This window comes from Homarus americanus, unplaced genomic scaffold, assembly GCF_018991925.1.
Source record: "Homarus americanus isolate GMGI-L3 unplaced genomic scaffold, GMGI_Hamer_2.0 scaffold50281, whole genome shotgun sequence".
NCBI classification, from domain to species: Eukaryota; Metazoa; Arthropoda; class Malacostraca; order Decapoda; family Nephropidae; genus Homarus; species Homarus americanus.
The window spans coordinates 1,224,360-1,285,307 of record NW_024742338.1 but is presented as its reverse complement, the minus strand read 5'-3'; the positions used below and the strand labels follow the sequence as shown (position 1 = coordinate 1,285,307).

At 39.1% G+C, this 60,948-nt stretch overlaps 1 protein-coding gene and 2 long non-coding RNA genes across 21 annotated transcripts in view; 1 reads left to right on the top strand and 2 right to left on the bottom strand.

Annotated features, from left to right (window-relative positions):
- The first annotated feature begins 319 nt into the window (after positions 1–319).
- On the top strand, positions 320–3,195 carry LOC121876876. Its single transcript, XR_006090840.1, has 5 exons — positions 320–596; positions 763–821; positions 1,082–1,795; positions 1,896–2,173; positions 2,334–3,195. It is a non-coding gene; the product is annotated as an uncharacterized LOC121876876 (long non-coding RNA).
- A 2,172-nt stretch (positions 3,196–5,367) lies between these two features.
- Positions 5,368–30,954, bottom strand: LOC121876825. 3 transcript variants are annotated; one of them, XR_006090824.1, is made up of 7 exons: positions 30,869–30,954; positions 27,575–27,682; positions 26,930–27,081; positions 23,236–23,335; positions 16,367–16,544; positions 11,826–11,921; positions 5,368–10,160 (listed from the first exon to the last, which is right to left on the bottom strand). It is a non-coding gene; the product is annotated as an uncharacterized LOC121876825 (long non-coding RNA). The 3 variants fall into 3 exon arrangements; XR_006090823.1 differs by having other exon boundaries at positions 26,940–27,081; XR_006090825.1 differs by having other exon boundaries at positions 26,940–27,081; positions 27,575–27,672; positions 30,869–30,951.
- Positions 30,955–33,901: 2,947 nt separating this feature from the next.
- Positions 33,902–60,948, bottom strand: part of LOC121876871 (liprin-alpha-4-like) — a 126,069-nt gene continuing 99,022 nt past the window's right edge. For 12 of the 17 annotated variants that reach the window (XM_042382389.1, XM_042382374.1, XM_042382381.1 and 9 more), the window contains 7 exons: positions 56,682–56,753; positions 49,123–49,216; positions 47,995–48,143; positions 47,278–47,751; positions 46,530–46,686; positions 44,695–44,811; positions 33,902–41,372 (listed from right to left, as the gene is read on the bottom strand). In XM_042382389.1, coding sequence (XP_042238323.1) covers positions 41,295–41,372; positions 44,695–44,811; positions 46,530–46,686; positions 47,278–47,751; positions 47,995–48,143; positions 49,123–49,216; positions 56,682–56,753 — 1,141 coding nt within the window. In that variant the 3' untranslated portion in view covers positions 33,902–41,294. Of the gene's footprint in view, positions 41,373–44,694; positions 44,812–46,529; positions 46,687–47,277; positions 47,752–47,994; positions 48,144–49,122; positions 49,274–56,681; positions 56,754–60,948 lie in introns of all 17 variants that reach the window. The other 5 variants (XM_042382378.1, XM_042382386.1, XM_042382393.1 and 2 more) reach the window with 2 other exon arrangements.

The following is a 60,948-nucleotide window of genomic DNA, read 5'->3' as shown; positions in this document are numbered from 1 at the left end:
AGTATATTTGGTTAAATAGTGAAGAAATTTTTATTAATGAGTTTTGTAGTTGTTGGCATAAAATGTAGTGGGTGTTTTTTTTAAGATTTTGTAGTAGTTTATTTTCAGATAATAGCAACCGCAAGGAAGCCGCAGTGGGCTGCCGCGTGAGCGTTAAGTTGGAGCCAACTAGCGTGGGAAAGGTTGATTTTTGCAGAGACGTGACCGGCACAGAGGTAGACCCATAATTTAGAGTTTAGGTGAATGAAATTGTTGAATGGGTGTTGTGTTTGTGCTGTTATATACTGGAGGCTATATAATGGTACTACACTCTCGGTTGTGTGTGTGTGTTTACGGTGGTATTTTGTTGTCATAGATAGAGGCGAGGTAAGGTGGTAGTGTACCGTCTGTTATGGTTCATGTGTTAGTTTTATACGCAGACTAGAGTGTTATTAATTGTTATTGTGTATGTGCTTTTGTTTCATTAATTTTCACTTGTCTGTTGTAAATTTTGAAGCTTGATGCCTTTTATTGCAGGTGTACGGAAGGCTTATACTGTGGAATAGAGAAGAGAACGTGGTTTAAGTTTTTAGGTGGCTATCGCGTCTACACTTGCGGTGAGGAATTCGTCAATACGGTATTTAAAATGGAAGGTGTAGTGGTTTTTTAGTAAAGAGAAGTTGTAGCTGTAATATGAAAATTGATAAGTGGTTCATGGCTAATATATTTGTATTGAGAATTAGTGTAAGTTTTATAGGTTAGGTAATAAATCCCTTTTTTCAGGTTGTTGGAGGAGGAAGGAGCCGGTACTTTTTTGAGGTAGACTAGGGGAATAGTGATGGGTAAGTGACGTTGAAGTTTGTAAAATAGTTGTGAAATTGTAAATCGATTTTTGGTCTTGTGCCGTAGAGCAATAGAAATGTTAAAAGTTGACATTAAAATAAATGATTGTGGCTTGAGTTTGGTAATGTTAAGTTTAAAATGTGCAATTTTGTGCCTTGGCTGTAGATTAAAGAAAATGTAAATGAGTTTTGATAAATTGAGTTTATTATATAGTAGTGAGAAAGATTTGATAAATGGGTAACGAGTGACCTTTTTTCAGGTTGGGGTCTGGTGGTGTTCCTCGGTTCTCTAGTGCACCCAAAAGTGCCTAGAGATGGGCACGGGGAGACTTAAGTGAGGTGTATAAACCTGTGAAAGGGCACTACTTAGTCGAGGAACCGTACCCGTAGCTGACTGACGCCCGTCTTACAAGGGGTCACAGCCGAAGTGGGGGTGCCGGCGGTAGAGCGGTACCGGTCTCGCCTCGCAAGCGAGACGTCTCGGGTTCGATTCCCGGGCCGGTGGAAAGTGGGTTGGACACACTTCCTAGACCCCCTCTGTCCCTGTTGACCTAGCAGTAAAGTAGGTACCCGTTGTAAATCGAAAGTTGCGAATTCGTATCTGGGGAAAGTCGTCGGAGGTAGCCGACAAAATGTTAAAGACTGGAGGGTTGTACGCCCTTGACAAAAAATGCTATGATCCTTTAGGCAAGCACAAACTTGGCATGCTGCCTAGTTGGGCGGTGTAGGTGCTTGTGCCCTTCACCTTGCATGGGAATAAGGGGGGGGTGAGGGGGGATGCCCCTCGGCCCCTCCCCTTCTCAAAAAGTGTGGTAATGAGAAATCGAAAAATGGTAGAGTAGAATATAGTCTTGTGTTGACTGTATCGACTAACGAAGAGGAAGTATGGTCGCCATCCAGAGGTGGGGGAGAAGTCGATGTTGGAAAGGAGCCAAGTGTTGTAACCAGTCGACCTGTGCAGCATGTGCTAAAAGGTAATGTATACTGTTAAGTGGTTGAAGGTGGGGTCTGTTTGATATGAAAATGAAGAGGGACTTTGGTTGTGGTTATTGATGTGGTAATTGTTTTTTACAGGAGTTGTTGCAGTCCAGAAGACGTGATTGGTGTGTGATAATCCAGAGGGACATTAACGCTCGACTGAATGTTGGAAATGGGAGGTCGTAAAGGTGTAAGTATTGTTTATTGAAGTTTTACCTATACTTTGTTATAATTTGATGAGTAGAGTATTTGTAACATTGACGTATTGTTTTGTTGTTTTCATGTTGGTGGTGGAGGAATATGGGCGAATTGTTGAGAGGAGCGCGTCGACACTGGATACGGTGATGTCAAATTGTGTAATGTATTATTTGAAGGTGAGTTGTTATTGTATGTGAAAGTTGTAGGTAAAGTTTGTTATAAGAGGCAAGTGATATGAGTTTTTTCGGCTAGCAGTACCCATTGATGTTTAAAGTTGGGAGAAATAAGCATGGTGCATTATGGAGGTTGTGTGAAAGGTTTGTTGTTGTTTTTCAGGTTTGAGGATGGAGTGGTGGTGGGTAGTGCCGTAACCAGGTTGCAGAAAGGGTGGACTACTACATGTATGGGGCTGTGCAATGGACTGTGTTGAGCAGCAGCAGCAGCGGCGGCGGTTTAAGATAAGTGGTGTGGTGTGTTGCATCGTGAATTGTTTGTGATAGTTTAGGGACATAGTGAATTTAGTTGTAAGAAATTGAGTATAATGTAATTGTTGGAAGACGTGATGTAAATTGTAGGTTAGTTTTGGATTAGTATATGTGGAGAATGGATGTAGCAGGTAATAGAAATGTTGTGACTTGTGTAGAGGCATATATATATTTGGTGAGTGTGGCGTTGGAGCGGTTTAGGGCGTGAACTAATGTGTTGATCTGTTTGTTTTTTAGGCTGGATTGGAGTTTTTGGAATGGTAGGCGGCAGTGATGGTGGAAGAGGCAGTGGTTACTCGGCGACGGAGATGGGAGCGAAAGGGTAAGGAGCCGATTGTTTGTGTTAAAGAGGAAGCGTTTGTTTGAATTTGGGTAAGATGAAAGGTGAATTTGTTGTGGGTATGTATTGTAATTGTATAGAAGTTAGTTGGTAGCAGGCTAGTATTGTTGTTACACACTCGAGGCTGTGTAATGATTGGTACTAGCCTTGGTGAATGGTTTGTAGTAGAGTATGTGTATATTGCTAAGAAGTTGGTATTTGTAGTGTATGGTGTGGTTTAAAAGGAAGAAGTTTTGTTTTCGTAGACATGGGCTTTGACGAGGTAATGCTTAAGAGAGTGAGTTTTTGTTGTAGGCAAACCATTAAGAATATGAGGGACGTGTTGATCCCGAAGGAGATTGGATGCATGAACCTTTTTGGAATGGTGTTTATTATGGATTTGTTTTTTCAGTGGTGCATCGGTTGTAGATGTTGTCGTGAGAAAGCATCGGAAAGAGTGGTGGATGGAGGCTATGTAGGAGACGACCAAGTATTGGGCATTTATTGTGGAGGTGACGATGTGGTGGTTATGAAGAGGACCGCCTTGTACGTATAATGTATTTGATGGGAAAGGCCATTACGAGTTGACGTCCATTGTTAGTGGGAGAGTGTGGCAGTTGTCGGGTAAGAAATTGGAATTTGCTAAATGTTTTCTCCGTTTCAGATTGTAGCGTGGGGTGAAGTCGCTTTGGCCAAGTTGCCGTCGAGGATTATGCGTGTCTGTGACCGGGGTGTATGGAGCCGAGAAGATGTTCTTTGAACGTATAGCCGTCGTCCCTGTGATTGGAGCCGAGAAGATGATGTCCTGTGAATGTATAGCTGTTGTCTTGGTGTATGGAGCCAAGATGATGTCCTGTGAATGGATAGCCGTCGTATCTGTGACGGGTTGAGAAGACGATGTCCTTTGAACATGTAGCTGTCGTCCCTGTGACTGGAGCCGAGATGTCCTTTGAATGTATAGCTGTCGTCTCTGTGACTAGGGTGTATGGAACTGCAAAGATGTCATGTGAATGTATAGCAGTTGTCCCAGTGAGTGGGGTGTATGGAGCCGAGAAGAAGATGTCCTTTGAACGTATAGCTGTCGTCCCTGTGACTGGAGCTGAGAAGATGATGTCCTGTGAATGTATAGCTGTCGTCTTGGTGTATGGAGCCAAGATGTCCTGTGAATGTATAGCTGTTGTACCTGTGACTTTGGTCGAGAAGAAGATGACGTCCTGTGAACGTATAGCAGTTGTTCTAGTGACTGGGGTGTATCGAGCCGAGATGTCCTGTGAACTTCTAGCCGTCGTCCCTGTGACTGGAGCCGAGATGTCCTTTGAATGTATAGCCGTGGTCCCAGTGACGGGTGTATGGAGCCGAGAAGATGTCCTGTGAAGGTATAGCCGTCGTCCTTGTGACTGGAGCCGAGAAGATGTCCTGTGAAGGTATAGCTGTCGTCCCTGTGACTGGAGCCGAGAAGATGTCCTGTGAACTTGTAGCTGTGTTCCAGTGATAGGGGTGTATGGAGCCGAGGAGATGATGTCCTGTGAATGCATAGGTGTTGTCCCTATGATGTTTGATGTACTGTACTGTATTATATTGCTAAGTGTATAGAATATATGTATTTGAGTTGAATTTTGTTTTTTCTTTATTGCCTGATGTGCATTTTGAGTGACACCTAAGGTAGAAGAAGACGATGGCAAGTGATTTAGGCACCAGAAGAAGTGGAGCGACACGAGAAGATGAAGGTAATGTGTGAAGAATTGAGATTAGTTAATGTAATATGATTGTATGTAAAGTAAAGTAAAGATGTTGAAATGCATCATTGAGTTTAGTTGATGTAATATGATTATATGTAAAGTAAAGTAAAGATGTTGAAATGCATCATTGAGATTAGTTGATGTAATATGATTATAAGTAAAGTAAAGATGTTGAGATTAGTTAATGTGTTGAATAATTTGACTTCTATTATTGTGTGAATTTTAATGCTGTTTTTGTTTCTCCCTTTTCTTACAGGTACACGGGAACACATGTGGTGTTGTTAGAGTGTTTATTGAGCAACAAAGGTGATTTTTCAACTGAAAGAGTAGTTATTCCTCATTGGTTGTGAGTTGGTGTTTTGATGTTTGTTTGCAAACAAAAGCTCGGACATTGTCGATCTATCACACGACAATAGTCCATAGACACGATATCTGTGTCGAGAGCTTTATGACTAAACCTATTGTCAATATGGTTAAAGTCTGTTTGCAAACAAAACATTAAAATACTAACTTAAAACTAATTTGGAATAACTACTTTCTTTCAGTTGAAAAATCACCTTTGTTGTTCAATAAACACTCTAAAATAACTTATAAAATAAAGAATGGGTTGCCAGAACCTATCTTAAAAAGATAGTGAGTTTGAAAAAATCCCCGTTTTTTGTTCAACTTGGAAATTTCTAAAAGAAAATGGGAAATTTTCCTCTATTTTCTACAGCTCAAACAACACCGTTTTCTACGATGCAAGCTGTCTATATGATCCCGTTTTCTACAACTTCACCTATTCCAAATATGGCTGTACTTTAACTTGTGACAAATAAAGACATTGATTATATGCTTCCTTTTATTATACAGTACATTGAAAATTTTTCTGTCCACATACATGCAAAAAAAAATTTGAAGTCTACAAAAGATGCAAAATATTGTAAGTCCACAAACATTGAAAACATTTCTTAGTCCACAACACAGAAATTGTTCTAAATCCACACACATGATAAAAATACTAAGTCTACAAAGGATGAGAAATTTTCTAAGTCCACAAAACATAAAAATTATTCTAAGTCCACAACACATGAAAAATATACTAAGTCCACACACATGATAAAAAGACTTAGTCCACAACACACAAAATATTCTAAGTCCACAAAGGATAAAAAAATATTAAGTCCACAACATGTAAAATTTTTCTAAGTACACAAGCATTAAAATTTTTTCTAAGTCCACAAAGGATGACAAATTTTCTAAGTCCACATACATTATAAAAATACTAAGTCCACAAAAGTTGAAAATTTTTCCAAGTCCACAAATTTAGTAATTTCTTCTAAGTCCACAAAGGATAAAAAATATTCTAAGTCCATACACATTGAAAAAATTATAAGCCCACAACAAATAAAAAATTTTTCTAAGTCCACAAGGCATGAAAAACTTTCCAAGTCCACAAAGGATACAAAAATAAGTCCACAAAGAAAAACATTTTCTAAGTCCACAAGGGATGAGAAATTTTCCAAGTCCACACATGAAAAATATTCTAAGTCCACAAAGGATAAAAAATACCAAGTCCACAAAGGTTGAACATTTTTCTAAGTCCACACAGGATACGAAATTTTTCTAAATCCACAAAGGATAAAAAAAATTCTAACTTCACACATTATTTTTTCTAAGTCCACACACATTGAACAAATTATTATAAGTCCACAACAAAGGAACAAATTTTCGAAGTCCACAAACTTATTAATTTCTTCTAACTCCACACATTGAAAAAATTATTATAAACCCACAAGTGAAAAATTTTTCGAACTCTACAAGCCATGAAAAATATACTAAGTCCACAAAGGACAACAAATATTCTAAATCCACACATTATTTTTTCTAAGTCCACACACATTGAACAAATTATTATAAGTCCACAACAAATGAATAAATTTTCTAAGTCCACAAGGCATGAAAATTTTTCCAAGTCCACAAAAGATACAAAAATACTAAGTCCACAAAAGATGAACAATTTTCTATGTCCACACAGGATACAAAATATTCTAAGTCCACAAACATTATAACAAAATACCAAATACACAAAGGATAAAAAATACTAAGTCCACAAAGGATGAATAATTTTTCTATGTCCACACAGGATACCAAATATTCAAAGTCCACATACATGAAAATTATACTAAGTCCACAAAGGATAAAATAATACCAAGTCCACATACATGAAAATTATACTAATTCCACAAAGGATACAAAAAATTATCCTAAGTCCACAAACATTATCAATTATTCAAAATCCACATAAATTGAAAATTATTACAAGTCCACATAAATTGAACATTATTCTAACTACACAAACAATGACAAATTTTCTAACTCCACAAAGGATAACAAATATTCAAAGGCCACACAAGATACAAAATTATTTTAAGTCCACAAACATTATCATTTATTCTATGTCCACATAAATTGAAAATTATTACAAGTACACAAACAATGAGAAATTTTCAAACTCCACAAAAGATGACAAATATTCTAAGTCCACAAACAATATTCAAAGTCCACATACACTGCAAATTATTCCAAGTCCAAAAACATTATACATTATTCCAAATGTACAAACGATACAAAATATTCAAAGTACACAAACATCATAAATTATTCAAAGTCCACACAGGATAAGAAATTACTCAAAGTCCACGGGCATAATACGTTAATCCGAGTCCTCCGACGTGACGGATACATTTCTCGGTCCACCCACGCACGTAAAAAATATACCGAGTCCACAGAAGGCAAAACAAATTCAAAGTCAACACACATTATAAATTATTCAAAGGTTAACAATTTCAAGTCCACTAACAACTACAACATTTCACTCCACACACATCAAAAATATACAAAGTCCACAAAAGATATCAATTATTCAAAATCCACATACATGCAACACATTTTACAAGTCCACAAAACAAAATACATTCAAACTCCACAAATAACTATACTATAATCAAACAACAACAAGTCAAAACATTTTTCAAACTACAAATACCTTCAATCAATTACAAACAAAAATATACGAGTCTACAAATATTCCAAGTCTACACGTAACTCGACCGAAATGAATTACACGTCAAAATACATTACGCGTCCTCGCTTCGCTTCCGTAAATTTACGTCAAAACCCAATCCGCGCACGATTAACTTTCCTCGACGACACGACATTTTTTACAACTCCACAAATATATCTCTAACGACAAAAAAATAACTCGACGACTCCGACGATTTATTACGGCCATTCCAATCGATTGAAACGACGCGCCAAATTCGCAATCGACGCGGAACTCCCGACAAAATATTCAGAGTGAGCAATTGACTCCCTTCAAATTGAAATCAATAACTACTCCACAATAAAAACTTTCATTCTCGTCAATTTTACAAGTCCACGACATTAACTTACATTCTTCAACTCCTTAATATCTCAACTTAAACTATTTCCCAATATATAACTACCCAAACGCAACGCGACGATTCGCGGTGCGCATTTCTCCACGCGACTGCGTATTCAAACTGAAAACGTTACGCGCGTTCTCCTCCTCCATAACAATTACTTTACAATTCTAAATATAACTCCTCCTCTTCTTAACAACAAAATTTATTCAAATATCTACTTCACACACCATATTTATAACAACACAAATAACTACATTCGAAAATACACAAAGCAGCAGTAATACAACAACTAATTCAAATGGTAACAACACACGTATAAAGGGACACAAAAACGACCAACAGAGGGGGATGAAGGGGGCAAGGGAAAAAACGAACAAAGGGGAGTAAGGAAACAATCAAGAGGAATGACAGGGCAACGAACACAAAGGGCATCACAGTGAAACAGAGGAGGAACAAACGGAGCAAGAGCAACAGAGGGAGAAGGAACAAAAGAATAAACAACGAAAGAAGGAACAGATAAGGCGAACAAAAGGAGTAAAATAAGAAAAGCGGGAAAAGAGGAGGAGGGAGACGAACAGGAAGGGGGGAGAACCACGAAGGGAGGGACAACAAACCACACGATGAACAAGAAAGACATAAAAAAAGGAGCAGGAGGGAAGGGAGGAGGAGGACAGAGAGGCACAGGGAAAAAACGAAAAAAAGGAGACCTTACAAAATAAACATTGTGCTCGTATTCCTTCCCCTTCAACTCGTCGTACTCGTCCCCCAAATTTTATTATTATACAAACGCGTTGACGATAGACACCTTAACACGAGTGCAACGACACAGAGTACGGGTGAACCGGTATAAATTCGTAACAAATAAATGAAACTACTATTAACCAAAAATATATTACTGCTGCATCGCATATTTCCTCACTGCTAAATATCGCGGCGTCAAAATAGGTACCCGCGCGCATTCCGCGACCGTCCGCTCTCAAACCGACTGCCCCCGTCGGACCTATTTTTACTCCTTCCGACCGTTTCAAACGCGAGACTCTACTTCAAAACCGTTCTTTACGCGTCTCGCGGGTGCGCTTCCGTATTTCCCTGCGGTGCCTCGGAGACTTCCGTTCGTGCGCCGCCTCGTCTCCGTGCGCGGTCCCGTCTATTCTCCGACTTTCCTCGTGCCCGCGTCGTCTGCGTCCACAAATACCCGCACCCGCCACTTTACGTGCGACCCTTCCCTAAACCGCCATTTACTAAATTCGTCGTCGCCCGTCCCGCATCGAAACGTCATTCGTTGAATCGTCTCCCGTAACCGATCCTCGACTCGTCCTTCGCAAAATTACGATCGTCGCTTCCGCCAATTTCCCCGCAAATCCTCTACCGCGCAACTTCTTCTCTCTTCAAAATCCCCATCGCATCTGTTTTTCACAATTATGCCACTACGCCGACTCGGCGATCGCACGTCAATTCCTTTAATATCCTACGAAACGTATCGTTCGTTGTCCCCCCCCACCGTCCTTATCGCCTTTTACTTTATATCTTCACTAATATATAACTACTCTTTCTGTCCTAAAAAAAACCCACCAACTATCTTCCCCTTCTCATAACTCAACCAAATAGTCATCATTTCTACATTCTTATCAGTTATCTCAACAACACTATCTATGTCGGTCCAATCTCCCCCATTCTTTTACTTTCAAAACACGCACGTCCCCGCCGCCGCGTCGTCTCGTATTTACGCTGCCGTTATTTACGTACGTGTCCCGCCACAAGTGACGTGCTACAATCTATTTGCAACGTGTCTACGGTGATAATCTTCTCGCCAAATTAGTGCAAACGCCTAGTGATCACAGGCAACATCTTCAATAAATTCATTCTCAATATATATCAACTTCCTCCATCTTCACAAAGTCAGTGTCTAAAAACAATACTACAAACATTATAACAATCGTTACAAACAACACGTGCATTCATTTTACACGTCGAATCGTCTTTAAAACGATCAAACTGGCCCGGCACGTCGCGATGCCACATTGATGCGCGTCTTCTTCTGCGTTGACGAGTATCTTCCTGCATTCGTCGGTGTATTCTTCCCGTGTTCCGGAGCATCTTCCTCGCGAGTCGAGCGGTGTCTTCGTCCAAAACGCTCTCGCGCGCCGACTGTACGATCCGTCTCCGACTCGTATCGCCACGCTCGGCCGCAACTGAAACACACAAATTACTGTGAAAATGCATAAACAATTATCTACTATTACAAATTAGACTAATTCCCAAACAAACTTCATCTAAGTTCATTCTTTCTACAGTATACCTATACACACTCACCCCACACAAACATATCTATACACTATTGCCAACTAAAACACACAAGCATACCCACTGCAATACTCGACTACCCCACAATTACGTCCCACGCAAATTACTTCTCCTTCTCGTGCCGTACGCGGGCGCCGACGTCGTGCTCTGCCGTATCTCCGTAAATACCCGCGACTCTGTCGCCTCGTACAAAATCGAACTAAACTGGGAGAAAAATGCTCCTCCACCCGTCGGTACGGTGTACTCGTCGCGATGTGCCGTCCCGTTACGACCGATGCCGAACGCCGTCTCGAACGCTAAACGATTATCAAAAAAACATAAAATACACCTATACATAACATAATATTAATTGTATATATTCATACCATTAAGAAGAACTAGAGGTATCTATCAGACAATTGGGAAACTCCACTCGATCCAGACTAGTGTACTTTACAACCGAATGTACCTCGTGCTTTCGAGGTCGTGCCATTTACGCCCGTGAACGTAACTTCCGCAGATGTCGCGTGAAAATACGCGACGACCGAGATCCGGTACGAGGATAAATGTATCAAAACAATAAGAGGTGTTGGCACTGAACCAAAAACTACACTCGAAAGGAAATATCTCGTATGCATCCGCGTCGACTTAATACGCCTCGTCTCCTCGGGTGACGCGTACCCGCGACGCGTACGGCGATCGGATAATCTTACGTCTGTGTTCAAATAGTGCAATGTGTCAGAGGAGGATCCCTAATTACACTTATAGGTAAAGTGGATATACCCACGCCACGAACATTCGGCTTTTGTTTTAAGGGAGCGTCCCGTGTACCCGCCTCGAGTGTGCCGCGTTACTATTATAACACCTACTTACAATACAGTAAAAAAAATAGGACATAAATACATATACCTCATCCTCCATTACAAGCTACTACATTCTTAACCCTTACACCCAAGGTGACGTTCCAGAACGTCCATCTAGTCTCCCCTTTTTTGAGGAGGGGGGTGAATTCATCTTGTTTCTCGATTTATCCCAATAGGAAGGGAGAGGGAAGTGCCAGTATCACCCTAACCCATGGGTTAAACTCCCATTTTTTAATAATACTTTTCATATTGTATCCAACACTTTTAGACCAGATATGAGACCTTCAATTCTATATCTCTATGCTAAGTTAAGTACTCTCATTATAACACTTGTAATATCGATCCCTCTTCCGCAATAGCACCCGAGTCTTATCGTCGGTAACATTTTCGTTTCTCCCTCGTGATCTTTACATTTTACTCTTTTACTCGTAAATTCCTGTCTTATTTCCTCTTTGTAACCGGTCAAAACTTCCTTCCCTATTTCGTCGACGGCTACGACGCGACCCCGCCGTTAATAATTCGCGGTCGGGTCGACGACGCGCCGCTTAATAAATTCTCGTCGCGCTTTAAGAGCTTCGACTTACTCTACAAAATTCCTACACGGACACTAAGGCACACCACGTACACATTCCTATTCTCCAAAGAACCATTAAGTAAATACTGCACACTGCGATATAAACATTACAATACGGCGTCGTCCGAGACTCTTACCCGTAACTCCCGCGGTTCGAGCGGCGTCCTCGGCCGGGGTCCGTCGAGTCGCCGGTCCGCAAAAAATGTCGTTTCTGACTCGTGTCGGGTGACTGACTGCAAATGAAAAATTAAAGTTAAAAAATATACAAAGTCAATTAGGCATGTACATTATACATGAACCCTTGACAACTAACCAAAATATCTGAGTACATTCTCTAAAGACCTGGATACATTTGCCAAACATACACTTTCCATTGGAAAATCTTACATACTTAGACAGGTATTAGGCACCTACCAAACGGGGAGATGCCACCTCCTCGGAAAATATTGGAAGCGTAATGTGTCGTCTGTGGTACATCTTCCTGCTACGTGGCATCGCGAAAATTGTGACCGAGTTCCGGGTCGCTCGTCTGACTTTCTGCCTCATTAACACACGATTGCAGGGTCTCAATTGTTTCTCTTACTATTGACAACACAACATAAATATATTGTTCCTCACTTTTGATTTTTTTTTCCCATTTTGTATTTCTTTATGGTTCTTTAGTATTATTGTTAGATATAAACTAGGTTACCCCATATTTATGTGAATATGTTTTATTTTAGTAGTGGAATAAAGCGCCACTTTGAATGCGCACGTTATATTTCTTTTGTTTTTACGGACGGTCCCGAAAATATACTGGAAAGAGCAACATCGTTTGTGTCATTGTCTGAGCCTCTTGCATCATATTTCGTTGATATCCACCAAAAATGAACACTGTAACTTCAACAATTATTTTTATTATTATTATTATTATTACATTTTCGCCCCCCCAGGCCCCGATGTGGGTCAGTGACCTGTGCCCGGGTGGGCTAATTCCCATAAAAAAAAAATTTGTATTAATTATTTATTTTGCACTTTCTATACGTACGGGAGACGTGCGAAATTAATCTGCCGTTATTTACGTAATCTTATTTTTTGCGCACTTTTAACGGGTCGCCGATTCGACGCGTGCCCTCGTTCTACTCCGGGGGTCGAGTGGCCTCGGGGAGTCTCGTGGGCCCTTACGGATGCACGTCAAATGCCCGACGACGACCCCTCCGGCGCGCCCCAAGACGAGAAGACCGCTCCGCAATTTCGACGAGACGTTTCGTCGAACGGCGTTCCGGACTGTACCATCGAAGATGACTGCGAGTGGCCTCGGACCAAACCCCACGCCTCGTAAAACACGGTCGAGTGACGCTTCGGTCTACGTGCTCGCCGATCGCCGCAATATAATACTAATTAAAACACTGTGCACTGTATGGCAAGTCTACCCTACAATGAATCCCCAAATCTGCTGTACCAAACATTCACTTGCCTAAAACGGTTAGCACAAACACATCCACCCCAGGCAAAAGAGGCGACTTCAATCGACTACTTTTGTTACCGATGACGAAATGTACGGCAGAGGAGCCGCGCGCTCGGCCCGAGTGTTCCTTAATCGCGGGCTGTGGTTCCGCCGGAAGATGCCGTTCCTTAATTTCTGCAACGTAAACGCCCATCGCGCGAATCCGGAAAACCCCGGAGAAATCGACTCTCGACCGGAAGCCCGTCCTCCCAATTTCTCGCACGGCAACCGCCGGACGTGACCGCCTACCGATGCCCTCTATGTCCCACGCCACCCAAAAAAAACACCTAACTTTAGTAAATGGAAACGTACGTGCCCGAGAGTAGCGTACGAGTGTTCTACGAGTGTCGCCGCATTTATTCTCCCGCCAAATACGTTCGCCAATTCTAGACCCTGCGCATTTCGATACGTTTTCCATTGAAGGACTAGGGTGTGGTTAGCAAATTATTTGTTCCTCTAATTGACATATATACAACTTATAAACCCTTCTTGACACTCACACTTTATAATTATAGTCACATATTTTATAGCAAACTCCAATAAACTTATCTAATATTTATCCCATTAACATCAACACTAATAACTGGTCACTTTGACTAAGTGTGTGTAGTGTAATTGTTATCACACAAAATGTTACAATATTAGTAAGGTGACCATCATATACTATAAAACTTATTAATAAACCAATAAAACACAAAAAAGGAACGAGAGGTGGTAGGAGAAAAAGGTGGTATGTGGAGGGAAGGAGGGGGGATAGAGGGGTGGAAGGTGGTGGAAGGGAAGGATAATAGATAAGGAAAGGAAGAGTAGTAGGTGAAGAAAGGGAGGGGGGACAGATGGTGGGATAGAGGGGTGGTAGGTGGTGGAAGGGATAAGTGTTCGCTGGAGGAAGGGAGAGGAGTTAGGTGGAGGGAGGGGGAGGTGGAAGGTGGTAGGTGGAGGGAGAATGGGTGGGAGGTGGAGAGAATAAGGTGGTGGGTGGAGGGAACAAGGTGGTAGGTGGAGGGAACAAAGGGTGGTAGGTGGGGGAGAAATGATGTGGGAGGAGGGGTGGTAGGTGGAGGGAACAAAGGTGGTAGGTGGAGGGAACAAGGGGTGGTAGGTGGTGGAAGGGAAAGATAATAGATGAGGAAAGGAAGAGTGGTAAGTGGAGGGAGGGATAGATTTAGCTGGAGGAAGGGAGAGGAGGTAGGTGGAGGGAGGAAGCGATGGTAGGTAGAGGGAACAAAGGGTGGTAGGTGGAGGGAGGAAGGGGTGGTAGGTGGAGGGAAGAAGGGGTGGTAGTGAAGGAAGGGGGTAGGTGGAGGGAAGAAGGGGTGGTGGAGGGAAGGAGGGAGGAAGGGGTGGTAGGTGGAGGGAGGAAGGGGTGGTAGGTGGAGGGAGGAAGGGGTGGTAGGTGTAGGGAGGAAGGGGTGGTAGGTGGAGGGAAGAAGCGATGGTAGGTAGAGGGAACAAGGGGTGGTAGGTGGAGGGAGGAAGGAGTGGTAGGTGGAGGGAAGAAGGGGTGGTATGTGGAGGTGTCATGATCGTGATGATGGCTAACCTGAAAACCTTAAGGATTCATATTACGCTCAAACGTCCACAAAACCTTCCGAGTCCCCCAGTGGAAACGTCCCCCGTTTTCTCTGTTTCCCCGTCTTTGTCTTAAGGGAACTTTGAATATAATCCACGGATTTCGTAGCAGACGCTGTATGTTGGGACCTGTTGCCATCCAACCCTTTGTGATCAATTTGATTTTGCTTTTGATAGCGGAGTCAGAGCATTGTTAGTGAAGATAATAGTAGGCAATGAAACCGAGTTCATAGTCTCAGTTTCAACGTCAGAGTGTACAGTAAATTAATTCATCGGAATAGAAGTAGGTGGACTCCCTGGCCTGTTTTGAGTGAGGGCATCGCGGGCATTTCTACCGTTAGTGAGTGCCCGTCCCTTCACCCATACAGGTATGCCATTCCACTCTGTGTTGTAATTCGCCCTTCTTTAAGTGATTTGACCCAATTAATAGTTGATTGTGCAAGTGTTACCGTAACGTAGTTGATATGCTCGGAGTGAAGTCATATTTACGTCTTTAACGTCCCCTGAAACGTGATGTCGTCGTCACTGTTAGTGAGTGCCCGTCCCTTCACCCATACAGGTCCCTAACGCAGCCTAGGCCGTGTCTGTGGCGTGGATGTTGTATCCACTATGTCTGGGGAGATGTCCGAGGTCCAGTAGGATCAGTTACCTTCGTGAGACCTGGCCGTCAGACACTTCAGACTACCTATGGACCCCATAGCTGGCTCGTCTGGCCCTGACGCTCGGCCTGCGAGGTGACCCCGGATCACCGAGCCACACGCCACTACCAGCCCCCATCAGTGGTGGATGAGTGTCTAACTCAGTAGGGCTATTGGTGTGGTGGGATTGATCCACTGGGATCTCCAGAGTTCGTCGGAAAGTACTCCATGGTGGCTGGACCCCATGGCTGTTGCTTGAGTATCACTCCTGACGACTGAAGGTGGTAGTGGCAGTTGCCCTGGTCTTTATGGTGCTAAGTGACTATAAGAGTTGTGTGTTATTGAGTATGTCCACCCAGTAGAGGTGTGAGTATGTTGAGCCTGAGGGACTAGTACTAGATTTCGTCTGTTGGTACATGTAAGTTCTTTCTCCTAATTTCATATTAAGGTTTAAATAAATTTTGTATTTGTATATTGTGTCTATTATTTACCAACAGTATTTACTGTTATTTCTTCCCTATTGCTTGATACTATCATTACATCTACCCACGAGCCTCCTCTCGTCACGCTACCGATGGTAATAAGTATGAGAGTAAAAGGAACTGTTACTGACACACAGGCCCTTATAAAATGGTGGCACACAGGCCCTCATAGAGGGAAGGGGAGGTGGTACATGAATGGAAGAGGGGTCATATGTGGAGGGAGGAAGGGGTGGTATAGTCATCAAACTATCTGTTTATCTTTAACGTCGTGTACTGGGAGCTTCCGTCTTCTCGAGTGCCGGAGCGCATCGCCACCGTTGTTTTGTGGATCGACCATCAGGCAAGTTTTAGCATTCTTACTTAATGAAATACTGTACATTACAAATAAACGTATAATATGATCTTAAGCTAAAATAACTATTGACTGAACTTTAGTAATCCTTAAAATAGCATCCATAAAAATAGAAAAACACATAGGTTATTCTCAACAATTATCTTACGTTTGAGAGCGGTACTCGCCGACCCGTCTCCGCAGAGAGCGTACGGAACGTGTCGCGGGCGGTGACGAAGCGACGATCTACGGTTGTTCCGCGGAGGTCGTTCTTCGTGTCCGCCTTCTGACTTGCTCCGTCTCCCGGATCGCATTTCCGCTGCTGCCGTTGCCCGAGGCGACTTCTTCTGTGGGTTAAGTTTGTTATGTGAATGATGCCTGCATTTAATAATTATACTGCACTACATCTATACAATCGGCCCTTAGCATACGCGGGTTTATAATACGCGGATTTGCAAATACGCGGATTGCCCCGCCGGAGGAATATTCTGTACATTGAAGTAATTGAAGTACATTCAAATCGCACGGCACCGAACACGGGACACCGCCCGCTCCCGCTGTAATGACCACGGTCTTACACGTCAGTTAGCGCCAAAAATCAAATGATTCATATTACGCTCAATAGCCCACAAAACATGTACCTCGGCTTTCGTTTGAGTCCTCCATCTGAGGAGTCCGTTTTCTCGTCACTTCAAGACACCTCAGTCCTCCGTTATCCCATTTTCTCTGACTTACTGAAACCAACCTCTCTATAAAATGAATTTGAGTGTGAGAGAGAACACCCTTGTTTTGAGTCAACTTAGATATATCTGTTTACAGTTGGAACATTCAAGATCCATTGAGAGTGGGGTAGAACGCTTCGACTGTCCTTATTGTTAGTAAAACGTGTCAAGTGAGCGAGTGTCGAGTTTGCCAGCTAGAGTGGCGTATTTTATGTCGTCCGTGGGGGTATCCGTGAGTTTCTGATCGCGCCTGAAGTTATATCATTTTGTCGCCCCGACATCAGAGAATCTGATGTTTATAGTTTAGTTAGAAGCAGTTGTCTATTTAAGAAAGTCATTAATCTCCTGAACTATTCTGTCAACTGGTATAATCTCCAAGATCTAGCGCCTCCTCGTGAATAGCTCCTTGTTCGCCTTGGGCCTGAGCTTGCAGAATTAATGTTATCGACGTGTATATTCCACCTTTTCCTGGCAAGCTCAACCTCTGATTAGATTATATGAATAGACATAGGAAATTACCCTGATCAAGAACACCAGAGTTCATAACTAAGTATACAGTGATCCAAAATGGAAGAGAAGTTATGTTGTTGGTAAGATCGACCCTTCTGGTATGAATACGGAGGCCCAAGCTGCCCCGCGGGTGCACGTATATACCTCTACACGAGGGAGAATCGCGCATTCGTGACTCTTCCTCAACGTCTCTCCGGGTATGTTAACGTGTGTTCCCCGCCGCCTATTAATTCAGTTTAACTTAGTCAATGTTGGTGAATATCAGTGTTCATGTGTTAACATAGTGAATTCTGTGCCAATTAAATCGAGTAACGTAGGGATTTAGATATCGTCTGAACCGTTGCCAGACGTATGTTTTGTATAGTTGAAGTTAGACATTTACGCATTCGTGACTCTTCCTCAACGTCTCTCCGGTGTGTCGAGCCGAATACTCGTCGGCTAACGTGGGTCGGTAACCGGGTTGGACGATGCCGTTAATTCGACGGGATTAAACTGGGAAGTCCGTTTCCTGCAAATCAGGCGCCAGCTCCCTTGACGTGTGTCGGTCTTCAACCGACCCCTAACAGCGATCTTCATTTGTTGTAGAGATCAGCGTTACCCTGGGGCACTCCTCACAGTTACATGGGCCTAAGTATTATTGTATCTTGTTTGGGGGATAACTAGCAGAAATATAATATCCCAGGTTAAGTATTGAACCACTGAATGAGAGTTAAAAGTGCCATGTTCTTCCTTGCGAATTAACAGGAGGTATTGTATGTTGCGATAATTGTGCAGGTGTCCAGTGTGTTATGTATTCATCGATAGTGACCATGAAATGATAATCTGAGAGTACAGGTTCTACCTCTCTAGTCCGGCATTCTGTGGTCCGTAAACTCCCGTGGTCCGGAACGATTTTAGTTTGTCCAATAGGTAGATAGGCAGCTTTTTTTTTTGTTCTTTTTTTTATTATTTATCTGAATTATTATTACAGGAGTATTAAATTTTTGCCCCTCAGGCCCCAATGTGGGTCAGTGACCTATGCCCGGGTGGGCTAATCCCCTTAAAAAAAAAAAAAGCCGCGGGAAATTAAGGTTTGTTTACATCCGGCAGTTCGGCTCTCTCTCTCTCTCTCTCTCTTGTCTATACAGAGTACAACATTTAACCCTTCAATATATATGAGCAGTAAATAAGTGTTGCTTTCATATTCTTATGTAGAGTAATGACGATATATTTTCACATGTGCGCACTTACATACGAGCAGTCTCACTTTTTTTTACCATTAATGGTTAGCTACTTATATTGTTCCATTTATTAACATTTAATAACATTACAGGTACTTCAAGCAACCATATTCATTTTTTACATTAATTTTACTACAGCTAAACTCAGGGTCTTATTTTCTTCAGTTTTATATATAGAACCAATCAGTCACTGGTTTCGTAAGCTTTAACATAAACAATGCCGGCAGTGGTCTCGTCTCCTCTAATATTCCATGTATTATTAATAAATTGTATTGTTAATTTTGCACACACGTACATTAATTCAATAAAAACAAGTTCAGAAACATTAATTAAAATATATATGAACGGTAAATAAGTGTTGCTTTCATATTCTTATATAAAGTAATGACGATATGTTTTCACGTGTGCGCACTTACATATGTGATCTCTCTTTTTCTTTACCATTATCGTTAGCTACTTCTATTGTTCCATTTATTAACATTAAATAACATTACTTAAAACAACCATATTAATTTTACTACAGCTACAACGAAGGTCTTATTTTCTTCAGTTTTATATGTAGAACCAGTCAGTCACTGGTTTTGTAATCAACGAAAACAATGCTGTGTCATTTCCTCATGTGTTTTAATTTTCTACGTTTTATTAATGAATTGTATTGCTCATTTTGCACACATAAACATTAATTCAATAAAAAAGACATTCAGTAATAAACAATAATGAATCTTTTGTACATAAGAGAAATAACGTTGTTTACACGATTATGCACGTCGTCTGCACGTTGGCGGGCCGTTCAAACCCGTCGAAATTCAAGTTTCCGCCGTCAAAATTTTTATTTATTTATTTTTTGTGTGTTCCAATAAAATACGTTAAGAATTAAAAACTCGCGAAATTTGAGAAGCTACTATACGACATTTAACCCTTCAATATGTCTTCAAAGAGACCATGACGCAGAGAAAGTGGTGCTAGTGCTTCCAGGCATAAGCACAAGTCACTATCTATCCAGGAAAAGGGTGAATTTCCATGGTCCGGCACCGGTCAGGTCCCGAGGTTGCCGGACTAGAGAGGTACAACCTGTATAATGATATAACCAAGAAGTGAAGAGTTAATTTGCTACTTGGTAAAGTAACACCTGAGGGTCTAGTGATATCTGGTGTATACCCACTTACTGAATATCATTTGTCAGAGTGATAATACCACAATTGTCGATTGAAGTAATAAGTATTTGGGGGTATTTAATGAGGTAATAAGTTCTTGAAGTGTTTGATGACTTTATAAATAAATAGCAGTTCTGTTTTGTCTGAGTGAATCTAAGATGCATCTTATTCACTCACCGTGTTAATAAATATTGATTTAGTAATCTACGAGTATCACCACTCTATCCTCTCCCACATTGGTTCTCAGAAAATAACTAACTCACATGCCTAGAAGCTCGCTACCTAACAGTTAACTAAGATATGTTATATTCTAATAAACTCCTGGGTGGTGGCAGGTCTACCGTTGTAAGTATAATAAGTGTGGTAATAAGAAAGACATGGTTTCCCAGGTTAATCCATGGTTTAGAATATAACTAGAACAAAATATATGGAAGAGATTATAATATATGAAAGGAAATGAAAAGAAAGAACATTGACTTGGAAAATATAAGTAGAGAAGCATAAGAATATAAGGTACATAGAGATAAAGAATATAAGCAAGAATATATAAGAATTGAAGAAGGATAACTATAAAACAGGATACTCATTGGAAAGAATTCTACAAAGAACATATAAGAATGAACAAATAGAATACTAACAGAAATGAATATCTGGATGGTAAATTATCAAAGAGAGAGAACTCGGCCCATTACACCGACACGACTGACAATCACACAAGAGACAAAACAAATAAACCACGCATAACACAACTTCGCGGACGATACGGCAACCGACCCGCCCCTGGCTCTTGTCGCCAAAAGTTTAACGAGCAAAACGCAACATCCGGGCCCTATAAAAGCCTCCACTTACACCATGACTGGGTGTACATTTACAACAACACACAACAATATTCTAATATAGCACCTTTGAGCACCATTAGTACAACTGGAAATGATGCCAGTTACAGCACCAACACTAATACAACCCGATCGGTGGTGAGGACGATAAAAGTGAGTAAATCATTTTACTGTACGTCGAAAGTGTAAAATCCTACGGTTAAATTTAACATCCCCATTATAGACCGGATGCCTTTCCACAAACACACTTCATCTTATACAAATAAACCAACTTCAAACTGAACAGGGATGTTACCAACATATATTTCTAATATTTAAGGCTAAAATAACAAAATTACAAAAAATTCCCACCCCAAACCCAATTTCAGCCTTAATTTTTGGTCACTTTTAACTTCCAATAACTCATTATTAGTATGCAGAATGTAGGTACACGTTTACATACATTTATAAATTACAATTACTCTTTAAAATATCATTGCTGTAGATAAACATAAATGCATCCTTTATTACTCAATGCCAATAATCTCTGCAAACATACTACATATTTTAAGGACAAACAGTGTTCATCACATTTCCAAACTAATATAAAACATTTCTATGATTACAAAAATTAAACAACACATGAACCCAGTCATTAGTTTAAAGCGAGCTCTGCCAGTATGCCTCAAGCTCTGTATTTTCGGCCATAAAAACAATAAACGTACTAATGATGTGCAACGGCCTAGACACCGAGGGATATTATGTCGAGAATGCACCGAGTACGACAACAGAGCTGCTTCATGTGAACGGTGGGGAACCGAATAACCTTTCACTAATACAATAAACGGTTAACGTGCCGGATTACCTCTATGAAACTACAACTGTTATTCCCATTTTACTGACATGTCAAATATACACACTGCAGGCCTCTCAAAACAACCGATCTACACGTAAAACTCATACATCACATAAAACATGAGCTTTATTGTTTCCTCGAGTACGTTGAAGCCGACCGACTGGAAACCGCGTTTATTCTCCCCGGATAATTGTCGCCGGAAAATAATCCCCTCGGCGATAACTTTAAAAATGACCAAATCATTCGCATTAAAAACGTTGGGTACCAAATTGGAGTTCATTTGCCAGTTATTGTTCATCTTATAGCAACTAAAGCCAAATCAATATCACATGCCATGTTTAATGATATTCACAAGATCCTACAAAAAAGGACAATTCCCTACCAACCACATCAATCTCCCAATAATTTTCGCAAAGCAACCAATTAAGATATGCTGCCGACATGGGCCTCCCGGCAGCCGTCGACTACTCGTTACGGGGTAACCGAACTTATTTTTTGCTGCATTCTAAAACAAAAGTGTATTACTTAGTGGCACGCCGCAGTGCCCCTACACTTATGCCCCCGTTCCAAGCCGGTGCTACCCGCTACAAAAGCCCCTCTGCCGTAAGTAGATGCCGTCGACTCGCGTTATTCCGTCGTGCCCGAATCGACCGACGGGGACGTCGCCGATCGCTCCCTAGAAGGGCACGGCGCAGTGTGTGAAGAGGTCGACGGCCGCTCTGACCTCGGACGTGACGCCGACACCGTGGAGGGATTCCTAATAGTCCTCGTCAGAGAACCACAGGTTGCAATGTGCAGAGAACAAACATCACTGACAACTGCCCTCTCTTTTTCCCAAAGAGCTCGCCTACATTTCCACGACGACCACCGACAAGTACGTACAATCGTGGCAAACGACTGAAACGTGCCCCGAAGCTCGGTTCTCGCCTGCAGAGATGCGTTATGCCGATGACTCGCCCGAACCTCCTAGGAGACCTCGTCGACGACGAACTAGCGGCAATAACCGTGCAGCGCCCGCCGTTGCAGCGACAGTCTGTGGGCCAGTAGCTAGTTTACACCAAAGACCCACACGGGACAATAAGATCATAAACGGCCCCACAACGAGGAGAATCTTCAAACCTTTATAACACCAAATTGAACTATAGTCAAGACATACATACATACAATAACACCAACTTAAAATGCAGTATAAAAAATATGGGATAAATACATATACTGTGTCTTCCATTACAATCTGCTGCAATCTTAAACTCCTATTTTTAATAAAAATTTTCATAATGTATCCGACCCTTGTAAACCAGATATATGACAAATGCCTTCTATTTCTCTATGCTAAGTTAAATACTCTCAATCCCTCTTCAGTCTACACATTTTTACCAAGCAACACCACCCAAGTCTTATTAGAAGTAGCCTTTTAATTTTTCTCTCATTATCTTTACATTCTACTCTTTTATTTATCAATTCCAGTCTTAGTCCCTCTTTGTAACCAATCGACACTTCCTTTACTACTTCGTCGATGGCTATGGCAAACGACACGACCCCGACGTTATTAATTCCCTGCCGGGTCGGCGATTCGCTCTGAAACAATTTACGACTTCCTAATCTCTGATCTCCATTTAAAACTTTCAACTTCTTCTACAAAGTTCCTACAAACACACCTCATAGACATTCCTAATCTTCAAAGAGCCATTAGGTATATACTGTACACTGATATAAACTTCACAAACTCATTACAGAGTTATCAAACATTCTTAAACATACCTCCCATAGTTCAAGTGGTGTCTTTACCCGGGGTGTATTCAGTCACTGGTCCACACAAAAATGATGTTTCTAGCTTCATTCAGCTGCCTCTGACCCATAACTGAAAGGAATAACTTGCTGTTAAAAAATATACAAAGTCAGTTAGGCACGTAAATTGTTCATGATCCCTTGAGAACTAATAAAATATCTGTGTACGTTCACTGTATACCAGGATACATTTGCCACACACACACACACTTTCCATTGGAAAATCATAAATACTTACAACTTTATACATAATAATAATTATTTTATTTTATTTATCTGGCACTTTCTATATGTACAGTACAAGTGTGTAAAACAAAATGAACACAAAATACATACAGGTTCAAGCTCCCTCACCACATCTGAGCAGGATATATGAAATCACTGTACCATTATTTAGAAAATCATATTTCTAAGTACTTTTAACGGGTCACCGATACGACGTATACCCTTATCGTAGGTACGGATGGCCAAGATGAGAGAGAGGAAGCACGGCTATCTGACACTTCCATAATGAACACTATACAGTATATATTTCCTGTTACTGACACTTCACACAGACAACTGTAAATACCCTCTGGCTAACATGAAGACCCATTACTCACTATTATTTACATTCTAGGAGGGTGTAACAACTGGTCGGGGGTAGAGCGTGGGATCTTCCCTAAATGAGACACCTCCAACTAAAGAGTCAAATTCAACGTATCTATATTTACTTAGTGTCGTCTACTGTTAACTTGACTTACGTCGTGTAAGTACGGGTATAAAACTAGCATTACCGTACGTGTATTTCATTTCCAATAACATAGTTAGCATATAAAGGTGCTCCTCTACTTCCCAACTTTCAGAGATACGAATAAACCGGTACGTTAAAATACTGTTAAAGGCTGGTAAATTATACTGTAATATGCTGGGTATATATACTGTACTGTACATCCTTTAACTGCAACAGTAAAGTTGCACTCGCGAACAGGCCTCGGGAACGTGACTCGTTTGTCGGTAGAGAAGCTCCTATATTGCCTTATAATCAATGTGTACAACCCCCCCCCCAAAAAAAAAAAATATATATATATATACTATATATATACCTTTAGCTTTCCGAACAATGTTACACAACCCGTTTCTGAACTGTTGGTAGCTCTACATCCACAACCTTTGAGCATGAACGAGTATATGTACGTTTTTGAAATGTGCGAAGCCTCCGAGGCTTCGGATCATATATTACAGTCGACCCTCGTTAATTCGGACCCCTTTAATCCGGATAACTCGGACAAAATCTGAACAAACCTTTTTTTTTTTTTTTTTTTTTAGGAATATTACCTACGCGGACCTTAAGCTAAAATGCTGGTCCACCCACTGCTGGGATAAAACACCAGCGTCTTTTTGGTTAAATGTAACATCTCCACCACTAGTGTGTGTGGGGGGGGGATGCAACTTTTAGCTTCAGACATGAAAAATATTTACCATTTACTGCCAGTAAACAATGGAAACAAAATATGTACCAATTAGTAATGAAAAGTTGTGCAGTTCCTTCAGCAAATGAAGCTCACCAACTTACAATAGGCTAAATTACCTTACAACGTGTTTTCAGTAGTCTATGTTGAAGTTCTTAGCACAGGCTAACTTATCATATCATATATGGTATCACAGTTCTCATTGATCTACAAAAAATACCGGTAATAAAAACCTTTTCGATATTTCACACTTAATATAATACCCGGTAATCTACTTCAACCTCCTATTGTTTACAACGACACATGACGCACCACCAGCTGTTGAGTATCAATCAGCTAGACGGTATACGTGTTTTTCGAATCGTTTTCGGTTAAAAAACTGTTACATCACATGTATATTTTACCTTAACTGTGCCTGAATGAATATATTCTCGGAAATAAATAGTAGTTTTGCTGAAACGTGATGTATTTTAATGTAAAAATAGGATAAAATACATGACGAAAACAAAAGATTTTACCTCACCTTCCGATGTTCAAGAGAAGTTACTTTTTTTTTTAATAGTTTTTGGTTAAAATACTGTTATATTACAATGGTATTCTATTCATACTGCGCTTCATATAATGCATTCACGGAAATGTAATATTTTTGCTGAAATGACGTACGTTCAAAAGATGTTACCGTAATCGCTTTTCGAATGGTTTCCAATTAAAAAACTGTTGTATTACAATAATATTCTATCCTAATTGACTTTTAAGAAATACTAGGATACCTTATTTCTGAATATTTTCATTAAAATCCATCCAAATCATTTTCCTTGTCATCGTCTGCAGCACCAAACAGCTTCTCCCAGTCCTCTCCTTGAACAGGGCTAGAGGGTACGTGTTTTTCGAATCGTATATTTTACCTAAACTGTACCTGAATGAATATATTCTCGGAAATAAATAGTAGTTTTGCTGAAACATGATGTATTTCAATTTAAAATAGGATAAAATACATGACGAAAACAACAGAGTTTACCTAAGCTTCCGATGTTCTTGAGATGTTATTCGTTTCTTTATTTACTAGTTTTCGGTTAAAATTCTGTTATATTACAATGATATTCTATTCATACTGTGCTTGATATAATACATTCATGGAAATGTAATATTTTTGCTGAAATTATGTGACGAAAACAATGACTTTGAAATATAATGCAATATTAACCCCTAAATCGGTTAATTCGGACAATCGGCTAAAACGGACACCCTCCCCCCCCTATTAGTCCAAATTAACGAGGGTCGACTGTACGTGAAATGGAGTGGATGTCGTGAATGGAAACCGACCCCGTGCTAGTCATTAAACGGATCTTCCGTCGAATGGAGCGACGAATTATCGGGGAGACGTAGCAAGATGAGAGGTGCTATTATTCGCCTTCCTGACGAGGGTATGCATAACGACGAGATAGCACGGCGAACTGGGGTGAGAACCGACAGTATCGCGACGGGTTAGCCGCCATCAAACAACTGCCGACACGCTGATTTAAAACCTTATTTCGGTGTTAAACCAATACCATTTACGTGTCAGTGATACGCCACATACCAGGTACACCGATATATTGTTGTATCTGTTCACTTTAATAAGAAGTACACGTACTCTTCATAAATCAGACATATTGTGAACAACACGAGTATATTGTGCAACTCGGTACGAATGAAACTGTTACTACCACATAATGGTAAAATGTCCGCCTTGAGGTCTGTCTCGGTTACGATGTTCCAAACTCTTCCATTCGATGTATATTTCGGTGGCTTGTTTACATGCGCCTTGCTTCTACCCAACATACGGTATATTAATATAGCTTAATGGATTTCGCGTTATATTGAAGTATATAGTATGCCATACAGGGATGACTCCCTCCCCCAATCTCTAGCTGTTGCTGATATGGTGAGCAGTGTACCAACTTCTGCTGATGCACTGGGGATCATATCAAAGCATTCCATCTACCATTTCAAATTTTACAAATAGAAAATCTAACAATACTTTTTTGGGGGACCGTACATAATTTGGGGGAAGGATTTTCATTGTAGAAAAGTATTTTAGCTTTTATAATGTGAGTCTACAGCAAAATTGATTCAATTTACTTGAGGTTTTCAAGGCACAGTACTCTTATAAACTGGGGAATGTCTGTAGAACCTTCCTAATATTCAAAGTACCAAAACAATATTAAATAAAATACCACAAAGTACTTTAGGCTCCAGTTAACTTCAAATCCAGTTCACTTGAGGTCCAGTTAGCTTCAGATACAGTTCACTTTATGCCCATGCCAACTTCATTCTAGTTAACATCAGGTCCAGTCCAGTCCACTTTAGGCAGTGATGGAGAAAGTGTCTGAAAATATTACTTAAGATAAAGTACTGCATCACTGTTACTGTGTAAAAATTAAAACTTGTACTCAGTAGTCTTCTTCAAAACTATGCAAATAAAAATTCAATTAACTGAAGTGAAACATACAAGTAGATACAGGTATAAAAAGTACAACAGCATTTGTAGAGTATCATAATTGATAAACAGTGAAATTCGGCTATGAAAACAAAGCTAAAATTTATTAATATACTGTACTGTACTTTAGAGAAAAACAAAATAAAGTCACGTTCAAAATTTGGTATGGGATGGAGAACGTGAATCTGGGCCACATTTTGGAGATGTCACGTACCACCGACACAATGGGACATGACTTTCGACACACAAACATTTATATAAATATGCACACACTTTTATATGAATACTGTACAAGTGCACATAAACACAAGTACAGTACTGTATTAGACTCGGCTTGTACGCCTAATGACAACGTGATGCGAAGTAACAAAGTGAGTCTTACCTCCCACACGTCAACAGTGTTTCTCTGGTTGCTGGACGGTCTGTATAGTCAAGTCTGAACCTGTCACACAGAGATGTATTGTTGGTCCTTGAAGCATCCTGGAAAACACTGTAAAACTACTGTATTATATTATAGGCAGGCGTTATTACATCAGTATCTGCCAGAATAACCACTGGTTATTTGACCAGGATCTAAAATCACACTACAGTAAATACTCTTGGCCACACAAAATTATACAATTAAATAATATAGTCCCGATTACAATCCCATTAAAGTCGTATACAATTCCCACAGGTCCCGGTCAAATAGACGATGGTTACTTGGCCCGAAATCTGGGTCAAATAACCTTGTATACGTCGAGAAATTGATTACTCGAATAGGTTTTTCAGTATTATTATCGTTTTGGTAATACAGCAAATTTATGTTAGGCTAAGTGAGGTTCAAATTATTCTGACCATCGGAAAAATATTGCTTCGCCGAAACGATAATTTTACGTATCTTTATTTTGTATTCTTTTATATTACATAAATATGATCTTTATTTCCTTTTACACTACCAACAACTATGAATCTTCCAAAGTGAGTTAGACTTTCTACATAAGTGGTTAAAAAATAAAAATTGAAAACCTAACCTAACCTTTTGTGATCCACGCACAAAAAACCGATTCGGTAAACCTGGTTTCATAAGCGTCCAATGGTGTTTACATTTCGTGGACGGGACCGACATAGGACGGATTCTTATTTCACTACCGGGGGAGACACAATTTGACGGCATTTAATATTTATATCTATTTCACTATAATTTCACACGATCTGCTGTGACCAATCGGAGAAAAAGTTCAAATCTATTAGGAAATTTACGTAAGTGCAAAAAAATTTTCTGAACGTATTCCAGCCTCCCTCGTGACCTATAAATGTTGAACACAAGAAGTGATTCGCTGCCAAAACATCAAAACATTGAACACACAAAAAAACATTAATGAAATAACTTTTTCTGTTATCATTGGTTCAATACAGTAACCTTTATATATTATTTGAACTTTTCTGGGTTACAAAGGGTTAGGTTAGGTTAGGTTTTCAGTGTTTTTTTTTTCTCACATCACTACCACCAGAAAGAGTTGATCAATTTTGTTCATATTTTCCAAAGATATTCTTATCATTATAGTACAGTATTTTAAAAGGGGCCACAAATTTTATTTTAACTATAACTACTTTACTTTTTTTCTCTATCTATGATCCTAAATCACCTGTAGTGGGCAGGTGCACGAAGAATGAGGGAAACTGGGGGAAAACACGGGAAAAATTATCACGCGACGCTACAATGACATACCTCCGTGCTTTGTAAGCGAATAATTACTCATTTGCTGTAAATACTCCTTCGAAAAATATGCCGATTCGCTGCGTCGTGTTTGTTTATAACCGAGCCGCTGAGTCCGAGAGTACTCTGGCGTCCACAAAAAAAAAAAATTACACCGTGAGCTTCGACAAAGTTACTTTCATTGGAACCAGATATCAAAATAAGTACTTTCTGTTTAATATGGCAGGTCCGCCCCCTGGCTAGGAATTTAGGTAAGGTTAGGTAGGTCTCTTTGGTTAGTTATAATAAGTCAAGTTATACATTACTGTACTGGCTTCTAGTAAATGTCACCTCTTTTAAAATATTTACTATAATGATACTAACACCCGTTCAAAAATAAACAAAATCAAACTCGTCCCGGTAACTGAGTGGACCGACACGAATCTCGGGAATCTTATAGTTACAATCTTCAATGGCATTTCTGGCGCAAATTATGTATTAGCGATATATTTAACATTTTACTGTATTATGTATGTTCGTACATGGCGGTACAGTAGGGTCAGGATATATAGCCATGATTTTTTTTTTTATTGCAGGCTGCCAAAATTATCGACATTCTCCGATATATAGCAGAATTTTTTTTTTTCACCAGGGAAATCTGGCAGGAAATATTTCAAATTTATCACTACAGTACTACTTTTGGTATGAGAATAGGTTTTTCGTGTATTTTTGGTGTTTTACTCAAATTTGACCCCCATCTTTTTGCAAATTAGCAGTTTTACTTTCGGACAAAGCGCCCCCGAAAGTTATAATCTACTGAATCATTTAGATCCTGCTATTCTGCCCATTTGGAATCCCGTGTATACATGGCAGAAATGGATAATAGCGACACAATTGAATTTAATTGATTTCAAGTAGTTTTCAGTCTTCGTCTGTGAGATGTTATCTGCGCATCACGCATGCACAATGTTGACTGATGTCATCCAGTCGTGACCGATGAGGTATTGATATCACGCGAATTTTTTTTCGACCAATCACATTTGATTTTTCTCTAAGGAAGCAGCCTGGATATGATTTTAATTTCATTGACCAGCTAAACAATGGTATTGGTGGAGGTTGGTTGCCGTTTGTGCTCCTACGATTATTTTAAGTTTATTTACGAGTTTTACGACAAAGACGATTATTCTAACCAATTCTTACATATCCCTGGTCCTCCCACTTCTAACTAAAGTATTGTACTTTCGGACATGGCACGCCCCAAAGTTTTTAAATACTGAAACATTTGGGTTAGTTTAAGCTAGGCCTACTGGGGGGTCTGGGGACTGAGGTCCCCAGCTAGGCTTTGTTAGGTCAGATGACTCTTTTTCGTTTTCTCCCCCACCCAAAAATCCTGATTTCCCAGGCTCTCCCCCATTACTGTTAGGGGTGGGGGGCAAAACCTAGTAATTTCCGCCAAAAATGAAGGTCTGATTCGTTTAAAACCCCAAAATACACTGGAAGAACATATTGGTAAACCCCGAGGGATTCGTGTCCTAAAGTAAAAATTTAACGCAGTTTCTGTTAAAAATAACAATGTTATTTTTTGGCAAAAACCGCTGCCTTGCCAAAGAAATTATCAGACTTTAGTAAAACACTGAAAAACGTCGAAATATAACTGTTCTCGGACACAACCTGAGGACAGTCAATGGACGAATATTTACCCAAAAGTTTCTTAATATTGTCAAAGCCTTCATATTGTTCAACACAAAATCCATGGTTCACCACTTGTAAAAATTTACCGGAGGCTTACTTCCAAAATTATTGATTTGCACCAGAAATGAAGGACAAATGTGTTCATAACATCGGGAATACACACTTTCACCACCTCCACCGGACAACCCAACACAATGGACTAAATTAACCATTACACACACTTCTTCTCACCATAATAATACACCAACAACTACTTAAAGTTATAAATTTATATATCTGATATATTATTATGAATAAATGTCTTACCGATGCCTCAGGCTGTTATTTTCAGGGGTGCTAAGTAATGGAACACCAGGTCCGTCCTCCATCTTGGTCCTCTGTCAAGTGTCGCTCCTCCTGGTGCTGGAGCCCAGATTCACCAGACGAGAAACTTGTCAGTGAATTCCTGTAATGATAGTTTAGTAGCGCTGTCAACTCATAGATGGCGCTCACCTCCTTATTATTGTCGCGCTTAAAATATATATCGCCTTTTGAATTATCATCTATTACCATCTAAATAAAATAGGGTACAATTCCGCCCCAGAATACACTAGGATTCTTCCCTAAGATAAGGTAGGATTTCGCTCCAGAAGACGGTAGGATTTTGCCCCAGATGATGGAAGGATTCTGCCCCAGAATATGGTAGGATTGTGCTCAAGAATACCGTAGAATTCTGAGCCAGAATACGGTAGGATTCCGCCCAAGAAGATGGTAGGATTTCACCCTAAACAACAATAGGATTCTGCCACAGAAAATGGTAGGATTTAGCCCCAGAAGACAGTAGGATTCCGCCCTAGAAGACGGTAGGATTTCGCCTTAAAAAGCGGTAGGATTCCACCCGAAAAAATGGTAGGACCAACCCAGAAGACAGTAGGAGTCCGCCCCTGAAGACAGTAGGATTATGCCATAGAAGATGGAAGGATTGTGCCCCAGAGTAGGGTAGGATTCCACCCCAGAAGACGGTAGGATTCTGCCCCACAATACAGTAGGATTCTGCCTCAGAATATTGTAGGATTCTGCCCCAAAATACATTAGAATTACGCCCCAGAATAAGGTAGGATTCCGCCCCAGGAGGCAGCAGGAATTCGCTTCAGAAGATGGTAGGATCCTGCCCCAGAAGTAGGATTCAGCCCCAGAAGACGGTCGGATTCCACCCAGAATACGGTAGGATTCCGCCCTAGAAGATGGTAGGATTCTGCCCCAGAATACGGCAGTTCTGCCCCAAAATATGGTAGGATTCTGTCCCAGAAGACAGTAGGATTCCATCCCAGAAGACGGCAGGATTTTACCTCAAAAGAATGAAAGATTCCGAGAAAATGATAGGATTCCGCCCCAGAATACGGTAAGTTTCCGCCCTAGAATGCAGAAGGATTGTGCCCCAGAATATGGTAGGATTCTGCTCTAGTTGACGGTAGGATTCTGCGCCAGCATTCGATAGGATTCTGCCCCAGAAGACGGTAGATTTCGCCCTAGAATACGGTAGGTTTCCGCTCCAGAATGTGGCAGGATTCTGCCCCAAAATACAGTACAGCAGGATTCTGAGTCTGAATATGGAAGGGTTCCGCCCTAGAAGACGGTAGTATTTCGCCCCAAAATAGGGTAGGATTCCACCCCACAATACGCAAGGATGCTGCCCCATGTGACGGTAGGATTTTGCTCCAGAATACAGTAGGATTCTGCCCCAAGAGACAGTAAGATTCCACCCCACAATACACAAGGATGCTGCCCCATGAGACGGTAGGATTTTGCTCCACAATACGGTAGGATTATGCCTCAGAATACGGTAGAATTCCTCCCTAGAATACTGCCCAGAATACAGTAGGAATATGCCCAGAATAAAGTAGGATTCTGTGCCAGAATATGGTAGAATTCTGCACCAGAATATGGTAGGACTCTGCCCTAGAAGGTGGTAGGCTTCTGCCCCAAAATACAGTAGGATTCTGCCCCAGAAGACGGTAGGATTCTGCCTCAGAATACGGTAGGATTCCGCCCCAGAAGATGGTAGGATTCTGCCCCAGAAGATGGTAGGATTCTGCCCCAGATGACGATAGGATTCTGCCCCAGAAGATGGTAGGATTATGCCCCAGGATGCTTTAGGGTTCTGCCCCAGAATACAGTGGGATTCCGCTCCAGAATATGGTAGGATTCTGCCCCAGAATACGATAGAATTCTGCGCCAGAATGTGGTAGGATTTCTCCCTAAACAACGGTAGGATTCCGCCCCAGAAAACGGTAGGATTCTGCCCCGGAAGACGGTAGGATTCTGCCCCAGATGACGGTAGGATTCCGCCTCAAGAAAACGGTAGTATTTCACTCCAGAAGACAATAGGATTATGCCATAGAAGATGGTAGGACTCCCACAGCACACACAGCTCACGGGAGGACTCCCACACCACACACTGCTCACGGCAGAAAGTGTTGACCGGACCAGCCAGGAGTTCGACTGACACAGGCTGATGGTTCGCGGCTGCTAGCTCACATCCGTCGCACCACCTCGTAGTCCCGTCTCATTGGCCAGTCCCGTTATGACGTTGATTGACGTCAATAATCGCTGCTTTAACCAGCCAACGTGTCCTTAGCCAGCTGGTCCACAGCCATGGCATGACAATGTGGAGGGCGAGGGTGGAGTGAGGATTTTAAGGGCACGTTTGTGGAGGGCTATGGTGGAGTTTAGAGGGAGTGGGTCAGTTGAGGAGGGCGATGGTAGGATGTGGAGTGCAGGGGTGGAATGTGGAGGGCGAGGGTGGGGTGTGGAGGGTGAGGGTGGGGTGTGGAGGGCGAGGGTGGGGTGCAGAGGGCAAAAAGGTAGGGAGTGGAGAGCGATGAAGGTTTATAGAGGGCGAGGGTGGGTTACGGAGGGTGAGTGGGATGTGGAGGGCGAGTGTGGCATGCGTAAGGTGAGGGTGGGATGCAGAGGGTGAGGGTAAAGCGTCAGTGCCTGTGGGAGGGTGTATCATCATCATCGTCAACATTTTACAGCCATTTTGTACAGTTGTGTGGGTTAACCACGAATATTTTATGGCAGCTGTTGGGTAAAACCACAACAGGATGCCCCCCCTCCCAACCCCCTACTTACCACCACAAATACAAGACACCAGCCTGAAAAATGCAGCAGAGGCTAAGGGATAGGCACAGATTTGATAACTCAGCTGCCATCAGGCAGGTTGAAGCAAAGTTTAACACCTGAATGTCCTTCCTAATGCCAACCCAAAGGGTGGTGACAGCTGGCAAGGCAGGGCTGCAACTCTGTAATGAAAGACTACCTACATATCCCAGGATTCTGCAAAAATAAAAACTTATCTACTTTAGAAATCATCTTTTATTAATGATATATTACATGAGTTTTGAAGTAATTTGATGTAACGAAAAAGAAGACGATGACACAAGATATGTAAAGAGCTGCCATGATCCTAACCAATCTTGTACAGCTTTAATGTTAGTGTTAGCTATTAACCCGGTAGTATTGTCTTCCAGCAGCAGCGGCCACTACAGCTCCGACATAAATAAGTGATCTTTGTGACTACTCGCACAAGGATCATGGCATCGATGTTTAACATAAGTGACAGAAATCAACACAGCAAAACCTCTGCAGTAGACATACTGATGAGGTAAACAGTAAGATTAGTGGTAGGATTGGTGGGCCTCCTCCTGAGCCCGGTGATCACGCACCAGGGTTGAGGCGTCACCAAGGAGACTTTGGTTGGGCTCATTATTCTACATCTGAACAATCTACTTACATAGCTACACTTGGAGATGATTTGATACATAAAATATACCTGGCCAGTCCATATTTGATCTTTTGGATTCCACATGACTTTGCAAGACCACCTAGATTACATAATAAGAGTAATTAAGATGATCAAGATACTTTCAACTTGTACTCAGTGAGCAGCTTCCACAAAAAATAACCATATACAAAATTCTGACACTAAAAATATGATAGACATTAGTCTGAATTAAGTTGTTATCTTTATAATTAACTAATTTATTGCCCATTTGTCCTAGAATTAAACATATAATGGCACAAAACACTGACAAGATCATTAAACTGGTGCTGTCTTGCTGAGAAAATATAGCACATTTATGAAGATCCTTTAAGAGAGATGACTCGGTCCAAAAGAATGCAATAAAAAAAAATCATATCTATGGAAAAATAATTTTCCATTAAATGCCGAGTGAATTACTGAATGATGGGATGAATGACAACAGGTGAAGCACAGCACTTGCAGAAAATTTGGTAATACTGCAGGAAAGAACACCAGAGGTTATACAAAGCAGAGGTAGAAGGGTTGGGGGCCTATACAGTACACATTAATGGCTTAATTTGGAAATTTGAAAAGGTAATTAATAGATGACCTTTTGGGGAAAAAATACAAGAAAAAATAATGGTTTGTACAGTGTTGTAAATTCAATTTGGGATTTTCTTTTTTCATAAACAACATTCTGTAATGGAAATTTAAGACTACCATTTTTGGCATTTTATACCAACCTTTACAATACGATAAAATTAAAACCCAAAAAGCACCCTTTAAAAAAAAAAAATCACAAATACAGGTTTACAAATGTTAAATAACTATCACAGAGGTACAAAGGAAAATTTTAAATTAATATCTAATTTGCCTTTTTTCAATTAGCATTCCTGAAATTATAATGACTTGACTAATCTATTAAGCACCAATAAATAAATCGTGTGTCTATATTTCTCAACCGCAGCACAATCTTATAGGTGTTGTTCCTTCTCATTTTACTAAGTTCTCACTCTTTTTTAAATTCTGCTTATTGTTCTGAGCTAAAAGTATTTTTATCATTCAATTTATTTATTTCATCTTTGATGGTGCATATTGAAAACAATTACAGTACTTAGTTTGTAACTGTAACAGGCAAACCAACAAGCAGAATTCTACCAGCAACTTCATTGTGCCTGGTTTTAAGATTTCCAACACATAAATGTACTGATTTACAAGTATCTACTATGTGTTGGAAATATTCTGATGTTTCTCCCATCTTTTAAATTAATATGGCATGTTTTATATATATATATATATATATATATATATATATATATATATATATATATATATATATATATATATATATATATATATATATATATATATATATATATATATATATATATATATATATACACACACACTGGATATGTATTATAAAAAAAAAAGGTATTCATGTACAGTAATATGTATGTATTTGTGTGTACGTAATCACTTATTTAGAAACTTATTAACAGTTCAGTTGCCTGCTGGTCTCCTGACAGATAATATGCAAGAAGTTATCTAAAGGATGATCTTCACTCTCATGCCCTTCTGTTATACTGTATACAGTGATGGTAACACTCACCGTAATACTAACTCAAGGTTTACTAATAATTTACGACCCAACTTTGGTAATTTTTCAAATAAATGTAAAGTTATGTTCAGTAAATATCTCGATTACTGTGGTGTAAAAATGTTTAGTGACTGTCAGGAGGAAATTTTGCAAGTGCCATTTTATTTTGTGTGAGAAGACAACATATTAGAGGTAGATAGACACAAATTACAATTAGCAGCCAGGAAAGGGAAAATAAATCATAAACGTTAGCCACAGGATGTGAATAAAGACAAATACAATGAGACATAGATGGAATGGTCATCCAGATTCAACAGTTGCAATCTGGAGGGCAAACAACTTCGCTTCAAAAATTATTTTAACGTGGGCTAAAGACCTATTTCTGCGACACACTCTTAGCACGGAGTTTGTGGTTCCTATGGGAATTTACTAGACCATCTAGCACATATTGTTATACTCCTAGCACACACATATATTGGTCTTACCAATTCCCACTTGTTTTGTAGCTGCTCTCACATAAGAGTGCTTGAAGAGGTAGGTAAGTAGCACTATAATTTGCAATGAAATAGGTTCTCAATCACTTTAGTTACAATAAATTATATACAGTATTAAAGAAAGAATTTTGAAAGGATGATACTGTATTAAGACCTTCAAGGAGAATATCAAGCTGCTCATGAAGGAGTACCTAGGAAACAACTAGCTTTCTGTTTAGATTAAAAGTGTGGGATGATAAGATGATGGAAAAGTTGTAACGATATGAAGAGGCTAAGTGAAGGGGAGGTGATGCTGTATATGTGATACAGTACTCTTGTAAGAGAATCAAAGACTATAAACCCCCTGTATAAGAGACAGTTCAAAAGGTTTAAAGACAGCAACAGTAATGGTAGCCAAATAAAAATGCTGCAGTGTGACAAAGTATCGAAAAATTATTCTCCTTAGCATAATGGGTAGGCAAAGAGAGAATGTGAAAATGAAAATAGAATTACAGAGCTCGATAAGATTTATACAGGTGTATATAAAAAAGGTATTGTAGATTATAGTTTTACACTTGGATGGGTTTTAAGCGGAAACAATATGCTGTACGAGTATTCGAAGAATCTTAAGAAGTGTGGGGTTAAAGATTTTGTTTATTTTTTTTTCTATAAAGACTATTCAACCCACTTCAATGTACATGTACAGTCTACCTACACTAGTGCATTTCCAGGGGTTCATCATATAAACATTCCACAAATCATTATCTTTGATATACCGTATTTGTTTTAATATTGCTTTAACTTGATTGCGTATTATGTTTTCGATTGCGAGTTTCCTTCTGTCGAATGTAAACAAACACAGCGCTGCCACACTGCACAAAATCTGACGAGCCCCTGTAAATGCACTAGTGAAAGGGACTGTACATAAATGACTTTGTTTTCAGACAAATGGATATGAGGTGCCAAGACCTTGATACGGTGAAGAATAGCGAATGGATGAATATTTAAAATAGAAAGAATGTGTTACGATTTGGTACAGAGAATGAAAAAAATAAGTTTCATTGAATGACAGCATTTCAGTGAGGTGACAGTGTAATAGGAGATAATGAGATGAGGTTGGTGAACTAAGGAGAAACTTTACCAAAATGTACCAAGATTCTTCAGTGGAATGAGTTAACACAGGCTGTCCTTATGATGAGGAAGGAAAGGGGGTGGAATATTGACTGATTTTACAATACAGTACAGTAGTACCTTAAAATGAATAGGGGTAACTTTGGCTTTGAAAGATGTATATAAAAGATATTTGAATACTGTTACTAATATTAATATTGGAATTAATAGTACGATAGTGGAAGAAATGTCAATGAGGGAAGTAAGCGGAAATATGTGAAAATGTCCTCTACTTGTGTAATGTGTATGTGTTGACAGTGTATTTACAGTTTTTACCGATAGAGCAACAGAATATGTAAATGTGGAGTATGTCTACATAATACACACAAAAACAATTCTACACATGACAATGCCTTAATGCCTGAACCAAAGAATCTGTTAGTTGGGCCACCTACAGAATCTGTTAGTTGGGTCACCAAAAGAATCCATGAGTTGGGTCACATAGAGAATCTGTTAGTTGAGCCACCAAAAGAATCTGTTAGTTGAGCCACCAAAAGAATCTGTTAGTTGAGCCACCAAAAGAATCTGTTAGTTGAGCCACCAAAAGAGTCTGTTAGCTGAGTCACATAGAGAATATGTTAGCTGGACCACCAAAAGAATCTGCTAGCCAAGTCAGAGAATGAGCAGGACAAACTGGTAAATTGTTTATATGAAGTGTACAAGAGGAGCAATAGGAGGTTGTGAGGTAATGCAAGAATAAATTAGGCACTCATATTAATGTAATGTTTGGCTCAATGGTGATGAACTGTCAGTTAGGAATGACTTCTGGTGTTTGGGATAAAGAAACAATGAGGATGGCAACAGAAGGAACAAAAAGGTTGTAAGAATAATAAAAGAAGGAAGAAAGTTGTAGGTATAAAAGATATTAGAACAGAAAAAGACTCCTTGAGCTAAATTGTCCTTATCAGACATATTTTCCCTAGGTAAAGAATGTTAAAAGAAAGTGTTACGAAAAAGTGGCACGGATGAGAACCTATTCAGATGGCATGAGCATTTAAAGTGTATGACAGTAGTTTGGTGAATAAGGTTATGATATTGTGGTTGCAGTATGAGTGAGAAAGACAGACCACACAAGAGATGCATAAAGTGTGAGGGTATTATATAAAATACTGTCAAAGGAATGATTTGGAAATCACATGCAGTGGAAGCATTTTGCACATGAAAATTAAGAAGTAGATGAAGAAGCAAGTTTCACTATACATCTAAACTAATTGTGATAAGTAAATAGTTGTAAAGTATACTAGTTAATAAGGAAGTCCTCATTATCCTCTTTAGTTTACTTTGAAGACAGGTTGAGAATGCATATTAATGTTATGTGAGCCTTTGTACAACTGATGAGAAAAAGACTAATAACATTAACACAAGAGAATGAAATATAAACAAAAAATCAATATAAATACCTTTTTAGGAGCACAATTTCTTATACATTCAATAAATAAAATAAAAAGCTTTATGACTATGCATCAGGCAAGCAGCTGCAATTAAACTGTAAGCTTCTGTTGTAAAGATAAAGTTGATGAAGGAATCCAGCCAGTCAGTTGAGCACAGTGTAGTCTCTCACCTCTTGTTGATTGATGACTATAAAAGCAATACTCTTTAAGAGCTATGACAGCATCACAAAATTAGGTCTACAGAAAGCTTTTCTTTTCTGAGGGAAGAAGGGTTGAGGGTAAGGGACTACAGCCACACAGCACCAGAACATAAGGGGAAATTAAAACTAAAGTTGCATCATGGATGATTACAGGCAAGATGATCAGGTAAAACATGAAGCTTTACATATAACAATGAGGTGAGTATATCTGGCATTACACTGAACATTACGTTGAGAATGGGACACTACTTACACAAGTTTCACAGAAACAATCAGTCATACTCAACATCAATGTAAAGTGCACTGTACAGACCATATCTGTTCCTTATGACAACACGGCTCATTCACAAGTTAACTGGCCAACTCTGTCTTCTCAATAACAGCAAGTACACTTCATAAAATCCAATACACAACTGACCAGTTATCAATCATAACATAAAAACAAACTGGCACTGTTTGCCAAGATCTTCATAATGAGGAGACTTTTTACATATATTAATTACAAAGACAAGTTTGGCATGTAAAGTATGGAAGATAGCTTTTGTCTTCAATTCACCATGCACATTCATAACTAGCCATAATCCTGCTCTGTACCTCCACATGGAAGTCTCCACCGTATCTGACAGAAGTCAATATAGTTAAAATCAAGACACTGTGATTCAACAATGATGGCAATACACAGACGATTACATTATAAATCATATGTGCGTACAGACATTGCACCAGATACACATACACTGTATTCCTGTGATGAACTGGAGGTACTCCAAATGAGCTACACATTACTAAATAGCCATAAACACAGTCTTGTACCTGATCTGGCAGTTCCAGTCACACCGGATGCACAGCACAACATTCTATTACCTGTGCATTTCACTGATAATTTCACAATACTGAGCAACCAAATAATTCTGCATAGTGTTAAACATCTAATTGATATTCTTTAAATTACTGGAAAGCCTAAAAAATTAAAATTCAGGAAATTTTGAACCAGATATACATGACACCCCTATACACGACCAGGTAAAGATTACACACACTGACAACATGACCTCACTCACATGCCTCAACATGACTAGCCAGTAATATTCACTTCCTTGTAGAGGACCCAAAAATATCATTGACACCTACATGCACCATTAATGCCTCAGTTGCATCCACACACATTCTATTTAACAATTCACACCAACATATCATTCACTGCTTCATCCACACTTCTGTACAACATTTATTCCTGTATATACTTAAGCACATTATCTGGTAGTGCATTTCCCAAACATCACCAGGCAGGTCAACCTAATCTTTGAAGAATCCAGCTAGGCTCATCTCTATATTGTGTAGTTGAAGGACTTTATACTTGTGCTTATGTCACAAGTGTTTGACATGATCATACAGTACTAATGGGCTTCAACTGCCACAGCAACAATCTATTTCCATCAACATTTCAGTTCAATATAATATATCCTGATTCACAGCCCTGCACAGTACTAGGCAGTTTCAACCATACTAGGCTAAGTTGTTTAACACTTAGGTAAACCAAGCATCAGGTCAACAGAACATGCCACACCACACCACTGTCCACTGATTTATAGCCACCATCGACTAGAGGTTCTGAGAAGGTGATTCTTTTAACACTGCCTTAATGTCAGTTTTTGCAGCTTGTTAGTTCACTAACATTTGCATTTATCTTAATAAAATCACCTTTTACATTGCCAGTGAGTGAAACACACACAGACTGCAGAAGCTCTTTGTGAGTACAAATGACAAGGCAGATGATACGTGATCCTCTCATGGATCCGAGTCCAGCTCAGGACACTGGCAGTCTACTACAGTGCCCGAACCCCACAACAAGCAACAGCATGCAGTTTTGTGTATGACAATAAATCACCAGAGTAATTTTCCTTATTATACACCCTAGACCAATCAGTATTAGCTGTATGGAGTCAACAGTCGAGGGAGTTAACTACTCTTGCAGGGTTGGGTAAACATGAGGCTGGGGCATTGAGGGCATGTTCAACAACCACTGGTTCTGCCATCACTGGTCATCCTGTTGCTCTTCTTTGGATTCATTAAACAAGTCTAGCTTCAGCATCCTTAGCTGTGGGGGCCTCATATCAAGATTTATTGATATCTGTTCGATCTGTTCCAGTTGATAGAAGATTACGAAATTCCTGATCTAATAATTGTCTTGCCTGAAAAATGGAGAATATCACATAAGTTAACACGTCATAAATATAAAATTTGTGACCAAAATCTTTAATATCTCTAACTTATGCATGGCAGCACCTAACAGATGAAAAGAGAAATGATTAGTCCAGGGTATTAAAGTGACTGAGTAACAGACTCTGTATGCACAAGATGTATCCCTTTTTGCCACCACTACATGCTTTACATTACAGTGTATTTCTTTTACTACAGCCTCTAGAAGAGGTTTTAACACTAAGAGTCTGGAGGATCCAGCGGCAGCACATGCTTTCAGAGAGCAGCTCGAACATGGGCTGATAAACAACCCGACAACGAGCAACCCAAATACCAGTGCCGAATGGGATATTCTCAACACTGTCGTGACAAAAACCTGCAGAGACCCTCGGCCAGATCGAAAGAATACACCAGGACTGGTTTGATGAAAATGACCGGGCAAACAATGTACTCAGCAACACGTGCTGCTTTAACTGACTGGCAGAACAACCCATAGTCTAGGACCAAAGCTGATACCTTCCGCAAGAAGAAAGCTGTGGCCCAGCAGGAACTTCACAATCTGAAGACTGACTGGCTTCAAAATAAAGCATGTGAAACACAAAAATTTGCAGATCAGCACATGATAAGCAATTTTTTTTAATTCCACCAAAACATTTTATGGGCCAATCACTCATGGTGCAGCCCCCCCCCTCCGCTCATCCAAAGGTAACTCCATAATTGGATGAGGTAACTACTGCCATCAAACAGATGAAAAATAACAAAGCCTCAGGGCCTGATGGAATCCCAGCCGAGGTGTATAAATCAGGAAGACCTCTGCTTATCAGCTGTCTCCACTCTCTCCTGGAGAATATATGGGAAAAGGAGGAAATCCCCCAAGCTCTTACAGATGCCTCCATCGTCAATATTTATAAGAACAAGGGAGACCGGTCAGACTGTGGCAACTACTGTGGGATCTCGCTGCTGTCCGTAGCTGGCAAGATTATCGCCCGAGTCCTTCTAAACAGACTTCTTCCTGAGGTGGAAAACTTCCTCCTAGAATCTCAATGTGGCTTTAGACCATCACGTGGCACCACTGACATGATCTTGGCTGCCCGACAGATACAGGAAAAGTGCAGAGAACAGCGTCTGACCTGTACATGACTTTCATCAACCTAACCAAGGCCTTCAACTCAGTCAACAGGGAAACCCTCTGGTGGACCCTCAGCAGTTTTGGCTGCCCACCAAAATTCATCGCCATTGTCAGGCAACTCCACGATGGCATGAACGGCAGTGTCCTGCACAATGGCACCCAATCTGAGTTCTTCCCCATCCAAACAGGGGTTAAACAAGGGTGTGTACTGGCACCAACTCTCTTTTCCATCTTCTTGGCTGCCTTCCTTACTTGTGCCAGTGCAAATTTAGCCGGCGAGGTGGACATCCGGTACCGGATGAAGGTGTCTTTTCAACTTAAGACGATTTCAGGCAAGAACAAAGGTGTTGGCAGCTTCCATTACTGAACTTTGTAGACGACCTTACCCTTGTCGCTCACACTGAATGCGACCTACAGGAGATCCTGAACACCTGTGCAGATGTGTATGCACACTTCGGCCTTGAGGTGAATGTACGTAAGACTCGGATTCTCTTTCAGCCTGCCCCTGGTTCAGCCACACCTCCACCATCCATCCAGCTTAATGGTACTACCCTCACTAGTGTTACCCGCTTTCGGTATCTCGGCTCCCACCTGTCCACCACCACGGACATGGATGAAGAGATTCAGCATCAAATCGGATGTGCATCTCAAGCCTTTGGTAGACTCCGAAATCGTGTCTTCAGCTGTAGGGAGCTGAAATTATTTACAAAGTTACACGTATATCGAGCAGTGGTCCTTCCCACCCTGCTATATGGCAGCGAGATACGGGTCACATACAGGAGGCACATCAAGGCACTTGAAAACTTTCACCAACATAGTCTACGTTCCATCCTCCGAGTTCGCTGGAAAGACAAGAGAACAGATGCCAGTATTCTTGCTGACACCAACTGTAGAAGCATCGAGGATACCATTATCCATGAACAACTATTCTAGACTGGCCATGTTATCCACATGGACTACAGTAGACTGCCAAAGCAGCTACTTTACAGTCACCTAACGAATAGTAAACGTAATGCTGGCGGGCAACTGAAGAGGGATAAGGATAGTCTTAGGAAAACCTGAAAAAGTGCCAAATCGACCCCCTCACATGGGAGACGATTACTTCACACTGTAATGCTTGGAGGAGTACCATACAAGAGGGTGTCAATACTTTTGAGTTAGCCCGACTGCATAACGAGGCACACAAGCGCCAACGCCGGAAAGACATTGCCACCGCCCCTCTCGTACTAGTTGTAGCCTTCCACATATGCAACTTCTGTGAACGACCCTGCCAGTCCCGTATCGGCCTCTTTAGTCACCTCAGAACTCAACAACCTAGGTGACATCCTTAATAACTCAAATCATTATATCAAAGCTGGATGATCATCATACTCGGTTTCGAGTGACAGCTAAGTACCCTCCTGTAGTAGTATTTCTTTTACATTTAGAGTATGTCCTTTGAGGAAGGAGAGTCTTGGGACTGGAATAAACACCACACACAAATGAATTAGATCATCTTAAGATTAGACACCCGAGCTTCTATAACTTGATAATTAAACACCCTAATGCTATCCTAACCAACTATGTTTATATAATTCTAATCCCTTAAGTACAAAGACTTGCTGGTAAATACAATATCATAATACATGTATAATCAAGGAAGTTATTCACTGTACTCAAGGATCATTATACTTATTAAGTTAAGATATATTACTTTATGGGTTAATTCATCATACTTAGAATTTGGTAACATATTCAAGGGTTAAGTCATTATATGCTCATAAAGTCAAGATATATTAATCAAAATAATAATGGTTCACATATGAGTGTATTTCTGGACTGCTAATACTGTACTATGAGCCTTCTAACATGTTCATCTTTTCTTGAGTTATTTTGTAATATTCCTATACAGGTACTGTACTGTAATTATCATTCAACCCATTATGTACACTGTACACTCCAACTCTATAAGCACTATGCATATATGAAAGATGAATGAAGAATCTGAAACCATTCCTAGATGACAAGTCCCATTCTGCTCATTCTCACATCCATCGTGCCCAGGTGTTCAAGAAGTTTTTGTTGAGAGTGTACAGTAAATACATGTGTATAAAATATATACACACAAGCATATATTATTCACTATCCTCACAATGTCATATTTTTATATTTTGACATACGGTAATATAATATATATAAAGCCTCACCTGAGTGTTTTGTGTAGGAATTTGTAATGCAAGAGCCAAAGCGTTGTAGTCAAAGCTCTCATCCAATGCTACTAGTGCACCATGAACTCCCGATTCTATGAGATTATTTGCATATTCCTGAAAAACAAAAGAAACCTCATTGAATTACAGTGGCATACCCAGAAATTTGTTAAGGTTGAAATACGAGAAAATTTATACTTTTTAACAAGTTCATGATGAAATTACCGTTCTTCATATTAATGAAAAACATGGTAAAACTACTGGGGTCCCATTCGGTACTTGGGGTTTTAGGTCAGGTTCTCAAATCCTAATTCGAATCTGTTTCGCCACAAATGCAGCAACAAAGTCGTTTTCACGAGGTCAACGCAGTGTGAGGGAGAAGCAGACAGCCACTCGTCCTGTGCAGACCGATCAGAGCAGCTGGACCCGAGGTAGACACAGTCGGATTATCTGCTGTGCAGAAGAGCCTTGCTGTCACCACTTCATATACTGAGGGCACAGAGAGACTACACCATGTGGAGGAACCCATGGTGGGGTGCAGATATTACCAGACTTGAGTGATGTTGCTGTCCCCCAGAAAGTGGTCAGAGTAGTTAAGGCTGTCCTGGAGAAGTGCATGTCTTTGATGGCCTGGTGGATGGGCCTGACGACTGCCAGAGAGGAAAATCGAGTCGGGAGGAGCCGACTGAAGAGCCAGATGACTACCCAATGAGACGTGGATGTGCTGGGGAGTGGCTGTTGGCACTTCTACTCAAGACTTTATTTTTCCCATTTTGTTTCTGTTAAATGGTATGTTCAAAATTATGTGTTGTCATAATGTTGAGTTCAGTGTATGCTTGGTTAAAAGTGAGGTGTTTTATCCCATCCTTGTCTTGGAACCTGCTCAACTATGGCAATATAAACCATTCCACCTAAACCATCGTGAGGATCCTTAATTGCAATACGACGTACCTACCTGCAGTCCACATTTATCCACACACAACACTGTTCAATTTGTGATGCTATTATTTTTATTTATTTCATTCTTGTTATTATTCTTTCTTTTCTTATTGTTAAAATTAGTTTACTTGGAACAATTCATTAGCTCAAGGGGAGGGGGTGACAGCCTCACCAACCCCCCTTTGGTATGCCTATGTTGAATTATATACCCAGGGAGACGCAGATTCACACCAGGAGACGCCTCATAACTCTTGACAGTAATGGTGAATACGTAGGTCAATTGTACATATTGTAGATGCTGACATACAGTACAAAATGGCTGAATACAGGAGCAAAAATACTTTCAGTCATTCTCCCCGGCTTGACAACCTCCCTATTGATATCCTTCTTGCTGATTTCTTCCATATTGACATCCTCCATATTTGATATCCTCCATATTTGACATCCTCCCTATTTACATTCTTCTTACAGACATCCTCCATACACCACCAGATGCCATGTTTTCCTATCACTCACAAGCTCTGATATTTCCTGGAAGTACGTCTCCTCACTTCTAGTACTGTACAGTATTTCCTTAACCCCTTCCTACCTTGTTATAATACAGTACTGGAGCAGTTTGAACTTTCTTTCCCATCCAATTATATTTCACAATCTGATTCCATTTTTTGAAGTGTACAATAAAATTATGGCAATGCATTACTTACAATACTACTTACGGTATCTCTTTTTTTTGTATTTTATACCCGGATCAATATTTCAACAGGTTTTTTCTTTATCTGCATAACTTTAAGAAATGGACAAGCTATATCTTCTTCACACAGAGATAACAACATCTCTATACAAGACACACAAACAAACAATAGGTAAATATGATATCATGGCTTTTATTTACTCACCTTGAGACCTATGAAAGTAATCCACTTTATAACGCGATCATTGGTCCATACTAAAACATCTACATTCTCTTCTTCGCACACTCGTCTCCGATCCTCTAGAGCCACGCGGTCATAATTGACTTTCTTCAGCGCAGTGATACCAAATTGAAGTGATGTTCTGTGGGAAAGTTAACACGATGAGGCAAAATTTACATTGGAGTGTATACAACTATTATATTGAATCAACAGCAATATATATATATATATATATATATATATATATATATATATATATATATATATATATATATATATATATATATATATATATATATATATATATATATATATATATATATATATATATACATATATAGAGATAGAGAGAGAGAGAGAGAGAGAGAGAGAGAGAGAGAGAGAGAGATAAATAAATAGATATACTTTACCCAAAATAAGTAAGTGTTTTGATAAAATTATAATAGGTAATTAATTGATCTCAAACACAAGAAATGACACTTACAATTACAGTAGATATAAAAATTCTCCAACAAGTTCAACCAAACCCTCCCAAGAGAAACTTTGTGTTGACTAAGCTCAACCAAGTCTTCCTCACAAGTGTTTTTGTCTTGCCTTTCTCTGTGCCCAAGTTACTGGGCCTATCTCTCTTTAAAATACCATCTATCAACTAATACCAATAAAGGGGAGCTTTAATTCCAACAAAACAAATTTTTCAATTTTATATTCAATAACATGAAGAAAAAAGTCTCACCTATGAAATGAGTCAACCATTTTCAGTTGCCCTCTTAGATCTTTTTTGGTGAGATGATCAAGCATTCTTGCATCCACTAAACACTCCATGAAAGTTGTCCGGTACTGAGGGAGACCTAACGCTGGCAACCACTCATTACCAACCCACTCGTGGTTCATATCGCCGAAGGCTAATGTAGTGCGGGAAGTCTTGGGTGCTGATGGAGACGTCAAGGAGACCATTTCCTGGATGGCCAGTCGCAATTTCAGGCGGTGTAATGGATTAGAGATACCAATCTCACGTTGAATTTCTGCATCACTCAAAGCAGACATTATCGCTCCGGATTTGACATTTGCTCGACAAGCTGCCACATACCAAGCAGGCATGCCAACCCAGAGCTCTAGCCACGCCACTATAGTTGGACCATTCCATAACGCAAATGGAGTTCCAGCTTTCATGGCCTCAGCCAATAGCTCATGTCTATACCCAGGTAAACTGAAACAAAAAATAAAATGGCCAAACATGACTCCTGTCCATATACAAGAACCTAACAAATAGAGTACTTTTTATTCTAAACCTACCCAGTATACTGTAATGAACAAACATTCTGTATAATTTCCATATTTGACATCTGTTATCTTTAACTCAATATGATTCATATTTTAGGAAGGTATAGTATATTCAGAATCAAGTACATGATAAAATAGTAAGGTAGATATTTCTCATTACGGGACTCACTTCTTTTTGGTACGTCTATCGATTTCTGACTTCTGTCCTAGTCCAGCTAAGGATAAAGAGTCTGAAGAACCAATGTCACCATCGCTGTAGATCCCTGAAGAGCTTAAGCCAGAGCCAGGATGTTGTAGGGCATCCTTCATTTTCCCTTGCTGGATTGGAACAACACACAATAAAAATGAAGAAATAATTTTCTAAACAACAAGGAAACTTTTTAATTTTGACTTTGAAGAGATTAAATTTGGAGCAGCAGGCTTCAGTAGTACAAAATAAAATATCGTAGTATACGAGTATAATTTTAAAACGGATTTAAGCTAGAAAATGACTAAACACAATTGACTAACTACTATATCTTGCCTGATGAGCTTCAACAGACCCTGAATGTACTTCTGCTCCTCTCGACCTCATCAGGAAATATTATTATACTGTACTATTATCCTCTGAAGGAGCTACAAAAATATTAATCTCTATACTCATACAGCAGATATATTATGTCAACTGGCAATTTGCTAATTTTTCATGACAATTAGTATAAGATATGAAACCCAACAGAAATGGTACATCCCCCGGAGATTGAAAAATAGAACGAACTCCAAAACAACTCAGTCGGCAACAAGTCCAATAATCTCATGGAAGTTCTTATCATGAAGATCCTTCTCAACAAAAGTTCAATCAATCCAGTGAGTCTATGTGAAGTTATAAGTGGCTAAACACATTTGATAGAAATGAATGGAAAACAATGATGGGGAGCAACATTAAGACATCTCACTAATTTTCAATCAAGGGATAATTGAAACGGCATAAAAATTTTATATAATATTGTTCAATTAGGAAGAAACTACAGTACATAGTGTTATTAACATACTGAAATATCTTATACTGCATAGAGAAAATTCAATTACTGTATATTCTCCTCTGTATATAACTTCCTACATGTTAAATTTCTTATGGTAAAATCTATTTTTCCTCCAATTATACTAGAAAAGCTATCAAGATAATTTTAACCATATTATAATATATTAATATATACTAATACAGAGTACTGTAATATATTTCATCACAGGTAATATGAATCATCACACCAACACTACCACTATATTTTACTAAATACAAAAAGATACTCTGACAAACCTTATCCTTTTTACTGAAGAAACGTCCTATAGATGACTTGATTCCCTTTTTCTTGGGTTGATTGATGACACTCTTGTGAAGGGAGTCTTGACTACTGTGGTGGGAAGAGAGGGGGGAAGGTGTAGAGTGAGAGGACTCACCACCTGCACCTCTGGAGTCCCCACAAAAGGCATGTTCAGTATGGTAAATCAATGTAACACCCCAACCTTATATTATGACCATGGTGCATCCTGACATACAACACCGTCAGTGCAACTTAAAAAAGAATAACTTGAACATAAAAGCATTTGCAGATGCATGGTTCACTAGATATTAAAATTAAGGAATTAAAATCAGCAGGTAAGCAAGCACACAAGTTTTGCTTAGCCACAAAAATCTTCAGATAATTCTAGTTGCTCATCTATTAGTATTATCTGAATATAACAAAAAAGGAATATCTTGTTTTTGAAGCATTGTAATTCATGCAAAAACTTCTCTAAACAATTTGTCACCTTCATCCTAAGGATCCATCAATATTCAAAACATTAGCAAAACACTTCTGTATATACTGTAGGTAAGGGTATCCTCTAATTGAGGCAACTATTAACAAACCATGGCAGAATAAATGGAAAATTTGTCAAACATAAAAGAATATTGTATTAGTAAATATACAACAGGCAGAAAGTAGAAGCAGGAAGGTATAATAAATTAACTAAGAAGAAGCAGTTCACACAACAGCAAGGTGGAGAGGTAGTCATCTGGAGTTGGAGATTAATACCATAAACCATCACCATCAAATATTAGTGAACTGTGAATGTGACTCAAGAAAAAACTTTTACACCCAACAAGGAACAATTGCTTCCCCATCAAAGTCCTACTTCCATAGATGACTGTGTCCGATGTGTCTAATGTACAGGACCGCACTGTTTCACTACATGTAGATGCTAAGTTAGATGAACCAAAGAGGAGTTAAAATTCTGGGACATCATGGTATCACTCATCAGTTATTACATTCTCTAAGTTGTTAAGCAAGTATGTTCATGAAATAATTAAAGTTTATTTAAACAAGTAAAGTGTGTTCAAAACATTCTCACTATAGAATTTATCTCCTCTTTAATTTATCTTTAAATGCTTACTTTTTCTATAAAAAAATGAGGTATTACCCACACTAATAATCTATGCCTAAATTTCTAAAATTATACCTCAATGGATTAGAACAAAAAAATAGTGACACTAATACATGCACACACACACACACACACAGAATGACAGGCAAACACAAGTACAAAACATACAAATTATGACAAAATGAAAATATAAATAAAATATATCAAAATTTTTGGCATAGTATGACAGAACAAAGGGGGGTGAGACGACAGCTTTAGGCAGTAGCTGGAAAGTAGGTACAAACTGTTTGGATAACCAGAGAGACTGCAGTATGAAAAAAATAATAATAATAAACATTCAGAGTGAGAAAGCCAATTCCTTTCCGCCATATTAGCAATGCTTCCAAGGTAACTCAACATTTGCTATAACTAACTTGACATGCAAGTACGGATAACTATTACAAGATGCACAGACGCCAGCTTTGCACTATCTATCACTCTATCTATGTAAGTCTCCGAGACCTTTTCATCACAGTCACTTACGAAGAGCCACATGTACGAGAGAATTACAGAACCTGTAGTTTATACCTGACTCTCCACTTGTCATTATACTTCTGATTTGAGATTATTGAATCTGAACCTAAATAGAACATCTCCGGCACTGAACACCTCCACACCTCTAAGTCTGAAATTCTTTACCTGTTGGTGTAGCCTTCACCCAAGTGAATCAGTTGTCACTATTACTCTTATATGAATGTGGTAAATCACTAATGCTCATAAATACTAGTCATCTTTATTGTGCAAATCTTTTCCCAATTCAAAAGTGGGGTAGAATTTCCATCTATAATTATTACAGTTAAAAATTTATTCTTATCTACATTATTTGCCCTTTTGTACTTAACATATCAACTTAGAAATTAAAAAAAAAAAAAAAAAAAAAAATATATATATATATATATATATAATATATATATATATATATATATATATATATATATATATATATATATATATATATATATATATATATATATATATATAATTTATATTCAGAAAAGAGTGAAATACTGTAATTCAACATTATGACACATTTTCCTTATATGTTGGTTGAATTTGTTATAATTTCAGGGTAGGTCATTAATACATTTCTATAATATAATTCTTTATGGGCATCCTTTGTAGACTTCAGAAATCATCCCCATGAAAATACGGTAAGATATTTAATCTAACATTCTTTGTGCTGTTTCCCACATTCTGTAAGCTTAGCCCTGGATATTAATGTGACTGGTGGCCAACTCAGCACATACCACACAAGAATAACACCCAACCAACCTTGAACCCTATCACCTGAGCCACTGACCTCTTAAATGAAAACCAAATTGTTTGCCATTACCTATAGTACCAACAAATTGTATGAACTCCTCTACATCATAGTATAATTATTCTCCTGACTGATGTAAACGAAAAGATGTGGTATGTATGAAAATAACCTGATCCGAATTTTCAGCTGTGGTGTCTAAGTTGTTACTCCACTAACACTGTACTTACTGTATGTCCAAGTAAGGTATGAGTGATGACATATGATGGGAAGTATGTGATATACAATTATCTTTTCTAAATCAGATATTGTTCATTAAAGCAAATAAATCACAGTGGCTGCACAAAACCCATCAAGTTGTACGTACCGGAAAAAAAAAACTAATGTCCCGGGAGCTCTCATAAACCAACATCTTCATGAAAACAGAGAATGTTTCTGTTCCCCTAAAGACATGATTATTCTAAAGTGACTGCCATACAGGGTATTTGCATTTTATTTTTTCATATCATTACCAACATATACCTGTGAGAGCGTGTGTGGTGTATCCTGCCAGTGTACACCAGTGAGTATAGAACATGATGAAATATTGACCATGCCTTTCAGGGTAAGTTAATAGTTTGTCCTCATCAAATAAATTTCTCTCTAACTAACCAATCTGAAGACTTTACCTGCAGCGTGAGAACAAGTTTTCATCAGTCTTAAAAATATCATCTAAATGCAGTATTAACAGGTATTTGTGCAAACTACTGTACTGTGAAATTCTGTAATAACAAGGACAAAGATTAACCCAGGTACAGTATATAAGTGTTACATATAAACTATCTTCTTCAACAGATTTAGGTTGTGAAGCTCAAATTGTTGTACAGTATCTGTTTTGAGCTGTAAATACTGTACAGTATATATAAACAGCTATTTTATTTACCTATATGCCTGTATTGTACATTTTAAGGGGAATTTTAATAAGTGTACAAAGAATACATCTTTTTTTAAGCAACTTTGTTTTCTTTAATGCAAAGTGGTAAAAAACATGAGCAAATACACACATTCTCCCATCATTAATTGTCATTTATTCATTTTTATTCCTGTTTCTGTCTAGCTATGGTATGCCCATTTCATAACAAGACCTCAAATTTTGTTCCTCCATCACTTCACAGCAGCAGCATAATATTTTTTAAGCGTCACTCAATCATTTACTCTCCATTTATTCATAAATGTTACTTCTTCCTGCCTGCCCATCATCCTTACTTCTAGTACATTATTCTTCTCATCTCTTCACCTCCTTCTTGGTGTTTTCCTCTCATCCCTCCATCTCCTTTGTTTTTCCCTCTCATCCCTCCATTTCCTTCTTGATCTTTCCCTCTCATCCCTCATCTCCTTGGTCTTTCCTTCTCACCATTATAATCTACTGTATCTCTGAACAATTCTTTTTTCTTTTTACCAATCTTTACTTTCCCACTCTGTCAACATGTTCATACCAGCTAAGGCCAAATTCCCATTTCTACCCAATAATTCTTTCACTTCCAAGTGTCCTTAATTCTGTAATTTCGTCTATGTATCCTATTTTGTCTATATTTACTCTCAAGTTCTGTATGTCATTCCTCTCACTTATAATTTGCTCATTCTTCTTGTATCCAGAGTCCAAATCACACATCTATACCGGCTCAACTATTCCCCAGTACTGTACATCCCTGTCTTTACTTCCCCTGATCCAGTTCTCTCTCTACAAATATTTCTTAATCAATCCATGACCTTCTTCTCTTCCCCTACTTTGCAGTTTAATTCATCACTCATCTTTGTATCTGCTGACACACCCAACCCCAGATATTTGATAAATGCAGTAATTACATAGATGCTACTTTCATATAAATTTCATATTTGTAAATCTCTAATATGTCTTAATAGACAAATTAAGTACCCAGATTCTTCTGAAATGTAAATGAAGCATTTTACAAGAAGTTGATGACCTGTAAAACATAGACTAGTTGAGAAGAAAAAATCATTGGCATTTCTTTCAAGGTATAATATTATACCAATGATGGAGAAAACTGGAGTACAGTCTTGTGTGAGTCTTTACTTGACCTCATCCATAGATCTTTAAGTTGGTGTGTCCCAAATGAGAAGCATTAACTAGTTTAAGGCTTCTTCATAACAGAGTGACCAGTTCTGTATATTAAAAGACATAAACATTTCACTAAATCCATTTGGCTACAAGCTCAAACTCATCTTATTGGCCGAGTCCAGAAGGTTACTATACTAGAGTCATGGTGCCCCTACATTGTACAGTACATCATTTACCGTATAAACAAGTGTATATTCATGACAGCAAATGTTTCACTTTACTCCAGTTTTCTGTACACACCTTCTTTTACCAATTAAACTAAAGTGTAAATTCTTAATAGTTTCTCTAAATTATAATATGAAGTGTATTTGTGACAGTAATTAAATGAAATTCTTCTAAAACTCTTAAATCATTATGAAGGCTTTATACTACTGTCATAATATTCTGTACAAGCACAGCACATTGAAGGTACACAGTACTTAGCTGGGACTGAAGCTTGGGGGTGTGTCATGCATCAAAGCCAAGTCAAGTTTTTGGTAGTAGTAGATGGAAGATAAAAAACAATGAAACTGTATATGTGATGAAGAATGATCACATGAATGATACGGTACTAACTACTGTACAATTAAAGAGAACCAGTTGTCAGGGTGAGAATCAACAAAGATTTACATTAAACTAGTAAATTACTGAGGATGCTGTCTGTCCTCACCAAAGTTATAAAGTCAAACAGGGACCATAACTGTTTGGTAACTATGTAGGGAAAATCCATACAGTATTTTCAAACTAGACATCAATGACATAAAGTTGTACACCAAATTTACTAATGATCTGTATGGCCTCTTAAATTATTAGAAAGAAAAGAATTAAGATGGACAGAGAGGGAAAAGATTCTATGCCCCTTCCACTAAAAATGGTAGAGACTTAAAAAATACTACATGTATTAATAATAGTTTCCCGATAGGCTCGTCTTTGTCTGCTAAACAAACTTTGACACAGACACAGAAGAGGTAGCAGGTAGGCCTCTCACATTCACACATAACTTGGTTATTCATCATACAGTATTTCTTAATCTACATACCATCCTTCAACCACTGTCATATTCCCATTTATATCTTTATCTCATTTATTCTTCTCCTCTAGTTGCCTTTCTCTTATGTTTTCATCCATCCCTACTTCTACTTTTCATCAAAATGTGTATACAGTACTGATATAAGCAACCTAATTTCTTTAATTATAAATAGTAAATTGATCCTAATATCCTATGAACTAGGTGGCTCGTGTAATGCATATGCTAATCATTCAGGTTGTGACATGGGTGACTGGGAACCAACCTGAAGATGAGTTCATCCATCACCCATAAGAAGGGGGCTGAGTAGAAGCAAAACTAGCCATTTAAAGCCAGATATCTACCAAGCTGAGCTATTCAGTTTTCAGATATTGCCTTTGGATTCCATATGCTCCATAATTTAGTTCTGGCCAAAATTTCATGACCCAATGGGAGAATAGAAGGTATCAAGGCTGCCTAGCTGTGGGCTTCTTTATAAATAGGATTTACAGGGAACTCATGTAACTGAAGCTAGCCAGAAAATAGGTGGTACTATTAATATTCCAATTGCTAATGTGGTACAAATCGAAAAGGGGAATACACCCATCTACCAAGAAAAGTATAAGTTCACAAGGATACTGACCTACAAACTCCTTAGCACTAAGCAGTCCACTGGTGGCTCTTTCTCATGGAGGTACCTACTGATGAAAGTCTTGGCCAATGATTAGGTCCCCTGTTGAATGACTGATGATAGTACAGTAATATGCATGCAAGAAAGCCACAAGTAAATGCCTTGTTATGATGCAATAGGAGTAATTACAGTAAATAGGGGATGTGCCCCAATGATCCCCTCCAGGTGTGGGTTACCTGGGATAAAAAGCTTAGGAATAAACCCACAGTGGAATAACAGACATTGTATTAAGAGGGGGCAGCTCAAACTTCATGGGAGAGCAGAATTATAATCTGATTTCTTAAATGAATGACCCAATCTAGTGTTAGCCAGCTGTTAAATCTCCTTAGGGTTCCAATATGTCCAAAAACTAACTTGGCACCTGGGAATGAGTGGCATCATTCAAACTCTGAAACACATAAAGACAAAAGCTTTATGGCAGTTCTACTATCCAAGAGTGCATGGTTCCAGATACTACAAGGAATGATGGGTCTGTGGCTCCAAAAACTGGAGATGATGCTGGCAAACAGGTGAAGGGTGGCCAGAAATTTAATGGGAATTACAAGTGGAATCCAATATGGTCATTCCTGACAACTGAATGGCACAGTGTGGACTGGATATGCTTGTGTGACACCACAACTCTGCACACCTCCTGCTGTAAATGCTGAATTCTGTCTCTAATCTCTGTATTTTAAGGGTAATGGTTGCAACAGGGAAATAAACTGGTCATCAAGTTAGTTCTCAGCCACCAATGTCATAGCCTCATGGCTCTCAACTTGAAGGCTTGGTGTGTGCACTACTTGAGCCACTTTACAGTGAACATTAGGTTACAAATCAAAATACTAATTATTAGAACAAATATTACCTAAGAATATTACACTTAAGGAATTTTTTAATATTAAAAGTTCAATGACTATATTTCTCTTCTAATTTATTAAAATACTTTGAATGCTACGTTAATTGTTGTGAGGACTTATAAGAAGTAGTAACTCCAAACTCGGATAAAAATTTACAGAGCAAATTTTACCAAGTGCAGAGGGGGACCAGACATAAACAAGTAGTAGTCAACAGTTGACAGTAAGGTGCCTGTTCAACTACCACTACAATAACACAACCGTCTACAGTGTTGGTAACATTTAAGTGCTAGTGATTGGGTGGGTAAACTACCACTACAGGACTAACATGATTTACAACAGGTGCTACAGTACCTACAGGATGTGAACTACTGCTAACATAATGTTTCGGTCTGAGAACAAGGTGACCGGATATGTTGGTGCAATGGGTAAGGCATGAAGTCAAATGTGGCACAGTGTTTGGTGCTTGTTGGCACATGGGTACATGAGGGTGAGTGTGGGTAGGGTGACCACAGACTAATGAATAACCTGAGCATGGGGCTGGAGAGAAGGCTGCAGTTTGATGGGTTGTAGGCCTGACCAGGGGTGGCAACACTGGGTCTGTGGAGATACCAGCCCACCAGTGGGTTAGTAGTGGAAACATCAGGAATAAGCTGGATTCTCCTAAATGCAAGTGATATTAAAAAGCATGCACACAAGCATGCATAACTTATGCATGTTCAAAAGCTCATAAATGTTCATTCATCCACTAAAAATGCACACACACACACACCCCTATACACATATACCTACACACATACACAAGTGCACAGATGTTAGTATACACACATGAGCATCCACACATATGCAACAAACATCATAAAATTTATCACAAGTTAAATTTTCCAGTGCTAACAATACTTGCAAATCCATTAATAATCATGAAACATCCTCCCAATATAATATAGGTACCAATTAAATGACCATACCATCCAGTCTCTTCCTCTGTACCATCCAAAGCCACACATGACTTAGCTCTAAACACACTAACTTTGAAAATCAACCACAATCATAGGTGTTCATTTCATATCTCATTAACACACTCTACTATTCCAATTAGCCTTTGATGTGTACTACAATTACAACCGTTATTAAAATTGTACCTAATTTTATCCTAAAGGGCTATATAATTTTTCTCCACTCTCTCCACACCCATCTCCACGTTGGTACTCTCCATATTCTCCATCACTTACCCATTAGCATCACTCCTAATAATATGGTAACTTCCATATTTCTATTTCTAACTCTATCCTCTATTTTTTCTTGTACCTTTCACTCACTTTTGAACTGTATGTGGACTTTTACTGTTACTGAGGAATGGTTCAACAGCATGAAGAAGTAGAAATGGTTATAGTATAGAGTTGACAATCCTGTGTTTGATATTCCCATGAAGAAGTCAGTCAAATTAATCTTTCACTTAGGATATTCATATATTTTAAACAGCTTGTTCCAGAAACTTTAAAAGTGTTTATAAATATCTCTTGAAATACTGTAAAGGAAAAAGGAAGAGACAAATCTATGTTATCACCTGGTCAGTGAACACATAATTCCAAGCTCAGCTGAATAATGCCTCAGGCTAGCAAATTATAGACTGGGCATGATTTACTGTATCATGAAGTGGTATGTACTGTATATGCATAACGAATTACAATATTCTGTGTGGTTGACAGAATGAACAGATGGGCAAGAGCAAATCAACAAGTCCATACTGCATTTGCAGTGATGGTACAGCAAAATTCATGATTTACAAATTATATTGAAAACATGAATATTTTAGATCACTTCTAACAAACATTACCATAACATAAGCTATGGTTTATTTTAACAAATTCTACTGTGAGAAACTGAGAAACTTGACAATGACACTTAAAGACTTCTTACCAAAGACTTACATACACAGGTTTATCTCTCACACAACACACTATGAAAGACTTTCCAACAAATAGGGTAAACTACAATTATGATACAAAAATATGAGGGTAAGTTAACCTGATACACATATAAAAACACTTCCAAGAGTAAATTGGCTGGCACCAGCTTATTATGGAAGCACTACTGTGGATGAAAAGGAAGAATTATGTTGATGGCACACTGGCCTCAGCAACCAAAGGGAACAATACTCAAGAGTTGATCTACCTTACCTATACTGTACAGTGTTTCTTAAACAATCACCTGGTGGTCTGCTACACATTATCAAACACTAAACAACCCTTCAAAGCTTCTTGTATCTAACTATTGATAATCAACACACAGTCTACCACTATCCAACATGAGAAAAAGTACCGAGATATGTTCAGAAATCCTCGTCTTTGTACAAATCTGTATATAATCCTCCTTCCTGACATTTCTCTAACTACAGTTCTCCTTGATGACATCAAACACCCAGAGGAACATCATTAATACCTCTTTTACTCTACAGTAACTTCAATTTTAAATTACCTTAAATTCAACCCCAAACCATTCACCTAGGCCTTTACCCAGTTCTAACCATGTTCTCTCAAAATTTCTAATCTACTCAGTTTCCAATCTCTTCTATTCTGCTTCCCTGAACTTCTTTCCATTTCCCTGTAATTTTCTGGATCTCATGATTATTAGCCCCCAGCTTATTTCAGCACATCATTGTACACCCTAATGCTACTGGGATTAGGTTAGGTTAGCATTAGGGTAGTTAACCTTAGGGAAATAAGCTCGGAAAGCTAATCTTTATGTGATAAATTTCTTCTCCTTCTTTGCCTTGAGTGTACCTGCTCAGATAATCCTTACAATTTACTCATACCTCTTATTTTTTTTTAACTCTTGCAAGTTCTTCCCTGTTACAACAGAAGGTAGCAAAATTAAAAAGTAACACTGACTCCCCCCACAAAGTCTCTTTTACTGCTGTAACTAACATGATCTGCTGAGGCATTCCCCATCCACAACACTGCCCAAGATATATTTCATATATACATCATCACTGTCAACATTTTATTGCTATTTCCCATGCTTGTGTGGGTTATCTGTATTACTTGATGGCAGCTGTTGGGTAAAACCAGAATAGGATGCTCTACACTTCCCCATGCTAATCACTGCAAACCCAAGATGCCTGTCCAGAAAAACCAGTAGACACCAGGAGATGGGTACAGTTCCGGTGACCTGATTACCATCAGGTATGTTGAAGCAGATTTTAATGGTCAGATGCCCTTTCTAACACCAACCCACATGGTGGGAACAGTGGCGAGGCAGGGTTGAAACTCCCTGAAGTAATCCAAGGACTACATACCTACCTATAGTTTTATTTAACCCTGTATCACCCATCAACAGCTTGTATAGCCCCATAAAACACATGATACTATGTTATGTTCACTAACCACACAGATATGAAAACCAAACCAATATGTTGAATTTACCAGGTCTTCTTAAATCCTAAAGGTGTACACACAAAAGTAAAGGAATAGGCCACATAAGATACAGAAAACATGTAAGAAGAATGACAGATCTAAAAATAGAAAATATATATAAAGAAAGTGATAGTACTGATTATTATTTGAAAGAAAAGTTTGAAAATCTTTGAGATCACTGAAGAAAACTCCTGTAAGGAGGCCACAAGGAGAAAAAACTTCCTTTTTATTATTCTATCTCTCAAGAAATTAATTAATCAGACTATGATAGCATTACACACAACTACAATAAGACTGAAAAACATGGAAATAATAGCAGGCAAAGTAATCACAGATAGAGCTAAAGCCACACAAGAAGTCGTCCTCAAATATTCCTCATACAAGTAATGTTCTCACTCTGTTGTCAATTCACACTCCACGGTTAATTGCAGATACATGTATACTGTAAAACACTTTTAAAAGAGAACATCCAGTTAATAATAAGAGTTTCTCCATTTATAAAACAAAAGCACACACAAAGCAGTAACAGGCATGGCAACTGTAGTTTATAGGCAAAAAGTTATTGACAGAGAGAGAACAGAGTCTTTAAGCTGCTGGCTATAAGCATCCTAGTCAAGCTAGAATACCATCAGTTTAATCATTCACCAAAAGAAATGAAAACTGTCAGACTCTTTATTAGTAATAGTAGCAACTGCCGCAAAGCTAAAATAAAAGTTAGTTGCTTAAAGGAGAGAGATGTTGGCCCCACTTTCAGACTTAACAGTGAGTGACTATAACCAACAAACACTGACTACAAATTGTTTGAATTAATTTAAATGTGACACTTGAAACCATGTGGGTCAACTTCTCCAAAGCACAAACAGGCTCCCCTTCTTCTATATAATCATGTTTATACAGAGTTGAAAGTTTTGTCAATAATATGTTTTGTAATTAAAGTGATTATAGTGTTATTTACTATGAAAAGCTCAAAGATGGTCCCTGGTCCCTTTTTTGGCATTTCAAGGTTCAGAAGGCCGCTCTTCTGATACAGAGAGGCGGTGAAATTGAAAATGGATCCGATAAGTCTGACGGCCTGTTAGGAGCAGTGTTGATACAACACTCTTAATACTATGGAGGCAATGTTGCCAGCACCATAATCAGCCCCATTTACTTTCCTAAGTATGAAGTAAGGTAACCATTCATAGTTTGGTGAACTGGAGATGGCCCACAATAAACCAGTAACACTTAGGGTAGAAAATTAGTGCCATGTCCCAGGGGGCTTGACATGGGGCTTGTATTTAAGTATAAAAGGGCAGCACAAACTACCGATTACCTATTGTCTCACTCTCTAATTTTATGCCCCATTGCAATGTTTTAACAAACCAAACAGTGAAAATATT